General features: G+C 35.3%; 6 protein-coding genes, 1 long non-coding RNA gene, 1 other non-coding gene and 2 pseudogenes across 11 annotated transcripts; 2 read left to right on the top strand and 8 right to left on the bottom strand.

Annotated features, from left to right (window-relative positions):
• The first annotated feature begins 5,401 nt into the window (after window positions 1-5,401).
• On the top strand, window positions 5,402-11,517 carry LOC121235524 (peptidyl-prolyl cis-trans isomerase FKBP20-2, chloroplastic-like). Its single transcript, XM_041131869.1, has 4 exons — window positions 5,402-5,614; window positions 10,117-10,240; window positions 10,460-10,629; window positions 11,206-11,517. The coding sequence occupies exons 1-4, from the start codon at window positions 5,402-5,404 to the stop codon at window positions 11,323-11,325; spliced, it is 627 nt and encodes a 208-aa protein (XP_040987803.1). The 3' UTR covers window positions 11,326-11,517.
• Window positions 7,924-7,995, bottom strand: TRNAG-UCC. Its single transcript has one exon. It is a non-coding gene; the product is annotated as a tRNA-Gly (tRNA).
• A 937-nt stretch (window positions 11,518-12,454) lies between the features above and the next one.
• LOC121235717 lies at window positions 12,455-13,023 on the bottom strand. Its single transcript, XR_005934591.1, has 3 exons — window positions 13,005-13,023; window positions 12,860-12,915; window positions 12,455-12,755 (listed from the first exon to the last, which is right to left on the bottom strand). It is a non-coding gene; the product is annotated as an uncharacterized LOC121235717 (long non-coding RNA).
• A 7,557-nt stretch (window positions 13,024-20,580) lies between these two features.
• LOC121236150 (aluminum-activated malate transporter 9-like) lies at window positions 20,581-25,044 on the top strand. Its single transcript, XM_041132668.1, has 6 exons — window positions 20,581-21,197; window positions 21,415-21,555; window positions 21,676-21,945; window positions 22,094-22,233; window positions 22,441-22,587; window positions 24,178-25,044. The coding sequence occupies exons 1-6, from the start codon at window positions 20,903-20,905 to the stop codon at window positions 24,814-24,816; spliced, it is 1,632 nt and encodes a 543-aa protein (XP_040988602.1). The 5' UTR covers window positions 20,581-20,902; the 3' UTR covers window positions 24,817-25,044.
• Window positions 25,045-26,761: 1,717 nt separating this feature from the next.
• Window positions 26,762-33,081, bottom strand: LOC121234170. 3 transcript variants are annotated; one of them, XM_041129995.1, is made up of 3 exons: window positions 32,880-33,081; window positions 30,789-30,860; window positions 26,762-29,368 (listed from the first exon to the last, which is right to left on the bottom strand). In XM_041129995.1, exon 3 carries the CDS (start codon window positions 29,095-29,097, stop codon window positions 27,049-27,051), a length of 2,049 nt encoding a protein of 682 aa, XP_040985929.1. In that variant the 5' UTR covers window positions 29,098-29,368; window positions 30,789-30,860; window positions 32,880-33,081; the 3' UTR covers window positions 26,762-27,048. The 3 variants fall into 3 exon arrangements, with proteins under 3 accessions (XP_040985929.1, XP_040985927.1, XP_040985928.1); XM_041129993.1 differs by having other exon boundaries at window positions 30,789-30,852; window positions 32,880-33,080; XM_041129994.1 differs by lacking the exon at window positions 32,880-33,081 and adding an exon at window positions 31,390-31,570.
• A 7,828-nt stretch (window positions 33,082-40,909) lies between these two features.
• LOC121235804 (protein PAM71, chloroplastic) lies at window positions 40,910-47,293 on the bottom strand. Of its 2 annotated transcripts, XM_041132223.1 has the most exons (13): window positions 47,008-47,293; window positions 46,758-46,803; window positions 45,770-45,887; window positions 45,585-45,682; window positions 45,289-45,342; window positions 44,870-44,931; window positions 44,345-44,413; window positions 43,468-43,519; window positions 43,217-43,291; window positions 42,958-43,087; window positions 42,120-42,190; window positions 41,721-41,768; window positions 40,910-41,110 (listed from the first exon to the last, which is right to left on the bottom strand). In XM_041132223.1, the coding sequence occupies exons 1-13, from the start codon at window positions 47,172-47,174 to the stop codon at window positions 41,039-41,041; spliced, it is 1,062 nt and encodes a 353-aa protein (XP_040988157.1). In that variant the 5' UTR covers window positions 47,175-47,293; the 3' UTR covers window positions 40,910-41,038. The 2 variants fall into 2 exon arrangements, with proteins under 2 accessions (XP_040988157.1, XP_040988156.1); XM_041132222.1 differs by having other exon boundaries at window positions 45,585-45,887.
• A 4,516-nt stretch (window positions 47,294-51,809) lies between these two features.
• Window positions 51,810-52,730, bottom strand: LOC121268849 (dirigent protein-like). Its single transcript, XM_041173112.1, has one exon. The coding sequence runs from the start codon at window positions 52,647-52,649 to the stop codon at window positions 52,080-52,082; it is 570 nt and encodes a 189-aa protein (XP_041029046.1). The 5' UTR covers window positions 52,650-52,730; the 3' UTR covers window positions 51,810-52,079.
• A 279-nt stretch (window positions 52,731-53,009) lies between these two features.
• Window positions 53,010-53,562, bottom strand: LOC121268896 (annotated as a pseudogene).
• A 2,579-nt stretch (window positions 53,563-56,141) lies between these two features.
• LOC121235523 lies at window positions 56,142-56,697 on the bottom strand (annotated as a pseudogene).
• A 9,994-nt stretch (window positions 56,698-66,691) lies between these two features.
• LOC121268895 (cation/H(+) antiporter 18-like) lies at window positions 66,692-71,203 on the bottom strand. Its single transcript, XM_041173164.1, has 4 exons — window positions 71,041-71,203; window positions 70,082-70,329; window positions 68,030-69,031; window positions 66,692-67,947 (listed from the first exon to the last, which is right to left on the bottom strand). The coding sequence occupies exons 2-4, from the start codon at window positions 70,280-70,282 to the stop codon at window positions 66,730-66,732; spliced, it is 2,421 nt and encodes an 806-aa protein (XP_041029098.1). The 5' UTR covers window positions 70,283-70,329; window positions 71,041-71,203; the 3' UTR covers window positions 66,692-66,729.
• Between the last annotated feature and the right edge of the window lie 338 nt (window positions 71,204-71,541).

Raw genomic sequence — 71,541 nt, 5'->3', positions numbered from 1 at the left:
CACCAAAGGACTTCTGCCTTTGCCTCTCATATCCCGCTGCTCCCATCGGCAAACCACATGAACTCCATCCGCATCGTCTCTGGTTGGTGAGGCGTTCCTATCCTCTTTTTAAATCTCTAGCTGGCAAACTCTGCACCTCCAGATCCACCCGATTTTCGATATCCTATTGACTCTGGAGTTTGAACCCTGATTTCCCCCCGATTTCCAGTTCTTTTAAATCTATTTGTTTATGTTGATCATCCACTACTTCAGTTCAACCTGGAAAGCCATGCTTACGCTATATATCTTTCTTTCTTGTTTATGTTCCTATTTTTGGGACCATAGTTACATACTTGCGTTCAAAGTTTTCCATGTTACGTGAGTCAGCGGCATATTTGTTGGACCTTGAATGGCTGGCCATTAAGGGCATTCTTCTTCTTCATTTTTTTAATTATTTGTAGGGATTTATAACAATGTTTTAAACTGATCGTATCAAACAATAGATATAAAATGTAATGGTTAAATTGTAACTGATATTAATTCAAATATTCGGAAAACTCTGCACCATAATCGGTGGCCAATTAAGGGTAAATTTAGAAGGCTTCCATTCCGGCATTTTACAAATCATGGGTGACCAAGGGTAAATTTATCAAACATTACTGATGCAGGGGTGACCAAGGGTTTTGCAGCATAGAGTGCAGGAACAGGCAAATTGTTTTGGATGAAATAAGAGAACTTGAAACTTCTACAAAGCGAATGCTGGCATCTTATAGCATGCAAATTAATGTCAATTCCTATCATCTATTCTAGCAATGTTAAAATGAAATGATAGGTTGTAAGGAGAGTAGATTGGATCCAAGCTCCAATTTAATTACAACGGAATTAATCATGTACTTTATTTTTATAGCATAATACTTGAACTAGGCAAGTACCTACCTACTTAGACTTGGTAAATTTTAGATCGATGTGTTGCGTCTATTTATGGTCCATTATATTTACAAACTCAGGTGTCATTTAAAAAAAAAAAAAATCTTAAAAGCTTCCAACAAAGCAAACATCAAGAGTCGTGGAAGTTTACATAATACATCAGCTTCCAACTTCAAATAAAGGTGAAACGTATTACATATTATACTAAAAAACATCTGAGGTTTCTAAAGTTTGAGCTCTTTTAGCATGTGTGCAATGCAGTGGATGGAAACAACAAGCATAAATGATAACGTTCCAACAAATACATGTGTGCATGTGTGGAGGCATGCTCGACTATGAGCTGCATAATTATGGATTAAGGAACTCCATGGACCCAAAATGTACTTCTGGAATACAATTTTGAAAGTATTTCATCAAAACATCAAACATATTGTCATAATTACGGATATTAAAAAAAAAAAAAAACTAATTTTCACATAATCAACATTTTCAGAACTCTACATCTTTCTCAAGCAAAAACAACAAAATCAAAAAACAAATAACAGATCGGTTCTATAGAAACAACTAAAAGAAATCAAACCAAAAATACAAAGAGAGACCTACCGATGGTTATTGCTTGCAGAGTGAAGATGATGAAAAACACGACGAAGCGACGACGAAAATCCCAGGAGGAGGCTGAATTAGCTTGCAGAGTGAGGAGTGAATGGCGTGGACGACAATGAAACGAGGAGGGAGGGTGGAATTAATGGGGAAGAAGGAGAAGGGTGATATGGAAGAAAGAAAAGGGGCCAGGAATGGGGAAGAAGGCTGAGCGTGACCTAGGTAGAATGAAACACACCGTTTCATTTAGGGCTACAAATCTCACAAAAAATGCGTCGTTTCAATTGGTTTCCTTTGGTTCCTAAACTCATTTCAACTCATTATTACAATTTTTTCAAATGAATTCCAATAGAAAATGTAATAAATAATTCAACATTTTCAAATCTCAAAATAATAATAATAATATTAAAAAATAATATTTTAATAATATTTTATCATCTCAACTCAACTTAGTTTAATATCCAAACGCAATAGTAAATCTATCTTTTCGCATTTTCATTTCAATTTTGTCTCCCACCTCTTTAATGCGCACCATTTTATTAAGCCAGCCCCATTCCATATCATCTTCGTGCACAAAGGGTGCGCGAATTTGCCTTCAAATAAAATTTTTGAAAAAGAAAAACATATCCTCTCGTTTCCCAAAAAGCACGTAGCCAAATCCAAATTAGTTTAAAAAATAAAACAAGAAAAAAACAAAAGCAAAAACAAACCATATATAAGCTAGCCATCAAAACAAACTCATGCAAGCATGCATGCATACATATATATATATATATATATATATATATATATATATATATATATATACACGCGCGCGCGCACACACACACACACATATGAGAAGATCATTTTAATTTGTCTAAAATGCCTGAAGTTTCATAAATCTATGGAAGCGCGTATAAGAATGAAACCAAAATCGTGGGTAAGGTTTCATGAAAATGACATGATCAACAGAAAATAAAATATTGCATTTCAACTGTATACGAACTGCATAATTAAGTTGATAAAGTGACTAAGTTGTTAGCCAAAAAAATGAATTAAACCCTTAATTATGCAGTGAATTATAAAATGAGGTCTGTTGTTAAATCATGATATTTTGCTCTTAAACAGATTTATGCAGCTGTTAAGCCCCATCAGAATTAATATTTCAATTTTACCATTTCCATTGTGAACACTTAATCCCAATTTTATGTAGGGTATTTTTGAAAAAGGAGCACCAATTGAACGTGCAACACCCAAATGCTAAGGGGCTAAGGATCTGAAACACAAAACAAAAAAAGAAAGTGGGTTTTATTGGCTGCATATGTTTAAGGATGCGTATAATTTTTGCAAAACTTGTGAACCATGTCAAAAACTAGGCACAGTCACTAAGAGAAACATGATGCCTTTACAACCCATTTTGGTCATTGAGATTTTTGATTGTTGGGGGATTGATTTTATGGGGCCATTTCCATCTTCTTTTGGTTATATGTATATCCTCATGGCTGTTGATTATGTTTCCAAGTGGGTTGAAGCCATCCCATGTAAAACAAATGACCATAAGGTTGTGCTTAAGTTCTTGAAAGAAAATATTTTTGCTAGATTTGGCATGCCTAGAGCTATCATTAGTGATAATGGAACCCATTTTTGTAACAAACTATTTGCTGCCCTCATGAAAAAATATGGTATACACCATAAGATTTTCACTCCATATCACCCTCAAACAAATGGGCAAGCTGAATTAGCTAATAGGGAACTTAGGCACATCTTACAAAAAAAGTCAACCCCAACAGAAAATATTGATCTTTAAGGCTGATTGATGCACTTTGGGCTTAGAGGACAGCCCTTAAAACCTCTTTTAACATGTCCCATTCTCGCTTGGTATATGGAAAAGTATGTCATCTTCCCGTTGAGCTTGAACATAAGGCATATTGGGCTATTAAACAATTCAATTTTTCTATTGACTATGCTGGTTTTATGAGGAAATTTCAGATTTCAGAATTGGATGAGCTTAGGCGAGGTGCATATGACAATTCTAAATTGTCAAAGGAGCGCATGAAGGTGTTACATGACAAGCACATTTAGAGAAAGAATTTTGAGCCCAATGAACAAGTCTTACTTTACAATTCTCGCCTCTATCTATTTCCAGGCAAATTAAGATCGAGGTGGAGTGGTCCTTATGTAGTTAAGGTTGTGTTTCCATATAGAACTGTTGAGATTACTAATCCTCAAAATGTAAATACTTTCAAAGTCAATGGCCAACGACTTAAACATTTTTTGGCAAAACTTTCACATGAGGATACTTCCATTCCTTTGGAAGATCTCACTTATTCTCATGATCCTTAGCTCATTTTTGTTTTGCTTTAATTTTTTTCTTTTCTTTTTCTGCTTTTATTTGTTTCACTTCTATGTTTTGTTCTTTCTTTTTTTTTTTCTTTTTCTTCAGTATATCTTTTCAGGTTCAACACTGTTTATTTTTTCTGGTTTCATTTTTACGTTCATGATCCCTTCAGCCATCTCAGGTATTTTCCTTCGGCCCTCTTTTCTTTCATGCCTTGTTTTATTCATGATTTGCAGTGAGGACACTGTTCATTTTTAGTTGGGGGTAAGGAGAGTCTTCTACCATTAGTCTCTCAGGTTTTATAATTGTGGGGTCTGAATTGTTTTTTGTGTTGCTGCCAAGTTACTATTTTCACACTTATCTACTTAAAATCAGATAGTTGCAGTCTTGGGCTACACTAATTTCCATTGGTTTAGGTTTAAGTTCAACACTAGACCTTATGATAAGTCTTAACAACTCAAACTTAGGAAATTTATTTCAAAACTATTGATTGATGACCTTAATTGACACAAGCAGATACTTTTTATTGTTTGTTTTATGACAATCAGTGGTTTCTTCTAAGCAACTAACAAGAACTACGATGAACTATATCTTAATGGCCTAGGAAAAGTGTGATAAAAAAAAATGGTTGTAAAAATACATGAGAAAAGGGACAGGCTAGAGATCATGCACACCAAAAAAAAAAAATGGTGCAAGTACATTGGAAAAGGCTGCCTATCACCGGGATCTGTTTAAAAAAAATTAAAAAAAAAAAAGTTCTTTCAAAGTGTGATAGCGTGAAAACCGCCAATGTAATGGTTTTGAATTGGAGTAAAGACCTTTTGGTTTTTCTTAAAAAAGTTGTTAGGCTGAAAATATTGTGAGAAATCTTGAAACTAACAAATGACAATCTATTCACACACTTGATGCACTCAAAGATCTTAAGCTTAAGTACATTTCCTTTGTTTGAGCTCTTGAGAATTTTATAAGCTTTTGTGTTAAGCTATAACCTAAACTGTCTACATTCTAATGCCCAGGATTTCAATAAAATAGATCTTTTGTAGAGATTTTTGAGTTCAGTGGCTCACTCTCGGATCCTTCATTTTTTTCGCATTACTTGCTAGAGACTAGCAAGAAGCTAGTTGGGGGGTGTGATAAAGTATAAAAAACTGCATAATTAAGTTGATGAAGTGACTAAGTTGTTAGCCAAAAAAATGAGTAAACCCTTAATTATGTAGTGAATTATAAACTGAGGTCCATTGTGTTAAATCATGAAATTTTGCTCTTAAAAAGATTTATGCAGCTATTAAGCCCCATCAGAATTAATATCTCAATTTTACCATTTCCATTGTGAACATTTAATCCCAATTTTATGTAGGGTATTTTTGAAAAATGCCCACCAATTGAACGTGCAGCACCCAAATGCTGGGGGGCTAGGGATCTGAAACACAAAACAAAAAAAGAAAGGAAAAAGAAAATGAGGAAGTTATGGATGAGGGGCTGGAACGTGGCTTGAGGTGCAAAGCAGCTCACGCGGGCAGCTTCTAGACACGCGGATCGTGACTTCAAACCTGGGCAGGAGACGCAACACGCGGGATGGAACCTGGGCTGGAGACGCAGAACGTAGACACAAGAGCAGGGGCTGGATCAAGCAGCTCAAAGCGCGCATTGCAGAGCAGCTCAAGACGCGCACTGCAGAGGAAAAGAAAGGGGAAGTGCAAATTGCAAGGACCTGGAGACGTGAAATGCAAGGGCTGGAGACGTGCAATGCAGGGGCTGAGACGAGGTCACGCACAGTATAAAAAGAAGGCATTTTTCCGTGCGGGTTCTCTCCTTTTTTCGACAGTCTTAGTTTTATTTTCTATCTTAGTTTGCTTTTTCTTTGAGGGGATTTTCAGTTTTCATACCTTTGTTGTTTAGGGGAATTTATTTTCTCAGTTGTGGAGATTCTCAATTTAGTCTTAGTTTTGTTATGCACAGAACACCCTTTTATGAGTTTGAGTTTACTTGTTTCAATTTCTATTTTTTTGAAAGAATGATGTTAGGCTAAGTTTTTAGCTTGAGCTACAAGATATAGATTCTCTTGCACTAAACTACTGATTAGAGTGATTCTGATATGATAAAAATCCATTTTATAGTTTTGCAAGTTGATTTTGTTGAGATAAGTCAAAACCAGAAACTTTTGTTCTTGTTCTACTGTTGACGTAAGGCACAGCAGAAACTTGGTAATATTGTCAAGATTTTTCATGGTTAGTATTCATAGTAAATTTATTTGCACTCTATAGATACTTTAGACTGAAAATCTGGTTTTAAATCTTCATTTTCTGATTGTTAATGCTTAGATTAGATTGACAATTGAGTTATAGAGTTAGACCTCTTAATCAGAGTTTGGAAAATGAGGAAACATTCTTGTAGCCCAAGTGTTTGACATATTGTGTCACTTGTTTTGATATTACTGCAATCTCTATATTTCCTGCACCAATTTCTCTAACATTCAATTCATTTTCTCATTTCTTTCTATTTCCATTCCTTTTAAGTCTACAAGCATTCAGAAAATTATCAAAAAAAAAAAAAAAATAGAGAAAAGATCCAAACCACTCTTCTAATACACTTCAAATCAGCACATAAATATACTTTTCTTATTTCTTTTCTTAGTTGCATAAATAGCCCTTTCACAAACAAGTTCCTCACACAAAATACATTTCATTATATGTTTCTTCAGCATGAATACTATTGTCCATGTGGAAATGATCATGGAACTCCTTCATGTACTACTTTGATAGCTTCTGCACTTGGAAGACAGATTTAGAAAGCTATCAACACACATGAGAAGATCATTTTAATTTGTCTAAAATGCCTGAAGTTTCATAAATCTATGGAAGCGCGTATAAGAATGAAACCAAAATCGTGGGTAAAGTTTTGTGAAAATGACATGATTAATAGAAAATAAAATATTGCATTTCAATCGTAGATTTAAAAGCCTTTTTTAACCGAAAACTTCATCGCAGCCAAAATATTGAACAGATTCAACTTTGAGTACTAAAGTTTATTAATTAATTGAAAGATACAAACAATACGCATATTAAATAGGTTAATATAATATATAGTTTTTAAACTGATTTAAAAAGAGATTGTAATTTCCTAACTTATAATAATGCATGTGTCTAATACAATTCTTTTATATTAGAAATTAGAGCTAGACGCCATGCGATCTTTCCTTTCCGGAAGCCTCTTCTCTCATTCAAAAAAAGAAAAAACTCTAGATTTGAATTTCTTTAGAGGAGGAGGCCTCAGCTTCCTCCTCCTTCCCTCCTTTTTTCTTTTTTCCTTCTCATTCTCCCTCTCATTCTCTCATTTTTTAGTTTATTTTTCTTCTTTCAATACCCAAAAAGTCGGATCTACAGTTTTTTCGGTAACTTTCGAGAGACACGTGCAGTACAAAAAGACTCATAGGCCTCAAATCGTTAGGAGAATAGTGGCGGTTTCTCATAAATCACTGTGTGTGGTCCTCACGCTCCGCTCACAACTGCGTGTGGACCTCACACGCCACCCCTTTCAGCAGCTCTTCTCGCCATAAGCATCGAATCACCGAAATTGCCACCACCATATCTTTTTTAGATATGACTTTTATGGCTGAAATGAGACAAGCTTGTTGCCTTCACGCGCTGTTAAAGTCTACCGAAGTTAGTCCAAACTATAATCTATCATTTTCCGTTCTTGTTTTCCTTATTGTATAGTAAAAATAAAAAATGAGTTCGTCTCTTGGACAGTTTGTCCGTAGAGATTAAGTTCTCCCTTTCTATAAATGGTGAGGTTAAGTTTCTGTTTAAGTAGAATGTTGTCTCTTGGATGTTTGTCTGTTGAGAGTATTAGCAGCAGTGAAAGCCAAACCAATCCAATAGTGTAATGGTGGAGCTCTAAATGGTTGATATGAAAATATCATTGTATAAATCTAGTCATGAATGTAAGTTTCTTTTGATAAATGATGACATTTCCCTTTAAAAAAAAAAAAAAAAAAAGAGCTTGACGCCATGCTGCAAGAATATATAACGTACGTACTAATTAATTTAATTCTAAAGTAGAATTTCCAAAAGGATAGTAAGAATCAAAATCTAAAATGCGTTTGCCGGGAGTCGAACCCGGGTCTATTGCTTGGAAGGCAATTATCCTAACCGTTGGACTACAAACGCTGGCTCGTAACTTGGTACTTGAAATCTTTTCTTGACTCTGTGCAAATAATTCAGGGAGGATGCTTGTCATGGAGTAAATATTTTATTAATCATATCCTAACGTAACAGCAAAGTTTGATCACCGCGATCGATCGAGTGATATTCATGATCAAACAGTAGTAGTACACGTACGTACCGACCAAGAATTAACACTTAACACTGTGTGATCTATCCATCATTAGCATGCAAAGTATATATAGTAAATTAAGAGAGTAACATGAGGAAATTATTGGCATGCATGCCAAGTGCAATATATCCCAAATTAAGTGATTGTACGTGCAGCTCTGATCTCTCACTCTCTCAAGCAGTATTGGCCAGCACATGAGTAGTACCAAAACCTCGATCGAGATTTAATTCAGTCCCATTTTGCTTTTTTAGTAGCCAAAACCAGAAAATAATAATCATCCTTTCTTGTCATAAGAATATCAACCAAGAGTTTATATATATATATATATATATATATATATGCAGTTTTTCTAAGAATAATTAATATGAACAAGTATGAAATCTGAAATTAATTAGGGTTTAGGACTTAATTAGGTGGCTACATTCATGCGCGCAAGACGAGTGAATATCGATCGTTTATATATTCATTAATTAACACAATCTTCAATAGCCAGACTAAATAATAATTAATTCAGCCTCATGACATGATGATAGACATATGTATCGAATATGAGATAAGGAATCTAGCATGCATGCATGCTATATATGAATGAGACGTTAAAAAAGTATATGAAGCATTAATGCATGCATTATATGAGTTAGTTAGCTGTACGTACGTATCCAGAAAGTTGTAAGAACATATTCTGTATACGCGGACAGAATATTATAATATTATTATTATGCCTGCAGACCAAAGCTGGTGTTCTCATGAGGTGCCTGATTCGGTTCTTATATATGTATTTTCTTTGTTATAAATGACGTTGAAATTAATAAGATCATTTGGAGAAAATGACTTGGATCATGTAGGTCTTTAATTAAATTAAAATTCTCCGTTTGGATCATATAATATATCATGTTCATGACATTAATAATTTAGATTTGTATCAGTTTTTGAAAATAAAGTCGATCTTGACGTACGTACGTACCGGGTTCAAAGAAAAGAAAGTTAAAATGATGATAATGTAAATAATTAGTTTGAAATCCAAATCCAAATGAAAAATTATTTTATTCAAATATTGTAACCGATGTGATTAATTAATTAATTTGGTATATTTCTCGATTGCATCATGCTGATCTTGATCATGTATACGTACAATATATATATATTTATATTTATAATGGTAGAAAATGCTTCAATCTATTAATTAATTAAACTTAAAACTAGTACCACTAGGACCGTAGCTAGCTAGGGATAAAAAAAAAAAAATTAAAGATACCAATCTGACCAAAATATATGCAAAATATAATAACTCATCATGATCCGTTCAAATTATATACGTATACTCAATTTAGAATTACCATATAATTCTCGAAAAGTATCTGTATTAAATTTAAAAAAAATAATTTTTAAATAAAAATTATTTCTTTAAAAAAAATAAAAAAGATATCAAAAAAATAAAAAATTACTTTTTTAGTTTCTTAATTTTCATATTTCTCTTAATAACATTTTTCAAAATGTTTTATTTTTTTGAAAAAAAGTTTTTTGTGTTTTTTATTTACTGTTTCATTTTAAAAATAAATTTTAAATTTTGATTTTTTTTATACCTTTCTGAGTATTTTTTAAAATCTAACTTAAAATTTTGTTAATGTTTGATATTTTTTTGGTTTCTTTATTTTTTACCGAAGGGTATTTATGCTAGGAAAAAGCTTCTCATCAGCCCACTGTTGTTATCAGCCGTTGCACACCTTACGTGGCAAACCAGGTTCACTATCAAATGAACCGGTTCTGCTCTAAAGCACTCTCTCGCTCAAAGCCACCCTCACCAGTCACCCCTCTTCTCAGCCCTGGACGATTTCCTCCAAAATGTGGTCCCCCTGTGCTTCATCTCCCAAAACCTTCCTCTCCTCTACTTGTCTTTAGTTCTTTCTTGCCCGACTCCACCTCTTTGCAAGTCTCTCATCACTCTGTGATTCTAGGGCTCATCTCTCCCTCTTTATCTTCTTCTGGAAAGACATAGTAAAAATCCCTATGATAAAAAACACTTGCTAGAACAAAATAAATGGGTACAGAAAGAAAACAATGCACCTGAAGACTTTCCAAACTTTTATTAGAGAAGGTTTGTGTCATGGCTTTTGTTGTAAATGATATTGCTCTTAATATATTCTATGTTGTAAGCTAGTTATTCATTTATTAAAAAACTAACTTATTCAGACCCAATAATGAGTCCAAACTCTCTGATCTATAAAACTATGTGTTTTTAAGGAAATTCATATATTTCTTGAAAACTTGTCTTCCGATCTTAGACTGAACTGGTGTGAGGTCCTTTGCAGGTAACTTTTCACTATGTTGGCTATAATGAGTCAGGTCGCCGTATTGACAGCACATACCTACAGGGTTCCTCGGCGAAAATCCGCTTGGGCAATAATGCATTGGTCCCAGGTGAGAAGAAATTTATTTTGGAGATCATACTTATCTTGTCTGCTTTCTTTGTAAATCTATGGTGAGGCATAAGCTATCTTCATTATGACTGTCTACTAAGGTGTTTGGCACAATAGGATTGTCAGTGTTATGGTTCCAGCTTGGGTCAGGACATGTAATAGAGCATAAAGACATAACATGATCATATTGCCTGAGCAAGAACTGATTTCTCAAGTTTTCTTATTGCCCAGCCTTGTAATTAGATTTTTACAATGCTTCTCCAAGATTTTTGACATTCATCCTGAAGTTGATACCTAGATAAAATAAATGCTTGCCACTCCTCGGTTGAGGTTGAAATGTCTCATGTATGGTATTGATACTAAACTTTGGGGGAATAAATGCCCAACAATCAAATTCATGATCATCGTATGCAACTTTTTCCAGCCTCATGTCCAGTATGTGTTATTGAACTGTCGTTTGGATTCGAAGATGAGTTGAGATGAGTTGAAATGGGTTGTGAATAGTAGTGAGATTTGTGAGTTAAAGTTGTTGAATAATAGTGAATAATAATGAGATGAGTTGAGATGAATTGAGATGGGTTGTGAATACAAACGAGGTCTGTTCTTAAGAATATTTCATTTCTTCAGGTTGGGCCATCCACCTTTTTCAGCTCAAAACAGTTTGAAGTTTTTGATGTGGAGCTGCTTAGCGATCATGATTGTCAATGGAGGACCATCAGTTTTTACTCCGATGTTGTGTGCAATTAAGTGAAATTAAGTGATGGGACTATATTGTTCCTATATAAGTATCTCTTTATTTTCTTAAATAGATAGGTCATCTTCATTGTAAGGCATTTGAATGAAGAAATGGCATCTTCATTGTAAGGTAGATTTCTCAATTCTCACTTGGAACAAAAACGGATTAATTTGTCTGGAAGTGAAGTATTTATCATGTATTGAACAAAGTATAAACAAAGCGTTTGTTGATAAGGGTGTAACCTTGTATGTATATGATTGACCGAAGCGGGGGAAAATATTGATTTTATATTAATTCTCAAATGACATTCAAGAAGGTTATGTCCTTTTTAATCGGCATTTTTCTACCCCAAATTTGTGAGATTAGTGAAATATACCTTTTTTACACAAATGTTTTAATGAATTTTGCAATTGAGATTCTAAAGACTTTTTGCAGATACTTTTTTTGCACGATTGTTTGAATGAATTTTGCATTTGTGATTTTGAAGACTTTTTGCTTTATCTTAGACTGCCTCTCTATTAGCCAATGATGTTTAAAAGATCTCACACAGACATCTGTGCAGGACAACCAACCCGATGGTTTGGGATTAACACCATAGAATAAATATCTTATCAAAGAACCAGAAAACAACTGTGTTCCTCGGCAAACAAATCAAAGAACCTGATGGATTGACAGAAACATATTATTAACAGAATTTTTAACGTATAAACACTGCTTCCATATATAAGGTCCAAATCAAGCAAAAGGAAATTTTCCATTAAATGTATTGTCCGACACCTCTCTCCATTCATGATTTCGTGGCACAAGAGTAAAGGTACACTTCAGGAATCACATTCATGTACTCCCAATTCACAAGGAACCACAACACAGGGTCTCCACAACCCGCCCATACACAAAATCCATACACAAATCTGAACGCCTACAAACCATTGAGATTATATAAATAATGGAAACGCCTCTAAACCAAACGGCAAAAGTACTTGATTTTCCTTTGAAATCCCACATCAACTCACATTGCCATTTCCAAGCTTTCTCCAGCACAACGACTTCAACTCCTCCAAGCTCCCAATCTCCAACATAGAAATGATAGCCTTACAGTATGTGGAGTACACTTCATGTGGCACCTCAAAATAAACGGAAACAAAGTTGTTCCTTTACTTCATCCATTTTCTCAACAAACAAGCAAATCTTTAAATTGAAAGAATTTTCAAATCACAAATTTCATTTTCCTCGAACTCTAAAGTTAAACAAAAACTCTAACACAAAATTCCACATACCTTCCACTCTATGGATCCAAAAAATCCCCACCTTGTCACGTCCCAAAATCAAAGAAATGGCGTCAAAGAAGAAGAAAAACTCCAATGGAAAAGGGAGTAAATATCACGAAAAAGATTGACCTTAGTTTCTCAACTACTGCATTTTAACTCTACTTTTTTGCACTCTAAAGCAAGAGAGAGAGGAAAAAAAAAAAAAAAACTCAAGCAGAAGTGTCACCATGCTAATTGGAACACATGTTCAAAGTAGTGAGAAAATAAGTATACACACCATCAACTTTGTACACTGGACATGTAATTGATGCTTCAGAATTACATGTAGTCCACCTTGTAGAGGAAAAGGGGTGGGTCCATTACATACAAAGGATTGATTACAAACTGTTTAAAAACAATAGAGGTGCACAATAGACACTCACATGAACTGTTTCAAGGATTTTGTTGTTGTCAGAAATTCATTACTAATCATTCATGTTCCCATTTGCATCAAACCCTATAAGTGTGCCTAAAATCCTTTTTCCTTTTCACAGTTAGAAGTAAAAGAATTCAAGTTCAACAGTTGTGAAGTCCTATATCCTGTTTCTTTTTCACTTGAGCTATATCTGAGTTTAAAAACATAACAATTCTACACTTTTGATCGTCTAGTTATTTTCAACAATAAGGATAGGAAGTATCTATTTCTATATCTTTATATAAATATATAAAATATATATATATATATATGTTTACCTGCAATGCGGCAACCCAATATGAGGCCTCTCAGGTGTGGAGGAGCTCTTGTAACTAGGATAACTATCCATCCAAGAATAGAGCCAATTGGAATTCGTAAATTGAATTCTAGTTAAGATGACAATAACAAGAAACAAACTGAACAAGAGTAGTTAAATGGGATGTCCTTTAGCCTCTAAAGGACAATATGATAGGATTAAAAACACATGCATGCAGCTGTCCCAAGCTGAGTATTAATTATTTAAAATCAATATTCTTTGCATACGATGTCTGATTATCTAACATGGGCAATCTTTTCAACTAGAATTTTACGTAAATAGGTAAACCTCTACATATAGAAGTTGATTAAAGATAAAGTTCAGTAGTATCCAAGTACCCACATATCTGTATGCAAGAAGATTAAGGATTACGTTAACAAATCCTTTCTAAATCAAAGACACAATCTTCAGCTAACCCATTATACCAAACTATAAATACAAGAAACAAATCTCATGAACAAATTAACAGTCCCAAAAAAAAAACAGTCACTGTATCTAATCGAAACCCCAAAATAAATCAAAATAAGAAAGGAAACATAGCCTTTGGCCTAAATTGTATATCCATTTGGGTTTCTTTCAATCATATGTCCTAAATCCTGTAAAATGTAAATGCATAGATGCATGTAAAGAGAGAAATACAAACAAGAAGTAAGAGAGGAAGATGAGAGAGCAGAGAATAAATAGGTTTCCACTTACCTTTTCAAACTGCGCAATCAGAGGATGGGCAGGGGGAGGGTCGCTCTTAGAAGCGGCGTCACTGGTGGTGGTCAGCAGAGCAACGACACGATGCGGGCGAGGAAGGAATTTTTTCGTGTGGAAAAATTTGAATGAATTGGAGAAGAAGAAAACAAGAAGATGAAAATGCACATTTTTATTTTCAAATTTAAAGAAAAAAAAAATAGTGCAGCCACGTATGGTGTGCAAAGTGTGCACCCTATAGTGGCTGACCTGTAGAAGGACTCTTTATGCTAACCTTCTAATGAAAAAAAGTTCGCTCAAAAGGAACTATTTCATAAGTTAATTTTATCCAACGCATCAAATTGTTAGCTAGCGTTCACTCAATAATTGACGGTAATACACACACACACACACACAAATGAGCAATCTAGCTATTTTCTTTTAAGTGGGAACATAATGATGAGAAATAGCATCTATTCGTCTACAAATAAACACGTAGATTAACCTAAATACTTGTAATAACGAAATATACTTTAACGCGCGCGGTAGGAATATAACTGCATATATAAGAATCATGCATGTTGACGTGTAGTAGTAAATAAGTATGTAGAATAATGATCTGTATAAATTTTAAATAGATAAATCTCACGTAGGGATCATTTTGTAAAAAAGTATATCTCACTTTTAAAAATGTGCAAAAAAATATACTCTTTTTTAATGGACCTATATTTTTATAAAAGCCAGACCTATGTGCGCAAAACTTGTACATTTTAATATACAAAATTTTCATCTCATCTCGTATAATCATCTCATCTCAAAAAAGTTAAGTTTGTACCTAATTAGCATCATGAGTAGGGGTATCAAATTGTGTTAACAGGTCGTGTTCGTGTCATGTCAAGACATGTATATTATACTATATCGGTCAACCTTAACCCGACCCGTTAAGTTTATCATGTCAAAATCTCAAATCCTAACACGATACATTAACATAACGGATTGGGTAGGGCCGGGTCGGGTTAATTCGTTTTGACCTGTTTATGTCAATCTATTGAACAAATCTGAAATTAACCCGTTTAACTTAGTTAACGGGAGCCATACGAATACCATAGAATTAACTTTCCGTCAAGGAAAGAAAGAACATGATGATCATATTCTGAAATCAATGTCGTAGAGGTGATGTATCAAGTCACATAACTCAGGGTCATCCAATGGCATACCCAAGCAGCATGACAAGTAGACAAAAGATCAAACAGTTAATATGCATATTGGAGAAGAACCGTAGACAAAGTATTCTAGATGTTTCCAGTACTCTCTACAGTTTTTGTAACAAACTTTTATTCCTTTTTATTCTCTTTTGATTCCACTTATTCGTGTATATAAGGACTACACTATTCAATGAAAAGTATGCAAGCATGTTCTCACATTCTATTATATTCAACATGGCATCAGAGCCTCTCGACTAGCGTCTGATCCATGGGTTCTTCTTCCTCACCTGTCCCTCCCTCAAACCTTACTTCTTCCTTCTCTAATCTTGTCACTACAAAATTTTCTGCAGATAACTATCTGTTATGGAAGGTTCAAATCAGTGTCTACTTACGGGGTCAAGACCTCTTTTCCTTCGTTGATGGCTCGTCCCACCTCCATCCGAATTTCTTCCAGATTCTACCTCCACTGCTCCCAAGCCCAATCCCGCTTTCCAAAAATGGCGTCGAACTGACCAACTTGTCCTAAGTATACTTTTCTCTTTCATCTCTGAATCTATTCTCAATCATGTATTATCCTCCACTTCAGCCCATCAACTTTGGTCATCAATTTCTTCCATGTTTTCCTCTCACTCAAAGGCAAAGAATTTCAGGTCAGGTTTCAACTCACAAACCTCACACGAGGTGATCAAAACATCTCTGATTATTTTGGCAAAGTCAGACTCCTTGCTGATTCTCTAGCCACCATTGGCTCTTCTCTCTCAGACAAAGACTTGATTACGTATGTGCTTAATGGACTAGGTCCCTCGTATGAATCCTTTGTCACTTCCATTACTACCAGATCTGATCCACTCTCCTTCTATGAACTTTATCAACTCATTCTTATTCATGAAACATGACTTGCTCATAACACCAGATCTTCCCCCACTCTCTTTGAGCCATCTGTTAATTTCTCTTCTTCAACCCGTGACCAACGTGGCCGTGGTTACTCACATGGAGGAAGACAAGGGCGTGGCCGTGGTCATTACTACTACAATAACCGTGGTGGTCATCCTCCCTCTATTTCTAATCCCTCGTAGCAGTACAATGAGCGGCGTCCAATATGCCAAGTGTGCAACAAGGCAGGACATGTTGCATTGCAATGCCGCCAACGCTTCAACCACTCCTACCAGTATGAAGCCCCAAGGACCTTCTCTGCCAATTACTCAACTCAAACTCCATCACCAGATTTGGTTTGGTATCCTGATTCAGCGGCAACTCACCACCTTACTAATGATTTCTCTAATTTGAATGTGTCTTCTGAAGCATATGTAGGTAGTGAGACAATTAGAATGGGCAACGACACTAGTCTTCCTATTCAGTCCTTCGGTGACTCTTCCATTTCTCTTAACTCTTCTTCTTTTCTTCTTCGAAACCTTTTACATGTTCCTTCCATCACTAAAAACCTTATTTCTGTACTTCAATTCTGCATTGATAATGCCTGTTACTTTGAATTTCACTTAACTCATTTTGCTGTGAAGGACAAACAAACGGGAAAAATCCTCCTCACCGGTCCGACGCGTGATGGCCTTTATATCTTTCCCTCTGCCGCGTCGTCTTCACCTTCCCCCTCAACTCACATTGGTGAAAGAACCACCCTCGATCAATGGCACCGGCGACTTGGGCATCCATCACTTTCCTTAGTCTCTCATGTACTGCACACCAAGTGCTTGCCTCTTTCCCCCACTGAGTCAAATTTCAAATGTTCACAATGTCCTTTAGCTAAGTCTCACTAATTTTCATTTCCTTCAAGACAGGCTCACTATACACGGCCTTTACAATTGTTGTGCAGACTTATGGGATCCAACCCATCATACTTCAAGAAATGGTTATAAATATTACATTTCGTTCATAGATATCCGTTTCACTTGGTTGTTCCCCATTAAATTAAAATCTGATGCAACTGAAATTTTTTCACCCTTTTTACCCTTTATGAGCAACTTTTTAATACCAAGTTACTTACACTTCAAACAGACGGTGGTGGTGAGTTCAAACCCATCACCACTATATGTAAACAACTTGGTATTTTCTATCATTTCTCATGTCCTCAAACTCATCAACAAAATGTGTTAATTGAACGAAAATGCCGTCATATTGTTGAAACAGGCCTTGCCCTCTTGGCCCACTCTTCTCTTCCTTTCTTATATTGGGCCGAAGCCTTCGAAACAATGGTTTTTCTCATTAATCTTTTACCCACATCGGTTCTTGGCAACAAATCACCATACAATTTAGTCTGTAAACAATAACCCGATTACAATTTTCTCAAAGTTTTTGGATGTGAGTGTTGGCCCAATTTACGCCCTTACAATTCTCATAAACTTCAATTCCGGTCCACTTCTTGTCTTTTCATTGGATACAGCATGGCCCACAAAGGCTACAAATGCTTGGATATTCAAAACAATCGGCTATATATTTCTAGAAATGTCCAGTTCAATGAATACTTCTTTCCCATGTCCAAATCTCGGCCCAAACCTAATCACATTTCACCCAACTCAGCCCCTGCCCTTTTACCTATTCTATCCTCCATTTTAGGCCCTCCACCAACTTCATATCCACTGACGAGTTCACTATTTGGCCTAGCCCCCCCATCGCCTCATAATTCCTCATCTCCTTCCCATGTGCCTTCTAATTCTCCCTCAGAATTCTCTCGAACCTCCTCCCCCGAAAACTCCAAAATATCTTCTCCAACCCCAATATGAAATCACTCTCTACAATCTCTCCATAATTCCACATCTCCTCAACTCGTTCCTCCCCGTTCTCCAGTTATTACTCGTTCCCTCACAAATTCATCTCGTCCCCGAAGGTTAACTGATGGTATTGTGTTATATCCTACTCAATATTGTCTTACTATCTCTGCAGGTGTTCCAAATGAACCTTCGAGCTTCTATATGCAATCAAGTATCCCGAGTGGAAGAAAGCGATGCATGATGAGTATAATGCACTTGTTCACAATCAAACATGGACTCTGGTACCATCTCTTCCTCATACTAATGTGCTTGGTTGTAGATGGGTTTTTCGTACAAAAACCCATGCAGACGGGTCCTTTGAAAGGAGAAAGGCCCGTCTTGTTGCAAAAAGATATCATCAATAATTTGGTGTTGATTATGAGGACACCTTCAGTCTAGTTGTAAAAGCTTCTACAATCCAATTAATCATTTCACTTGCTGTTTCTCATGGCTGGCAATTACGCCAAATAGACATTCAGAATGCGTTCTTGCATGGACTGTTGACTGAGGAAGTATACATGCAACAACCTCAGGGCTTTGTTGATAAATCTCGGCCACACCATATATGTAAACTTAATAAAGCCATTTACGGGCTTAAACAAGCCCTCAGGGCTTGGTTTCATTAATTAAGTTCCTGGCTCCTTAATTATGGCTTTGTTGCATCTCGGGCTGATCCATCATTGTTTGTTCTGAATCCCAATGCCACCAAAATCTACCTGCTCATATATGTTGATGATATCGTAATCACTTCCTTGCAGCCATCTGCCATTTCTAGTTTAATTCATGATCTTGGCATTGCTTTTCCTGTTAAGGAACTTGGTCCTTTATCCTTTTTCTTAGGGATTGAGGTTGATTATACTCCCAATGGTATTATTCTATCTCAGAGGAAGTACATAAATAGTCTCTTAGCTCGCACTAACATGCTTACTGCCAAACCAATGTCGTCTCCCATGGCAGCCTCACTTAAACTTTTCAAGCATGACAATTCTGACTTTGATGATGCTACACTCTATCGTAGCATTGTAGGAGGCCTACAATATCTTTCCATGACCAGACCTGATATTGCTTTCTCAGTCAATAAAGTGTGCCAATTCATGCACTCTCCTAAAGTTCCTCATTGGAGTGTTGTCAAACGCATTTTGAGATACTTGAAGGCCACCATCAATCACGGCCTATTCTTTTCTTCTCAATTCAGTCTAACTCTTCAAGTCTATTCCGATGCCGATTGGGGTGGCTGTCCTGATGATCGTAGATCAACTAGTGGAACTTGCATTTTTCTGGGTAAACATCTAATTTCTTGGAGCTCCAAGAAACAACAAACAGTTGCAAGATCTTCTACTGAAGCTAAGTACAAGGCAATTGCTTCTTCTGCAGTAGAGGTAATATGGTTACAAACTATTCTTAGAGAACTTTCTGTTCCAATATATCAAGCTCCTATCTTGTGGTGTGACAATTTAGGCGCTACATACCTCTCGGCCAATCCAATCTATCACTCTAAAACAAAACACATGGATATTGATTATCATTTTGTAAGAGATAGAGTGGCTGCCAATACACTCAAAGTTTCCTTTATCAGTTCAAAGGACCAAATTGCGGACATATTGACAAAACCTCTTGTTGCTGACAAGTTTTCTCTTTTTAAATCGAGTCTCAAAGTTGTTGACACACCTTTGGACTCAAGGGGGCATATCAAGTCACATAACTCAGAGTCATCCAGTGGCATACCCAAGCAGCATGACAAGCAGACAAAATATCAAACAGTTAATATGCATACTGGAGAAGAACCGTAGACAAAGTATTCTAGATGTTTCCAGTACTCTCTACAGTTTTTGTAACAAACTTTTATTCCTTTTTATTCACTTTTGATTCCACTCATTCGTGTATATAAGGACTACACTATTCAATGAAAAGTATGCAAGCATGTTCTCACATTCTGTTATATTCAACATGATGATCATCAGAATAGAATTAATAGAGCATGCATGCATGCACATAATTCAAAGCGAAAGCAGTAGATCACGTACGTTGATCAGCTTTAATATTGCATGGGGAGGTTTGAACAACTTTAAGGATCGGAATTGATCTCCCACTAAAATTGGAATTATTGCAGCTGAATGACAATGTTAGCACTTCAATTCTAAAATAGCAATTAGCTAGTCGTTTAACTACTTAATTGTCGTCAGCTGGCTAGCTAGCTATTATCGAGTTTTCTCTTTTTACGTACAATATTATTCTTGCCAACCTAGCTAGCTAGCTAGCTTCTGTGTTCGAATTTTAGTATTTGATCTTGTATGCGAATTAGCATCGATCATCCGTGTAGAGAGTTCTCCATATATAGATAAGTTTCATTAGGATACACACGGTGAAGACACTTGAAAAGGAAAATCATGTACGTGTGGCTGAAAATTGCATGGCCAATATAATGCAATTTTGGATTCTAATTCTCTTCCCCAGTATTATTGAATCGACTAAGCATCTTCTATCCCGAGTAATTACCTCCATTTTCTCTTCTATTATTGTCGCATTATTCTTTCTTTATATATCATATCCTGACTAGACAAACTTTTTCTTGCAACAAGAAGCCAGTGAGCTCCACCCTCGTCTCTTTAAATCACTTTCTCCTAATTCTCACACCATTCCCAGCACCAAATCAGCCATTATTCTTCAGCTAAACGCGTACTCGTCTAGCTCCGGCCTGCCTCAGCTAAAACCTTCCCTTGCTTTATGTCTACTTATATATTTTGTGTAGAAGTTGCTTTAGTACTCCAACATGAGCGCCTGGCTAGTAAATATTAAGAACCTCAGCAATACGGGGACGTAGTAGATCAAGCAAGGGGCCGGCTTCGGAAGAGTTTGAAATATCAGTACGTACGTACGTACTCATATTTACTTCATCGATCAGAGAATGAACGGCAAAAAAGGTAGCATCGAGATCAATATCCAGTCAGCGACCAAAGCCAAACTGCCGGAGGTCTGCAAGAACTCCGGTGGGATAATTGGCTTCTCGTGCAAAGCCTTTTTTTGGAATGTATGGGAATTTTGCAAAGAAGACGTCAACAGGGTATTATTCTCACTTAAAGTGGGCCTATCTGTTCTTCTTGTGTCTTTGCTTATACTGCTCCAAGCACCTTATGAAGCATTTGGTACCAACATCATCTGGTCCATCCTCACCGTTGCTATCATGTTCGAATATACAGTCGGTATGTATACATGCATGCCCATGCATGTAATTAAAAAACATATATACTAGGGTTAATTATTTATAATTAATAAAACTTATAAATAGTTTATATCGTGTATTAATTATATTTCAGATAATATTATATATATTGATACATAATAAACGGTCATTCTAACCAATATTTAATCATCCATTAATGTTCCTTATTAATGCATGGTTGTAAATTGCTTAATAAGGTGCAACATTTAATAGAGGATTCAACCGAGCACTTGGAAGCTTGCTTGCTGGAATCTTGGCCGTCGCTGTGGCTCAGTTAGCTCTATGCACTGGCCGGGTTACTGAGCCTTTCATAATTGGAACTAGCATTTTTCTGATTGGTATAATATATAATCTCTAAGTTCTCAAACTAAATCTAATGAAAATTAATCAATTGATTTCTTGATAAATATTTTATAAAATAATTAAAAAAAGAAAAAAACTTTCATGCATGCATGCAGGGACTGTCACATCGTTCATGAAATTATGGCCATCACTTGTGCCATATGAATATGGGTTCAGGGTCATACTTTTCACCTTTTGCTTGATCATCGTCTCTGGTTACCGGATGGGAAACCCTATTAGGACTGCCATGGATCGGCTGTACTCAATAGCCATTGGAGCGTTTGTGGCGGTCCTGGTCAACGTTCTTGTTTTTCCTATTTGGGCTGGAGAGCAGTTACACAAGGAGCTAGTTAACAGTTTCAATGCAGTGGCTGACTCTCTTCAAGGTACGTAAATCTAATTTTAGAACTCTCAAAAAATACAATGACTACACTGATGTATAGCTAGGAATCAGCGGTACTGATTCGGTCATTTAGTCAATATTTTGAGTACTGATCTGATGTAAAAGTTATCTATCTGATCTTATATGTATAGAATGTGTGAAGAAATATTTGGAAGACGAAGGATTAGAGCATCCAGAATTCTCAAAGACTGTCATGGATGAGTTTTCGGACGAGCCTGCTTATAAGAAATGCCGAGGCATCTTGAACTCCTCCGCAAAACTAGAGTCCTTGGTATATATAATATGATCTTTTTTTTATATATATATATAGGATATAATATGATCTTGATCTATAATTTCAAATTAATTTTTACGTGCGCACGTCGTAGCTGCATGCATGTTCGGATGTTCCGACCACATTCTTTCTGATAAAAATATATATATATTATATATAGAACTATTGATCGTTAATATGATTATTGCATGCTCCGATCACAAGGCTAGTTCCGCCAAATGGGAGCCACCACATGGGAGGTTCCGACACTTCTTCTATCCTTGGTCAGAGTACGTTAAAGTTGGAGCAGTTTTACGATATTGTGCTTACGAGGTTATGGCACTTCACGGTGTGCTGCACTCTGAAATTCAGGTATTTCCCCTCTCTCTCTCTCTCTCTCTCTCTCTCTCTCTCTCTCTCTCTCTCTCTCTCTCTCTCTCTCCCTCTCTCTCTCTCTCTCTCTCTCACTATGCACGCAATTAAGCGTGTGGTAGTACTACTATGCTTAATTACATAGAAGCGCACGTGCAAATTAAGTTGATAATAGGATCAAACATTAATGTTGTCTCCTATGTATGGCATGTGTGTGGATTATAGATCTATATTAATCCATAATAATTTATAATTTGTAAATTAGGGGCTTTACTCCCATAATAATACTACACCAACTGACCATATTCATGATGAATTTGATCATTTAATTTTAGAAAAATTTGAGAAGTCATGTCAAAAAAGTTAGTATATTGACATCAACTGACCATCTTATATATGAATGCGCAACTAGTAAGAATAATTCTAAAGAATATCAAATAGACCACATGCATACAACAGAATCAGAACCGGTCCCAGGCCAGTGTGCATGTGTACATGATAAAAGATAGGAATTAAGGAATCTGTGCGAAGTGTCGATAAATAAAACTCGAAAGTATTAATAGAAAGTTTTTTTTTTTTTATATGGAAATTAATAGAAAGTATTAATAGAAAGTTTTCAGAGCAAGAGAATAGCTGAAAGGGAATTAATAGAAAGTATTAATAGAAAGTTTGGTGTTATACGTTGTGTTTGTTCTCGATTCGGCCGTACGTGTCCATCATGCGTGCATTCAAGGGAAGATGGTACGCGTGGCTGGGTTGGTAGGTGCTAAAGACATGATATATAATATTCAATTTCTTTATTCATTTTAGGTATATATTCGTAGATAGGTTTAAAGCAATTAGTTTCTTTCTGATAGAAGAAAAAGAAATTCAGATAGCTAGCGGCATGGATCGAGCTCTAATATTAATAGAGTCGTCATACAATGATCATGGCTTTCTGAGAGGATACACATTAACAATATTAGCATGCATGGTCATATATACATGCAGAGCAGAGCTCCCTTCTATCACAAATATTAATATATGGAATGATCAAGTTGCATATTTATTTATACATATAATACAAAAAACATATTGTAAACTTAATTAATTAAAGAGATAAATTAAATATTTTTTGCATGTTTATGATGATCGACTTAGATATACAAGGACAAATACCTATGAAAGTAAAAGATCCTATATAATAAATTACGAATAGTAGTTTTTTTTTTCTTCAATTGAAAAAATAGTATATTCGATATTCGTCTTTGAACGAACATATATATATATATATATATATATATATATATATATCATGAGATCAGGGTAGGATGGAAAAAAATATATTATGATTTTTTCAAAGATAAGATTTGGCTCTTAGAAAAATTACTTTCTTTATTAAAAATAATAATAATAATAATAAAATAACTAGTTGAATTGCAGATTTTTTTATATGAACTCATGAGGCCAGAGAACTGATCACCAGAAATGTTGAAGAAAGTCTCTATTAATAAAGCTAAAAACTTTTACTGAGCTTTCATGAATTGGATTTATATATCTTGAATAATAAAAAAAGTTTAACAGACTTCCACATTCTGAATGAATTTGTAGGCACCCAACAACCTCCGAATCACATTCCAGTCAGAAATTGAAGAAGCAGCAAACCAGGCTGCAGAACTGTTGAGGGTTTTGGGTAAAGATGTCAATAACATGAAGCGAAGCCTGAAAAGCTCTTTACTAAAGAGGGTTCACAGCTCAACTGAGAGACTCCAACGTCGAGCCATAGATATGCACTCTTATCTTCTGACATCCATTAATAGTACTGACCCCTCAGACAATTATTCCAAGCCATTACCAAAGCGCTCTATTTCCTTGTCATCCAACACCCCCTACGACCTCTCAAGCCAATTGACCGATCTTGAGAGCAACAGCCTCGAAAAAACTGCGAACCCACCACCCTCGGGGACTCTTTCAATACTGGCACGCACCGAGTCTTACCATGAGACAATGAGGAAGCAATCCAGAAGGATGCATTCTTGGCCACCAAGAGAGGTAGCCGTTTTTGAAGAAGAGGGAGGTCTAGGTTCAGACATTAATTTGCCTAGGATGAATGCATTGGAGAGCACTGCCACATTGTCACTGGCCACCTTTACTTCCTTGCTTATTGAGTTTGTGGCTAGACTCAATCACTTGGTTGAAGCAGTTGATGAACTTTCTAATAAGGCAAAGTTCAAGCATGAAGGATTCTAGCTAGTTGGAAAGAGGCCGTCTACATATACATGAGGTTTTGATATCATGTTAATAATGGAACGACTAAGAACATGGGAAAAGAACAGAAAATCCCCATGTAAGAGGGATAAGAGGGGCTAGCTCTACGAAATGTTTTCTTCAGAGGTAAATAAATTTCTAATTTTAAAAAAGAAATAGTATTCTATTCCTTCAAGAAGATATATCCAAGCACGAGGTATCAGCGCAGATACAGCATTTAGCTAAAGTAATGAAACATGACATCATTTAAACACGGTATGTAATATGAATGTATATATGAGAAACAAGGTTCAATGGAAGAATCGTACCCTAATGATATAGCTCGTTAATATGTTATGATTCTAAGACCCATTTTTAAAAGAGTTGGGGTAGTGATTTCCAACACCTTGGCAAGGGATACCCATTTAGATTTTTGCATGGGTTTGAAGCGAATTAAGAAAACCTTCCATTATCTGGGACAAATGTACTCTGGTAGCATTATGAAGTGCATGTATTTTTTTCAAATCACAACCTTATAAGCCAGTAACTGCTACAAATAGATCAAAAGATATTAATCCATCTAATCTAGGCAGCGTCCTGAAGCCCTACAGGACTATCAAGGTTCGAAAATTGAAGTGGGATCACAGACTAGATCGACCAGAAATGATTGGGTCTGCAAGAAAAAGATGATAGTGACCATATATACCTAAAGACTAGAGTTTGCTGAATTCAATAGGTAGATGATATTTTGTGACATGTTTAAATGTAAATAAATTAAGATATGTGTTTAATGTATAGAGTAAGTTTAGATGAGTTTTAAATTTTTTATGAGAAGTTGAAAAAGTAATAGATGCTGTCAATGATTAGTTTGAGATGAGTCGAGGTAAATTTGAATCGTAAATATAGCTAAGTGGATGGTTGATAAGCAAATTTGGATCCAGCTTCGTACAGCAACCCAGAGTGGCTGAACATCATCTGTTTTTAATCCTTCGGAAAGTAGCTAGGTAATGTGATGTATAGGTGTGGGCTCTGGCCCCCAAACGATATGGCAAACACAACATCATGGGCCAACCCTTTACTCATATATACGTGAGGTCAAGAGTGTAATAGTCTGTGCAAAAGCCGAAATGTAAGAAACAATGCGAACCATTGAATGTTATTCAAAAAGAAGTCTTCCAGCTGTTGATCAGTACTTTACAGACGGAAGGCTACTCTGCCAAAATGATAGACCTCGCACAGCAATAAAAGCCAGAGAACCCGTTTTTCAAACGCCCATTGGCTACACCTTTTAGAGCCAACCACCATCACTTGGCGATCTTCGGGGACAAAAGAAAAGGAAAGAAAAGTCAAGTGATTTTGAAGCAAATAGGAGTTTAAGATCAAGCGCAATCCTTAATGTTTAGAACATATATGTTCTCTTTCCCCACCAGAAAATATCACACAGTTTGAATTCGATTGCTAAACTCAATAGCGAGAATGAAAACGAAAGCATTATTCAAATGTATGGACAAAAGGGGCTTCATTAAAAAAGACAAAAGACAACTATTATAATAATACGAGGATAGCTAGTACCAGCTAGAGCTAATTTTCAGACGTCCCCAAATTGTGGTTGGATTAAAGCAGCAGCTCCTGACAACTAATTAGTTCCAACAGGAAATGTGACCCCAACAAAAGACTTTATTACAACCCCAATGTCTGACCAAACTTTACAGGTTTACTAGTAACGTAACCTGTATTCACAATAGAGTAATGCTATTTTTTTTTTTTTTTTTTATAAGTACAATAGAGTAATGCTATACACCACTCTCATCTTATTTTGATCATACTAAGTAGTATGTGACACATTCATCACTATTAGATGATAAAGAATGATGTAATAAATGATCATTTAATGGTGATAAATGTGTCACATCTTACTTAGTTGGATAAAAGTGAGATGGTAGTATGATGTATATAATTTTCTTTCACAATAACCTGCCCGGACAGATACAAATATTAGTATTTACAGGAAATAACGCTAAAGACCTGACTCCAAATGCCAACTATCTCCTAACTCAACTTCCCCAACCGTAAAGAAGGGCGACAATGCATTTAGGGGTTCTCTCCATTTGTACCAATGAATGAGAACTACTACAGATTATCAAGCCACTGAACAAACTAACCAAAGGACACAAACATGCTGAGAAATTCTGTCAACTGCCGAGACCATATCAAGAACGATGGAGAGAAATAGCCTTACATCCAACCATGAGGCATAATGTAAGATTCCATTGGCTCGGATGAAGTAACTACTACACCTTTACCACTTCTTGAGCCAAGACCAGAACCGGATGCCAGCAATGCTAATAGACTTCCCCCATGCACCCTACCTTCTGGAAGATATACTGGCATTGACGAGAGGTTCCCTTCCCCAGCTGAGATTTGAGCAGTTGGGACTCCATATTGGTTCAAATCAGATTTAGTTCTGCCAGCCAAAGTTCCTGTGCCAGTCCCTATCTTCCAAGCATCAACATTCATGTCCCCAGTGATGACCTCTTTCCCTGGCTGGATAAGTTTAGGATCCAGAATCATAGGTCCAAGCGTAACACCTCCATGAACCCTCTCATCCTGGACCAGGCCACTATGGAGAGTACAGAGACCTGTCTTCCCCTTTGCAAAGGAGTTACAAGGACCACTAGATTGGCTGAGATATTCAGATCCAGGATGGCCCCAAGAACACCTCTTTCCTCCACCATGTGCCTTACAAAAATCAGTGCTTCCTTGTGCACTTTTGCCACACCCTTCAAACTTGCATCTCTTCCCCCCACCATGACGAACACAATAATCTGTCCTTCCCCTTGCACTCCTTGTGCACTCTGGCGCAGCACACCTCTTACCACCCCCATGTGCCACACAGAAGTTGGTTCCTCCATGCACACTCTTTGTACATGATCCACCTTGGAAAGCACACCTTTTCCCTCCACCGTGGCCCTTGCAAAAAGGCGTGCTCCCCTCAGCACCCTTAGTGCACCCTGGTGCCGTACATCGTTTTCCACCACCATGGGCCTTGCAAAACATTGTGCTCCCTTGTGCACCTTTTGTGCATCCTAATGCTTGGCATCGTCGGCCTCCTCCATGTGAGATGCAAAGACCTGAGAGGCCCTCTGCACTCTTTGAGCAATTTTCACTTTGACATCTCTTGCCACCACCATGCCGGATACAAAATCCTGATTTACCTCTGGCAGCTCGAGTGCAACCCTCTTGACTGCATCTTCGACCACCACCATGGGCAATACAGAAATCTGTGCGCCCTTCAGCACTCTTTGTGCAACCAAAGAATTCGCATCGTCGACCACCCCCATGGGCCTTGCAGTACACAGTCCTACCCTCAGCTCCCTTGTCGCAATTAATTCTTTGGCACCTCCGACCGCCACCATGAGAAATACAACGGCCAGAAGCACCTCTGGCTCCCTTTACACACCCCTCAATTTGGCATGTCTTAGAACTACTGCTACGATGTTGTGGCTGTTGCTGCTGCTGTATTATCCCGGAAGTGCAGGTGACTGAGCTTTTCGGTGCTGTTAATACAATTGGTGAGAGGTCTGGAATAACAGGAGTTTGATCAATTTTTTTGGGAACTTGATTGAAAACAACAATACGCCCTGTCTTCACTGGAGTCTGCAAAGGAGGAATAATAATCCCCAGTTTCCAACGAGATGATGTTGATTCCTCATCACCATTTTGGCTCCCACCAACACTTTGTGGCATCTTCATGCCCAATTGAAGTGGAGTTGAACCTGGATGAACACTAGTGATCTCGGATTCAGAAGGTACAGTGGAGAGACTTAACTCCAAGTCAACCTTGGGTGGCATTTCCAGGGTTTCCAAATTTGAACAAGTGGTTTCTTTCGAGCTGGGTATTTTCTCACCACCAAGATGGAGCGAGAAGTCCAATTCAAGATCCATTGAGGACTCCTCATCTGTCTCTTTGGCTGAAGACATTGTCGTAAAAGCAGTTGCTGAACTGCCCTTGCTGTCTGAAGAACTCGGTGAACGGCCAAGCCCAAGAGACAGTGAAGAGCCAACCTGCGGCCCCATAGTCCGATTGATCAAACCCCATTTCCTTTTGATTCCCTTTGAGGTGGGCATGTAAGGGACGGAGGACCCAGGGAAATCAAGCCGTAAAACAGTATCTGTGCCATATTCAGCTCCAGCTCCACCAACTTGCACCGAATTTCCCAAAATCTTGAATGTATTAGAAGAATAATTTGCATTAAACCCCAAGTTCCGGAACCTCATGTCCATGAAATAAAAGCTATTACGATGCTACCAAACCAAATCTCAATTGCAAAAGAACAGTCTGCCTGACTTCCGGGTGAAGAAACTAGCTTCAAAATTAGGGTTAGAGGTCACTAAAAGAGTCCATCACTCCCCCACTAACAAATCCTGATGTGTCACACCGATCCATTTCCTAAAGCAAAGTTTAACGCAAGCCTCAACTGATCAGTTGGAACAATTGAAGATGAATTTGCTTTGACTTGATTTCTTCACTACAACATGATGGCAGTCAGTCATCCTGTTCCAGAGATCATGTCATTAGATTAAGAAATTGTAGCGAATAATCACAACAGAATCTGGGTTCCTCAGGCATACACCAAATTAGGACAGCTTCACTCATGCTAAAATTCTCAATAGCGTAAAATTTCATGTGTGAATTCCATCTTACTTTAGGTAAATATACAATAAATGATGGAAAATCAAACGGCATAATCCTAAGAGGCAATGAAAAGATCAAAAATTTACTTCAAAAATTTGTTTTCTTCCCCATTTTGCAGATATCCGAAGGACTGTTCATCCAGGTTTCAAACCCAGGCCAGAACCCGGATGAATCCCAGATTCCAGGTAACCGGGTTTTTTTTCCCCTGTTACAATCATAATATTGTACAAAAAGGGACTGACCCATCACAATGCTTTGGCAAGCAACGTAGATCAGATCGATGCAGCTTAGATTCAAATCTTATTATGTACGTATAAGCTGTAGACATCATCGATTAATTATTATTTATAAACAACAGAGGTATATATATTTAATAATTTAATTGCAGAATAATTAGTATATATAAAATGGTGCAAACTCATGAAAACCAATAAATTAACTTTGTCCACCATCAAAGCAGCTTCCAAGGAAAACTGATCTGCCCATCTTTATATTTTGTTTAATTTGTTTGGTTGTTTATAATTTTATACTCTAAAAAAATACCATAACCGACAAGATTATGTGTGGGCACATGAATAAAAAAATTTATAACTATCAAGTGGAAGTTACACATGATAAACTTAATTGTTATTAATATATATATTGGAACTGATATGGTGCACTAACTTAATTTCACATAGGCCGTGCGAAATATGGGATACAAAGAAAACCCATGAATCAAAACATTCAAAAAATAAATAAAAACCCAGGTACCAAGTTGTAAACCCGGGTTTTGCAACCCGGGTTCCGGGCCGGGCCAAAACCCGGCCCCGAAGAATAGTCCTAGATATCCGGTTCCTAAAGTAGACTGTTACACCCATAGATGACTTAAAGGTGTCAGAATGTCATAGGCAGGGCAACTGAAGTGGTTGGTCTAAGAATCTAACAGACATACAAAATATTTTTTTATCTCATTGTATTTTTCCTTTGGAAATCAAGACAATAAACAAAAGTACTTTCTTTTTTTTTGATAAGTTATAAACAAACAAAACTACTTTCATAAGTAAAAGTCCAGAAATGAGCTTTGCAAGAAATTTAAGAAAATAGAGGATTTTATTAGTAAGAAAATAGACAATTAAAACATTATTGGCCATGTTTTGTTCACCATTTCTTTTTAAAAAAATTCAAATTTTTTTGCTATCTTTAACAGTATAGACTATGTTCAGCTCAAAATAGTACCTTAAGAGTACAAGTTCGTGAATGAGAAATTTGATTTCAGAAGAAATAAAGTGGAGCAAACCTCTTTTATTACGCCAGGAAAAAGCAAGAACTGATAATAGCCGGCAGCAAAAGCGCCTATGACCCTGAATACCTAAGGGGAACAAATCAGATAATCAGAATGGGAAAACCCAATGATATAGATAATTACAAAATGAAAAGGTGTGTGATATTTTCAAAGACATCCAACAGACAAGAAATATGATTTTTTTTTTTTTTTTTTTGATAGGTAAACAAGAAATACGATTACAAACAGAGAAAATGGAAAGATACTTATTACAAAAGCAAATATTGATTTTGTGTCGGTATGACAACTCAGATATGACATGTCATAAATAATAGAACAATAAGACTACAAATATGCCTCTCTTCTACCAGTGAAAACTTGAAAAATGGAAAACTGAGCCCGACGAAAAGGTAAAAAATTTCTGTTCCGTAGTGCCTAAACTGCATAACCAAATTTAGAAAAAATATTAGATGAGACAGGATCAAGTTGAGCAATTTGTAGACTGAGGAACTCAAATAACTGAAGGTAAATTGAAGAAGCAAGAAATTCCAAGTCTCCATTTTCCTGCCATCGTTTAAGGTTAGCGTCGGGATTAAAAAAAGTGTATGCTATTTACCGTCCATTTTACCATCATCCTCCCACCATCTTATGATGTGGTATTAATTGATTGGAAACTATTTGCTATATTCCCTCATCGAACAATCATTTGATGTCACATCAAGAAATGTTGAGAGGATAATGATAAAAATGATAATAAATATTTTCTTAAAAAAAAAAAAAACACAAATAAAGGATAAATTCTTATAACCCTACAATATCTGACTAAGCAAACTCATCTCAAGTCATCTTATCTAATCATTACAATTTTCTCAAATTCCAACACAAAATATAATAAACAATTCAACTTTTTTAAATCTCAAAATCATAATAATATTAAGAAATAATATTCAAACAATATTTTATTTAACTTTCATCTCAACTCAACTCAATTCAACATTCAAATGCAGCCTAAAACAAATGATTGAACTCAGTTTTTGCACAGAATGATGCCATTACAACGAGTCCAAACACAAGCCTCGTATAGTGACCATTACGTTTTTTGTTATATACTCGATATATCTGGTCGAGAGGACGACCCCCCACCCCCCCCCCCCCCCCTCTCTCCCCATCATCTAGCACACACCAACAAAGCACTTTTAGATCATACAAATATAATTATTAACATCCTGATACAACCACTAGGCTCAGTAGGATGAGTTGGTAATTACCCAGAAACCAAATCGAGTTGAGACATACTCCATTTTTTCCATCTCAGTATTCTCGGTGACCAAATAAAAGGTAAATTAAATTAAAACATTTTCTAAACTAACATGATCATAAGTCCAAACGGTAAAATCTGAAAGGTTGTAATGATATATAAAGCAATAAAAGAGGGAAACATATACAATTTATGTACGAGAGAAATTAAACCACAAAGCACATACCCAAAAAATCAACAAAGAAACGCAAAACAAGTGAAATCACCTAAATACAAACTACAATCTTTTTTATCTCATGGAACCACACCAAAGCAGGGCACTCCCAGACGGTGCTTTCTAATGAAAAATAAAATCCAGTCGGAACATTTTTTTTTTCACAAAAAAAAAAAAAAAAAAAAAAAGCACAGTCCCTCAAAGATTCAAACAAGAAATCAAGCAAACCCATGTACAAAATAATCCCCGAAAGGAAGAAAAAATTAGTTTTCTTGCAGGTTTATTTAATATAACTCATACGTGTAACAAACTTCTATAACTCATAGAATTTCGAAATAAAATAGGAAAAAAAAAAAAACCGCACGCTAAGTTCCGACCGGTTGCCGAGTAAACGCAGGAAATAGTGAAATCAGAATTCATGACTCTGTGTTTAGCTGTTTCAGCTCAACCCAAAAAAAAAAAATAACAACAATAAAGCATCGCGCTTTCTCAGCAAACCAAACAGAACCAGAACGGGAAACTAAATCTGACATCAAAGGACGCTTCAGAGAGAGAGGGAGAGATTGGGATAACAAAATCGGAGAGCGTACGGTCTGAGATTTGGGGAGGGTGTAACGGGCAAAAGATATATTACCTTCAAATTACATTCGATCAACGATTGGTGCGTGGCGGCTATCAATAGCAGAGTCCTAGTGCATGAAGCCGCCGGCACCAGAGAGGGGGGGGGGTGGCGGCGGGGGAAGACGAGACGAAGAGAGACAGTGTGTGTGTGGGAACGACGGACTGCGGGAGCAACGATACGCGTGTTATGAAAATGCGAAGAAAACCGTGGTTTTACGAAAATTATATAGAAACCACTAATCACTGTCTCCCTGCGTCATGTTTAGGCATTTTAAAGACTTTAAAGTTAAAACCAAAAAATAAAAAACGAGAATTTGGAAAAACACGACAAAGTCTGCGGAAAAAAATATAGGTAATGATTACACCTGTTTATTATTATTTTATTATTCAACTATTATTTTATTATTTAAATTTAGATTAAAAATTTTAAAATATTACTTTTTTTTATAATAAAAAATAAATAAATTCAATCAACCTACTTAATCATTTAGATTAATTAAAAATAAATTTAATTTGATCAAAAATAAATTTAATTTTATAAAAATTGATCTTCCTTAAAACTGGTTTTTATAAAATTAATTAATTGAAATGATTAAATTATTTGATTAAATTTATTTTCTTTTAAATTATACAAAAAAAATCATGTTATAATATTTTTAATCTAGATTTAATAAAACAAAGGAAAAAAAATAACTAAATAATAAAGCAGTAATAAAAAATGTAGAAGGGTATCATTACAAAAAAAAAAAAAAAAAATAGTAAAGATTGTACTCTTTTATTTGGCCGAATATTGTTATTTTAAGATGTTTATTTTAGGCATGATTTATGTATCATAAATTAATTTTAAAAATAAATTTTAAATCTTATAAATTATAAATTATATAAATGGAATTCTTTATCTACTAATTTAAAAATAAAAAAATTCTAATAATAATATTATTAATGTAGTGTGTATAATGAAGAGGATAAAATTTGTATTTAGTAGAGGGTGATGTTTTGTTCTATTATTGTTACTTTTTTTTTTTTCAATATGAATCAATGGTGCACTTTATATCCCCTCCCTCCATCGAAAATTGGTTATTGACGTCCCACATTTAATTCTCACTTTCCATTCTTAAAGAGGAATGATTCCCTCACCCTCTTAGAGATGCTGATCTCCAATTATGCATTTTCTTTATACTTTTTGGACTACGGAAGATAAGTCGCGTCTTTGGATATTGAAGAATTTTATCAACCATCTCGTTTCCTCACCATTCTTTTAGGTTACGTCCAATGATTGAATCATAAATAATGAATGATATAATATCACATTAAAATATGAGAGCAAGATAAATAATATGTAACATTTCTCAACTGCGTAAAGATTTTTTTCTCAATTTCATTCCAAACATATAAAATTCATTCTCTCAATATATTCAATCTCTTCATTAAAAGACCATTATTTTAATTAAATTATGCTTTTAATACATCTCCATACATTATAAAAGTATTATAAATTCATCATCTAAGATGAGATCTACATGCAAAAATTTATAAAACTTTTATGTTTATTCACTGTTCATGCAAAAATAAAATAAAAATTATCCAATTTTTTTCATCCAAACAAACATAAGGCTCTCTTGATGTATAGCTCTAGAAAAATTCTACTAATTATCCTCACACCACACACTTCACATAATTTTTAATTTTTTTCTCTTATTAATTGTGTAGTGTATGGATGATGAGTATAATAACTCGATTAGTTTAAGAATAATAAAAAAAAATATAGTGTGTAGAGATGATGAGTAGCAAAACTCATAATTTTATATCGATTGCACGCATTAAGATTATTTCACTCCCTCAAAACATAGTACACACTCTACTCTATCTAAGATTTTTTTTTTTTTTTTTTAGTTTTATCATTTCTCTTTATTTCATGCATGAATTTAGACCGTGCAATACAAACGTTAAATAATAAAAATATATAAATTCTTACCATGACATTTGTTGTGGGGTTACGTAAAATGCCTACAAAATTGAATAAAGAGTTACTATATTTTCAAGTAAATAATATTTCCTCAAACAGCATATTCTGCGTGTCAAATGAATCGAAGGATTGTCGTATTGACTACAAAACATAATAAATGTCAAATATGAGCATAATTTGTTGAGCGCTACATATCAAACATCGTGCAAAAATATGTCATAGGCATGCAGGACCATTAGATTACAAAATGTGGATAAGTTTGGAGGCAAAAACCATGCCATCGTACTGCAATCTCTATAAGGTTAAGATTAATTAATGTTCTCGTGATTTAAGTCCAATTTAAAAAGATTACTTTGAAAAGACACATAGATATTGATGATAAAAACAATGAGCCCGCGTCACTTGTCGATAGAGTCAAGGTGGTTCCACAATAATGACAAATTCAATTACCCTCAACTGGCTTCCAATTTTGGTTCCAGAATAAAAAAATATTCTATAATTTTTCAAACTGGTACCATAAAAAATTCGTGCTACGTCGTGTGGATTATGTTATATATTTCAAGAAAAAAATTATTTATAATTAATTATTTATGATATGTGACATATTTATTATTATTAAATAATAAAAAGTATTTAATAAATAATCATTTAATAATAATAAATGTATAACATCATATTTAATAGGATGAAAGTAGAATAATAATATAGCGTATATAATTTTTTTTTTAAAAAAAAGTAGTGTTGATTATTAAAATATTAATTTTTTTTATTTACTCGATTTATTTAAAATGGTACAGTAACAATTGCAGCAAATATCATCTCTTTGGAAAATGTTGTCATGTTAGGTAAGCTGTTGTTGATTTTACTAATGAAGATTGTTGTCGTGTATAGGATGGTAGTCAAATAAGAACTTAGGAATAATCTCCTAAATTCAAAGACAAATGAACCTGTTCCACTTATGGTGCACTATTCAGATACTGGTTACCGCGTGGAGGCCAGGCAAATAAATGTGAAAGCAAAATCGCATATCGAGGCAGTTTTGAAAGGTCAAGGGATGGGATTAGGTTTGGCGTAGCGTGGCGTGGCGATGCGAAATCGGTGGTTCTCGTACCGCGCGACCAATCCTTCCACGTCAACCCTGGACGTGACGTTTACTGAGTCGCTGGCAGCGCCCCGTCACCGTTGTTCGTGCTTTGCCTTGTCGACCCCACTCGAGTCCCGACTCCCTCCCACTTCATTCTTACGCTTAAAGAAGAAACGACCACGCCGACCAAAGAACCAACTAGGCTGTACCTGTTGTTATCTCATCTTGGGCAGTAAAGAATTCGGTTCAGACCGGCAAAATCGATTGGACCGAATTTTTATTCAAATTAGACTGGATCGAATTGTGGACCAATTGGTCTTGATTTCAAAATATGTGGACCAATAAAATTTGCTCCGGTCCCAGGCTCTACAAACTTAGAATCGGATCAGATCAGACTAAACTTCTATATATATATTTTTTAAAATATTTTAATAATTTAATATATTATTTTTATATAATAATTATATAAATTATTAATATGATATAATTTTTATCTAATTTATTATTATTTACTATATAAAATATAAAATAATATATGCTATTAATTAATAATAAATCTTAAATCATGTGATAATTTATATCATTATATGTAAATGGTTAATATATCATACATTCATAAAATCATACATATTCTATATTTACACTTAATTAAAATAATTAAATAATTTTTTTAAATACCTAAATTGCAACCAAACATAAATAATCTATGTACAATAAAATTATTTGATATTCATTAACCTTGGCTCTAGCAGGGGGTTGATCGTGGCTCGAGGAAGCGAACATTAGGATTTGTGTTTCGCTTGAGTCCACTGTCGAGTACACCTCGAACGAACTCATGAGTTAAGTTTCACTCGAGCGCTAAGTCGAACGACAGTCGAGCGAACTCACTATTTCTCGATTTTTTAACTCCAAAATCAGTCTTCACTCTAATAATTAATAATTATGTATATTAAATAGTAAAGTCTAAGTCAGTAAGTAGTAACTATCAATATCATAAATATAATTATAGTAAAATATTTTTTTAATGAGTTAGTTACATAATTCACATTTATAATTTATTTTATTTTAATTTAGTAATTTAAATATTTTTTATTAATTTATTTGAAAAAATAATTAGGCTAGATTAAATAGACTGACTAGACCAGACCGATAGCATTGGTTCGATTCGATCCCTATAGATGTTCGGTCCGATCCGATCAAAAGAAAATGATGGTCTAAATTGATCCATCACCCCTAATTTCATCCTATCTTTATTCCCCAACTTTATAGATAGATAAGGATAAAACTATACATATCTCCAAAATTGCGCTGTTTTCCTCCCAATTCAATTTCAGCAAAGTTTTATCCAATTTGTTTATAAATTAATATATATTTAGCTTGTAAAATGAGTTTGTACAAAAAAAAGTTACAAATTAATCTGATTTGACATAGTATATTGAATTGTAATTTGATTTGGTGTAATATATTAAATTATAAAATTATCATTAGTATAGAATAGATCTAATATATGATATTAAGTCACGTCAATTTATAAATTTTATTAATCATACGAGGAGCGCGCGTATTTTTCTTTTTTATCAACGGACACATGAGAATAAAAATTTCTCCTCATCATCTTCACACCACTTATCATACTTTTTTTTTTTTTTTTATCTTAAAACGTATAGTATATGGATGATGAGTAAACGAATTCAATTATTTTAAAAATAATAAAATTTTAAAAAATAAAAAAAAATGTAATATATAATGTGCGAGAATGATAAATAATAAAACTTTTTTTTAATTAGACTTTTAAAAATACATGAATAGATGATGCTCAACGAATATCTTTTCATTTTTATATACGAGTCGGAGAAGATTTTTTGAGAAAAACTCCATATTTTTAAAGAACTTTAATGCCGAGGTTTTTTTTTTTTTTTTCTAATCATTAATGTCGAGGTTAAATGAGTTATAAAAAAAAAGTAAAGTATAAATGTTTTTTATGCTAATTAATGCGACAAAACTTTCATCAACTATGTGTTTTGTATGTCAATAAATAGCTTTACAGAATTTTTTCTTTTAAAAGTTTCCTTTGAAGATTAAAGTTTGAAGTAGAAGAAATATGCACTTGAATAGATCTACAACATTCATAACTATCGAAATAATTTTATTAGATAATATTAAATGGTTATTAAATGTTATTGAATTTAAAGTCCTTATCTATTTCATTCAAAGCCATAAAATGAAACGAGAAATTCAAAATTTTAAAATATTTTAATATTTTGATAAAATAACATTGTCATATTGATCAATTGTGCAATAAATATGCTTGTATCCTCATTCATCCTATCATTTTTAAAAAAAAAATAATATTTATAATTGTGGAGAGTGTAAATATAAATATAATTGTGGAGAGTGTAAATATCACGCAACTGTTTTAAAAAATTGAGTAAATACAAATTTATACGATAAAAAATAATTTTTTAATAATAAATTTATTTTTTATAAAATAATTATACGTTATTTATACATTCTATAATTATATACAGTATTATTCATTTTTCGTAGAGAATGTTATGTAGCAAAAATATTAGATCAGATTCTTAGAAAATAATGTGAGACTTGGACCAATAAAAAAAAAACACTATCTAAAGGAAAGCTATTTCGTTTTCGAGATGGAAAAAAATCCGTGTGGAATTTGTGATTTTGTAATCCCACAATTCGAAAAGAGTGGTGATGAGAGGGGATGAAGCGCGCCCCAACGTTTTGAAAAGTCAAAAAAAGAATAGATTCTATTTTTGTCTTTTTTTTCCCTCATTTTTTAACAATAAAATCTGGACACGTAAGTATCCAATAGTGATTGTCGACCGTGAGATGGTCACTCGATCTTCTGCTAAAGATCCATCACCAACCTTTTTAGCAAGAAAATTCAAACAAGGGTTTCCACTTTCCACTCTTCATTTCTTGCTTTCCTTTTAAAAATACATATAATTCCTTTTTATCAATAAGCTCGGACACGTGATTCCCCTGTGCATATCATTTTCTCTGTGCCTTGGACTTCTTTACTTCTTCAGTGACCAGTTTTTTTAGGAATTCTAAAATATCCTATTACGTAGAGATTTTTAAAGAGTAATGTTAATATGTTGGATACCGTTGTAATTATAAGATGGGTAAGTCTCTTATATTTTTTTAATTTATTATTAAAAAAATAATTTTTTTCATTTGCATATCAAATTTATCTATTTTTTTTAAAGAAAGTGTGTAAGGCTTTTTAATCATAGAATTGTAAATATTATTTATCTTTTTAAAATTTTGAAATTTTATCATATAAAGTGTTTCATTTATAAATTTTCTTATATTCTAGATGATATTCCTTGGCTTGCCTTCCACTTCAAAACTCTTCCCTTTATTTTATCGTCTTTTTTGTTTTTTTGTTTTTTGCCAAATTGTTGTCCGATTAAGCCTGTCTTGACAGTAAAAGTGTTTCATTTATTTTTATCTTATCTCATTTCATCTCATCTTATCATTATAATTTTTTTAAATTTTCACATAAAATATAATAAATAATTTAATTTTTTCAAATCTTAAAATAATAATAATATTAAAAAATAATATTTTATTTAACTTTTAATTTTTATTTAAAATCATCTTATTTCAATTCATTATCTAAACCGCACTTAAATTGTTTAATTATTTTAAATAAAGCTCTTCCACTTTTGGAATATGAGTGGACAAAACGAGGTGTGTTCCTCATACATAAGACTTACAGAATAAATAAATAAATAAAGGATAATTATGGGCATTAATATTCGGTCGCTTGGGCGCTCATGAAATGTTACACACATGGGCCCTTTCGCCTGACAAACGGCCCATCAAAATTAACGCCAAGATAATGGCACTATTGCACGGTTGCCTGTGTCATTATGCTCCAGCACGTGACCACCGCCCCACAAGATCTTCCGGTGTTGAGAGGGGAAAGTATGGTATTTATGATTGTTAGACATTCTGGTCTGCATAAGCTTATATGTTATATTATTAGTATGATTTACCATAAAAATAATTAAATAATCACATGTCATACACCTTGCTGACATGATAGATATGATTCCATATGATACAGATTAAAAATCCTGAAAGGTAACTTACAAGCTGACATGATTTGATGTAATATATTAGATTATAAAATAGATTTAACGTATCATATAAATTCATGTCAGTTTATAAATTTACTTTTATAGGATCTCTTTAAAACTAAAGCATTTTTTTAAAAAGATTTGGATATGAAAATGGTAAAGAATTTCAATTTTCGGAGGTCTTAAAATAAATTGTGACAAGAACTTTTAAGAAATGAATGCAATAATTTAATTATTATTCTAAAAGGGAATGTATTTCAACGTCAAGTGACAAGATTCTGATGGCATCTTCGAATGCTAATGGAATAATAGTTTGGTTCCTTAAAAGCTATGATAAACAAGTAATTTAAGGTCGCATTAGAAGCTCTCTCTCAATAATGATGACTTATATATTGCCATTGGTTATTATAAAAGGAAAGCGGAGCCATTGGACACATAAGATCTGTACGAAGAAAAGCCGTAGTGGAAAGGTCGGCCAATGGAAAAGGTTGGGAGGTAGAGGCATGCAGTAGCGCGGTGTGGGGATTTGCCTTCCTCCACCCACAAATCACAATCATCTTTTTAGGACATTTTGATTCTTGGTAAAAGGTTTTACTGATGGTCATGTGCGTGACACGTCTGCTAAATCCTGCCACCTTGCATTAAGTTCATATGTCATATCAATAAATTCTATTTGAAGGTCTTTACACCACACACCATTCACGTGACATGATTTGATTTGGATGATACATTTTTAAAATTTGAATCTTACAAATCAAATTATACCATGTAGATGACGTGTGGTTTAAAGGCTTTCAAATATCACTACTCATGTCATATAAAGGCTTTGCTTCAACATAATCTCAAGGAACAAAGAGAAGGATGGATGGACATGAAAGGAATTGATGTTCTAAATCCTAACTCAGTATCTCAATCAATTTTAACATAATCTCAAGCTGTTAAAATAATCTCACTGGTACAAATATTTCTTCTTGCATGTATGGACATGAAAGGAATTGATGTTCTAATTCCTAACTCACTATCTCAACCAATGTTACTGCAGCAAAGACAAGGAAAAGAGCCCCTCCAATGTATGCAATGGCCTGCACAAGGAACAAAAGATCGGGATTGTTTCCTTAATGCATGCAAAGAGAAGCATTTCCTTAGTGTACACTAAGAAGTAATTCCTGAAAAAAATATTATGTTTCCCCTATTAAAATGTAATAGTCTCAATTAAAGTAAGCAATGGGGTCCGAAGTGTAGAAAATGTCTCATGCACGTTAGCAGCTGCAACTAGGGAAGTCTCATGGGAAAGAACTTATCTGCATGCACAAACATGTTGGTCTGCCATATGTGCCTCGCACATACGTATATACACGTTGCTGCTGCTCGTGGCTGCTATAAAAACTTGATAGTTACATTGTTCCACTACACGTCTGTTAACAAAAGAAGAATCCCTATTCCTGGATTCCTTATGGTGGTAGTTTGGCGTATTCTAATAGATAAGTGATCAGGGCAGATTCTGTAAAATGGTCTTAATGTGTTTCCAACAGAATATATTCTGGATACATATTGCTTTGAATTATCTGAAAATCATTAGGACTTCTTAATGATGTCTTTCCTACGAACAGTCTCAAGTTTTGGAGAAATCTCATGGAATATCAGATGGAATTCCTAACAGCTAATAAAAGGTTGAAAGCTTTTAAGACCTACCTTCTCTGACAAAAATGTCCCCAGTATAGAACCTCCCAAAACTGCAAGCTGCATGGAAAAAGTTTTCAAATGAAGTAGGCCAGGCATGTACTAACGGGTGGAAATGAAAGGGGGAAGAGCTTATATAATTCAGAAAAGGACAGAAATTGGATATGATTAAATTTGTCTATTATCCAGACAAATGATGTGCAAAATCTTCCATTCAGAGCCCATGATCACAAGCTTTTATGTCAGAGGAGATGTTTAGTAATAACTTTCCAAATACAAAGAATAGGGATTGCGTAGTTACAGCTAACCTCTAATTTGAAATTAATTTGCCCTACTGCTGAGTGCTAAGTCACTATTTTGGCTCCAAAGCAAGGGGCATGCATTCCTTAAAAAAACAAAGTAACAAATTACCAAAGTTGCGACGCCGTGACCAGCTAGTGCTCCCCCGATGACTCCAAGAGGTGAAGATGCTGCAGCAAGTGCTGCATAAGACAAGAATTTGTGTTAGTACAGAAGACACTTAACAAAATAATGCATCGGGAAGAAAAAGTAGAACCTTTGTCTTGTGTACAGTTTGTACAGTAAATTAAATAGCTATAAAATGAATCTCTAACCCTTGCAGTTCAAGTGGCGAGATTGGTATGTTAGAAAGCCCGTACATGGACAATTTTAATAAGAAAAAAAGGAGAGAAAATGAAAAGAAAATCAAACTGCAAGAGCACATACATTGTACACTGACGACATTGTATTTACTACTACATCACGTTTGACACAGATTACTTTGTTTTTCATCCTATTTTGACCAAGTCCATTACATATTATGATGATAATTTACACCTTAAATTTCAGATTATAACATGTGACATTCATCCTCTTTACTCTCCGAATTCCAAGATATCACAATCGACATTTCCTATCTTTTGTTGTAACACAGATCACACATTTAGTCAAGAGCTAATTTATGTTTTGTAACGATTACAATATAAATGGTAAACTTGCTTTTAAATGCATCTGACATTGGGCACAAAGTAAATGTCATACAGGTGCAGAAGTGCCATCGTTATTGTTTAAATCAAAAGAAGAACATCTTTAATTTGCATATTCTAAATCTGGTAATCTATCCGTGCAAAGAAAATTGTCTCATGGGCAGTATGAGAGAAAGGATAATTTCCAGTTCAATACAATTCCATCAAATTGTGTATATTGGCATACAACTTGATAACTACAGGTGTTTGGCCTTTCCACTAACCTATTGTGGAAAAGAATGATTTATCACCCCATTCAGCAACGAAAACCAAGAAGAAAGTGCTAGCAATAGTATTGAGAGAAGATAATATCCCAGCACCATTTCCTGAAAATTTTGAAACTGCTAACTCTGCCTGGTTCAAATGCAAACATGAGATTCATTAGAATTTACTCCTACCACAACATAAATGCCACAAAGCATTGCAACACATTTAAAAAGAATAATATGAAAAGCCCCAAAATTATCGTTTCTTTGAAATTACCTCCTTCTGTTCATCTTCTGCTTTTAGACCATCACTGGAGGTGGCATCAAGCAAGGTTGAAACCCCAAAATACACCTATATCCATTGCAAGTAGCACACTAGGACAACTTACTTCATCAAAGAATTCGAGAGTTTTAATGGTTGTTTCATTTCCATCACAATATAAAATGCTTAACTATGAACACGAGGTATTATATATATATATTTTTTTTCCAGCTAACTATTAAAAGATTACAAAAAATAAAGTTTACCAAAAGGAAAACTGCAGCGATGTCATCAATGGGCAAATCAGTTTCGCCAAACCTGGGATCAACAGACAATATTAGCACCACACGTAACAAGTTCAGATTATCATTAAAAAAAAAAGTCATACTTGGCAGATCCGATAATACTTATATGGTATGAAGTCTAGAAAATCCTCCAAGATCCAAGAATTTTCTTCAAAAAATAGGGAAAAATACATTTTGCACTTCCAAACTATCACACCTGTTTTTTCAATTTGCACCCTAAACCATCAATTTGTGCCCCAAACTACCAAAACCATCAACTTGCAACCACAAACTACACTTTTTGGAAATTTGCACCCTCACAATCTTATTTTCAAGACTATTCCACGTGTCCTATTTTTCAACGATCTTGATGGTCAGATCTAAACTTTTTTTTTATAAGTAAGAAAACAATGGTAAGATCTAAACTGATGGTGCAAATTGCCAAAGAGTGGTAGTTTGGGATTGCAAGTTGACAGTTTTGGTGGTTTGGAGTGGAAATTGAAAAAAAGGGTTGTAGTTTGGGGTTGCAAATTATACTTTGCCCCACTTAGAAAGTCATAAAAGGATATCACCCCAAAATAAAAACGTTCATTGAGCTATGATGGGTCATATTGGCCAGGCAATTTCCAGAGACAAATCAATGAGTTCTATCAAGCATAAATATATAGGGTGTTCAGATCTTCCAAATTATCAAAAGAGATATTTCTAGTTCAGAATGGTTATTTGAGGATAATTATACATCTTCATGTCTGCTGCATTTAGTAACATGTCATTTATTACATTATCAGCTACCAGTCTCCCGAAATGTAAATTTCTTACCCTAAGTTCCTAAATTGCATGAAAATTTCAAGGAAAGTACCTGAATGGTAAGATCTCGTCAACATAGTGAAAAGTTCTTCCAAGAATAACAGATACGATGGTCATTGCCCTGCCATGATAAACAGACATCTCTGTAAATTGAAGAACTGGGAAAATGCACAATAACTATTCTCTGATAGTGAAACAAGTTGATTAGATATGACAAAAATACAAATTTTATGATGCTTCTGTTGAAAAGAGAAACCAATGCTTCATTCAATGGATTAGGACAGCTATGCATCAGTACAAGTTAGAAGGGGATCATTTAGCAGACATATTCCAAGCTACATGTTTTCTTGCATTGGTATTTAGAAAAATTTTCACGATGACAAAGGTATCTTTTTTTAATTGGTAAACTACACGTGCACGTAGAGGATCCCAAACCTGTTACCTCACCCTCAACCTCATTCTTTTGGAGGGAGAAAGTATCATTTGAGATAGAACTCATTGGCAAAAACAAGAAAAAAGAAATAAAACATCAATGCAAAGGACATCTAAATCACCATGAATAAACAGAATAACATACGCTAGTGCACCAAAAGTCCCAACAAAGACAACAGAAGCAGAGTTCCTAGCTGCTAGAAGTGCCTGCACAGAACATTAAACCTTCAATTAGGTGGTAGGTGGGGGCATAATGATCTGTCTTTGATGTACAACTAGAGAACATACACGGTAAGGCGAAAGAAAAGACAAATAATTACGAATTTTTGTCTGGTCTTATTATCTCTGATTTATTTCCTAGTGAACTAGGACTGAAAGCAAGTAGAACAAAGTTTTAAGTGTATAATGCCTGACTAGTCAACGGGTCAACTAAAAAAATGTTTCTAGAGGCATTATCACAATTGATCTGACTGTGCCCAATAAGATTTTTGAGTGGTAAGAAGTAAATTAGAATTGCATATATGTCAACAAACTATGGACCTAGAACTCATATCCAAAAGTTACCGCAATAAAAAAGGTCTTGTCCCCAAGTTCTGAAAAAAAGATAAGCAAGAATGCCTGCAAAAGAACACATTATTGGTTTAGTAGTTGGAGGTGCACCGTTCTCATATAGTAAATAAACATTGGTAACATCTAATGATGCCCAAAAGTTCGTCATAAACAGAAAAACATAAAAAATTTAAGTGAAGTCACACAGATTGAGTTGTAAATTCGTTTTTTTTTTTTTTTTTTTTAAATAACTACAATTTCATTTATGATGAGAAACTCATCTGTATAAGTTACAGGGAGGTTTTCCTAACTGAAGCAAAACCTGTGCTAATATCACCGACGTCCCCTAAATAGGGGATTGATTGCAACCCACTAGCAACATCTGAAACAGCAACTGCTGGTTGAGAGCCTTGAAGGGTGAGAAACCCAAGCATCAGTAGAAACTTCATAATATCACCAAGTGAATTATCAGAAGCATGGATATATGCTGCTATATCAAATTCCCCTCTTGAATTATCCTTTGCTCGTGATTTGGAAGAGGCACAGCAATCATCCATCACAGGTGTTGATTTTGTACTCATTTTGCAGGTCTTGTAGTCAAGACGCCTTAAATCCTGCGTCAGAATTTAGAATTCCTCATCAACATACATCACAAGAAACCAAGCCTCAAAATTATCATCCATGCATGCAAACCTGAAAAAACAAGCCCGGAACATGTAAACAGTATTGTGTATGTGCAAATGAGCATACAAATGGGAGTTTGAATGGTTAAAAGTGGTTACGTCCCACAAAAAATAGTAATCACAAAATGAGTAGTTAATATATTTTTAACAGGCATAAACCCATTGGCTTAAGCTTTTGCATTAAAATCCCAATATGATATATCAAAGAGACAAGGACTCACTCGGAGTCTCCAGTATTTATCTCCCCAACAGAAACCATTTAAAAGAAACAAAGTCAGCCTTCCTTGCGCTAGGGGAACGAAAAAAGAAAGAAACTTAAGAGAAACTTCACAAAGATAAGCAAGTGTAATCCCGCACAGTGGCAAGTTTTTCATTTCATTTTGTGTTTATTAAGCAATTTCTAGTCCGAGCAAGTCTATTACATAATGTTGAAGATAATATCAAAACAAGGCATATATCCCTATTTATAGGAAAATTACGTTGAGTTTGAGGGGATATTAAAGATAATACCAAATCAATAATTTGGTTTGATATTATCTTGATTTGATTTCCATAATTATCAAATCACTTTGATTTGATATTATCTTCAACACATAACACCAATTAGCCAGTCTAAACAGTAATGAAGACTAAAAAGTAAATCTACTCTTCTCATTATACGATTTAACGAAGAAATTTGTTTGCACATTGTATTATATCCCAAAAAAAGGAACAAAATAGGAATCTCTCGAAACTTTCTAAAGTGAAAAGCAATGTATGGTGAATTTAAAAAAGAAGAACTCGGGAATAAGAAAATATTACGACGCCATCTGAACTTCTGGTAGTTGCAGACCATCGGCTTGAGTACCTGCAAGACAAAGTTAACCGTTTCTTTCAGAAGATAAAATGCTATCTCTGTTTCCCATTTTTGTTTTGTTTTTTATTTAAACGTTCTGCTCTTGAGGTCTTGAGGAATTCTAATTTCTCGGAAGATCACAATACAATGCTCTAAAGCTTTTTCCTGACGTAGACAGTAGAAGAATTGGCATGGAGGTTCGGAAAGGATAGTTACCTGGACAAAACGAGACTTGGGTTTGGACGAGAAAGCTTGGAATTCTGCTGCTTCGAGCGTGAACTCGAAGAAAACAAGCAACAACAGGTGACAGGTCTGCTATGCCTTGTACATGAAGGCAGTGACTTTGCCCCCAACATACAATCTGAGAGGGTTATGCTTCGCATTCTCTCTCCCTCTCGTCTCGTGCGTATGTGTGTCTAATCGATACGGGCCTCTGGTTGCAGTCCTCTGGAACGATAGCTTTGGAAGATAAGCCATCTGGGTAAAGCGCCAATACCACATCTCGTTGGGAAATTATCACGTCTCGTTATAACTTTTTAAAACTACATTTACCTGTCACTTGTTTTATAATTTTTTTTTTTTTTTTGCTAAATAATAATGGGCCATTATTAATCATCACTTACTTAAAACATAAGTTTTAATCGATCTCCATAAAATAAAAATAAAATAAAAAATTTAAGACGGTTTGGAGCTTGGATTAAATTGAGATCAAAGTCTAATTTTAAGTTGAATTTAACATTTAAACACTCAACTCTCAAATCATTAAATTTATCTCAATTCAAAACTTTTTTATAAGTATGACCTATGATATTTTTCAATTCATAACTTCTTTATACGCGAGATCTATAATTTTTTTATCTTTTTATAAATACATCTAAATTTATCTTAATATCTAAACTCATCTAAATTTATTTTAGGTGAGTCCTATAAAACTCAATCCACTATCTCAACTCATTATTATTCATAAAGAATTCAATTCATTTTAACTCAGTTCAAAATCTAAACGGAGTAATCAATCTCTTTTTTGAGATCCGATCACGGTCACGTCACCTTTTTTTTTTTTTTTATCATCATAAAGTTAGTTTTTAATTTATCTAGATAAATGATAAATTACTTTTAAACTAAAATTAATTTGGTTTGGTTTGTTTTCACCGTCTAAACTCATTTTATTATTATAACTTTTCAAATTTTCAAATAAAATATAAAAAATAAATGAATTTTTTTAAATCTTAAAATAAAAATAATATTTTAATAATATTTTATTTAACTTTTAACTTTCATCTCATTTATATAACCGAGACAACTCTTTCTTCACTAAAAAGTTTAAAAATAAATTTATCTGGTCATATCTATATCATTTGGAGAAATCAATGAGTAGTTTGCCTGTCTAACACTAGAGAGATCCATATTATATTTAGATAAGTTTATTAGCCGTATGTGGCATGGCTCAAGTCTCACATATTTTGTTGAAATAAGCTCTAATACTATTTTTAATGCTTTAAAAGAGGTTTAAGTCACATGTAAACATATACTCTAAAATGATTAGTCAATAAAATAATTGGACTTCTATTAAAATCATTTTAAAGAGTAAAAATTTTTCATTTTTAATAATATCTTTTATCAGTAAAAACTTTTCATTTTTAATAATATCTTTTATCAATCTGTCAGTACGGAGTATCACACAACCGCTCGCTGTCCTTCATGTGGTTAATAGAGTTTTTATTTTGTTTTTTGAAGGTTAATAGAATTGAAAACAAAGACAAAACAGAGTGGTAAATATATATGTTTGGTCATAAATATAAAACAAAGCCTTGTGCTGGTCTAAGCCCAATAGGTGTTGAGCGGAGATTATTGGCTCAAGTAATTGGGTCAACAACACAACCGAGTGACCAAAATGGTCTTGCCCTGCCCGCCAAGATGGTATTCTTGGCCCAATTGCAGGTGCCTTTGTGATTGCTGAATTGGCATGTTCTTGACATTCTTTACATTATAAATATTGCATGTCATGGAAATAGAACACCATGCAGCCATCTGCATGGGCGGGGAGCTTGGATTATTTTTGTCGGGTGTGGCATTAATGGAGCTAGAGATGAAGATGAGAAGGAGGGTAGCAATAGCAAAAGAGCTTCAATGAATTTTGGTTTTCCTAATTTATGAATTTGGTTTAGTAATAAATGGATGTATTGAATTCGGAGGAACCCACAAGCATAAATATGATCATGAGTACTATGGATGATCATTAGAGTTATTTCAATTCCCTTTCTCAAACTGAAGTAGAATTTCAATGGAATGAATTTCTTGTATGGCTGAACTAACACGTTAAGACGACGCTCTTGTATATACCCTGTATACTTGGACTTTTGTCTATTCTTATTATGATCAAATAAAATTTGGTTTACCGATAAAAAATACATATATATATATATATATATTACAAGCATAAGAAATTAGTAAGAAAGATCAAGGTGCTTAATCAAATTTTGAAAATCAAGATACTATTATGGACACTAGCTTGCTTAAACGTTTTATATATTTAATTTATTCATCCATGCATGATGGGTCAAAGTTTTTTGACGTGTTTGATTATATATATATATATATATATATATATAATAGGATTAACAGAAATGGAAGGAGTAGGTTTCTGAGGACCGGATAAGGGCTCATGTACTGATGATGGTCTAAATTAACACATTATAAAGGGCGGGGATTTAACTGATAAAGAAATGGGTACGTAAGACGTAACCTTTTTCTCTTTGGAAAAGGTTGCTTTAGCTCGTGCACTTTACGTACGCAACTCAATACAATCAAATCCCACCAAGTTGCTAAATCATGATCTAAATTCTAAGCAAACCGTGCCAAATAGTGTGTTGCACCATTTGCTGTCCTGCCTTTGTGATGAACAAACCAACTTGGTTAACGCTGCAATGTACTCCTGATTTCATGAACAATATTGCTCCAAATAGACAATGAAGGACCCTCCACGTTCAACTCTCGCATCACAAGAAGGGAATCACTCTCTATTTGCAAATCTGTAAGTCCCATAGGAATACATAATTGCAACCCTCTTAGAATAGCGAGCAACTCTATCTCAAATGGATCGGTGACCATATGCTCTGGTTTACTAGCTGCAAAAATAACATGGCCCTTATCATCTTGCAGTACCATGCCAACTCCTGATCTGCACAGATCACTAAAAATGGCTCCATCAACATTAAGTTTCAAGACCCCCTCTGGTGGTGACACCCAACTGCAAAGTGTTTTCAAACCTGATTTGTTGGTAGCTGTAGCAGAAGCATGCTCATAAAAAAGTGAAAGTGCATGCTCAATAACCTGTTGTGGGGACAACAAATTATTCTCATACAGCTGTTGATCATTCCTCCTATATATACCACATGCCCCAAGCTATAAGAAAAAGTTTCTCAAGCTCCCTTAAAATCCTTCTCTTCATGATAGCAACTACCACTTGCAAAAAATTCAGCCTAGCATTTGAATCTTTTAGAAACTATTAAAATTGACATATTATATCTTCCACCTACCAAATACTGATAAATATACTTTAATTTGCGTGTCCAATTTTGCCGTCATTGCTGATGAACGGAAAAGTAATCAGTCATGATTTCCGTACAACCAATATTTGACGGTCGATCGAGTCTTGATGGAGGATGCAAGTTTTAAGCACTCTTTGATTTTATTTTTTTATTTTTATAGTAAATAGACAGCTTCATTCATTCATAAAAGTGAAGTTACAACTATGACTTGATACATACAAGGAAAATTCTAGATTACAAGCCAACTACTCACGGTTGGGGCTCCATCAGTACACAAATTTCTTTGTAATTGGTATGGTCTTAACTTAACCCTCTATAAACGAACCGTCTGAGAGACCACATTTTGCCTAAAACAAAGATTTCAAACCCTACCTTTAGAGGAAGATAGGACTTTCATTCTATGGATAAAATGTTCAAGAGACTATTTCATTTTTATTTTTATCTAAACAAAGGAAATAACAATAAATATAAAGATAGATGTGAAAATGACGGATTACAATTGCAGATCTAAATTTTTAGCTTGAAGGAAAGTAAAATGCAAGAAAAAAAGAGACTGTGGTAGCATGTGAGGGACACACGCTATGCTAGGAGTGTGGCGGTCAGTCGAGTTTGAAGAAACCGAAGTCCCTGGTCCTAGAAACACCACGTGTGGTGGTAGTAGAAGCTTCCTGATAATTTGAGAGTGCTGTAATACATTTGTTTTGATAATTTGATGATACACGGTGTATTTTTCATGAAAACAAAAATTAATTAGATAATTAATGAGTAACAATTTTTCTTGGTCTTTTAACTTGCATGTATCGCATTCTAATTTGGTCAATCTTGAAGTTTTAAAAATACCTTAATATTGTAATAATTAGCTACTGCTGCTCAGACACTATGGCATATATATATATATATATATATATATATATATATATATTTATATTATATGTTAGTCTTCACATTAACATGAAGATGTACAAATATAAAACATTGAACTTTTAAGGTGCATGTTATCGCTTTTCCTAAACCGTGATCTCGAAAAAAAGACTGCAGATCTCTTCAAAAATCATCTCAATACAACAAGCAACAGTGTACCTGCCACTCTCACCGCTTTCAGTGGAGGTTCCACTGCTACCAGTAGTGGTTCCTTTGTTCGCAATTTTTTACGAACAACTTATTTCCGTATTTTAAAACGACATCCTCTTTGTAGGATATGGATGAAGACCAATAAATTAGTTGCAAAAATCATTTTTTTTCTTTTTTATTCACCATTTTACATTGTTGTTATTGCTATGGAGTATTTGTTGAGGAACTCTACTCCCTCATTTCATATCATCTTTTCTAATGAAATATAGTTGCTTGCTTGGGGAAAAAAGAAAAAAGAAAAATTTGCATGTGGTCGATCGTGCGTGTATGTATATATATATATAGGCTCTAATAAAAAAACTCATGGATTTACTGTGCCATATCAACAGTACCATAAGATCAATAAAATTCCATTATATTCAAACGCGCATCGTTCTGATCAAACTTCAAGGAATTACAACATAGCATTGGCCGTACTCATAAAAACAGAGCGAAAAGACGGGAAAACATGAAGGAGCTTGAATTGGATACAATTATTCCTTCTTGAATACTGATGATGAAACTCTTCTCCATTGAGTTCTCAAGGATTTTTCCAGATTTAATAAAAAAGAAAAGAAAAGAACCGACCATTAGCTAATGACCGTTATCAAAATCCGTCATCAACAATCACCAACATTCGTACAGTTTAATGTCAACACGAAGACGGAAATAAACTTCTCCCTCAAAGGCATCAGTCATCAAAGTGGCTATACCTCTAGCCATGAAGAAGTCACCGGTGCCACCAACCACAGATATATCCCTAGTCTTGTTCATCAGAGGATCAGCCCCAGCAAAGTTTATGCTCCCCTTGTGCTGCGTAGAGTTGAAAACAAAGGAGAAGCCAAGCCAGGCAGTGAAAATGTCCTTTTGGTCATAAAGATAAAACCCTTGGGCACGACCAACTGGGGTTGAGTGCGGATTGTTGTCTAAGGTAATTGGGTCATCAAACACAACCAAGTCACCAAAATGGCTTTGTCCTGCCATTATGGTTCTGTTCCCCCAGGCTGGTGCACCTACAATGGCTGAAGTTGCATTCTTCGAGTTCCTTCCATTATAAATAATGTCATGGAAATAGAACACCAACCTTTTACAAGGGCGGCGAACTTTGATTTTCCCATTGGATGCAGCGGTAGTACTGGATATTCCAACGAGTAGGAAGAGGAGGAAGAAAGATAAAATCAGATTTTTAACCTCCATTGTACTGAATTAATTTCGATGGAAAATGGGTTCGAGAGACACAAGAAGTAGATCATGCTTTGAGGGGATGAGGGACAGACATTTTATATAGAAGTACTGAGCTACCATAAACATGTTTTATATAGGATGAAGTAGTGCTAAGTTAAGCGTTGCTTAAAAGAGATTTTGACACAGTTGTTTGCTTCAAGAGCTCGCGGGCGTTCTTTGAGTTTGCTTCATCTCTACGACTAACGTAATCAATGCAGGCATAATACATTTTGTGACCAAAAAAGGAAAAAAAGTTGCAGTAGATGTCCCGTGCATGTCTGCCATATATATATATATATATATATATATATATATATTATTGTAAGGACATTCTTTAGCATAAACCATCAAGGCATACATGCATTAAAGATAACCTTAAAAACTATTACTCGATCGCTATGTCCAAGCAAAAGTCCAGTCACACCTGAATTCTAGAAAAATAATATACTCCCATGATAAAGTGCTTCAAAGTTCCATGTCATGATTAAACTTCAATAACAAAAATACTCAAAACTGTCGGAATGAAAATATTGCATGGGTTATGAGATCACTTCTTCTTTTCTCCAGCTCCACCAGACCTCATCTTGCAGAGAACACCAGACGTTTCCTCACTCTCCTTCTTTGCCCTCTTATGAGTGCCAAGCTTTCTTTTAGCAACTTTCAGTGCACGCTTGTCCTTTCCAACTTTAAGTAGCTCAGTGATCCTCTTCTCATATGGTGCAAATCCAGCAACTTCCCTGATCAAGTTCCTCACAAAGTGGACTCTTTTACTTATTTTTCCTTTCCGATCTGAGGGACGTGGAGCCAATTCTTTCTTGGTCACAATATGACCTTTATTCAAGCCCACAAAGAGGCCAGTACTATTTGGCTGTTAATTAGGAGCCATAGCCTTTAGCTACAACGTCCGAGGCGGCGGGTGTGAGAGAGTTAGAAACGTTATCTGCCATATATATTAGTCCTTAATTCCCTTTTGGGCTGTCTATCGTCAGATATTAATTTGATTAAATTTGTAATCTTCATAATCATAACATTAATGTTGATGGACCGATATGGCAGTATTTAATTCACTTTATAATTCTTATTTTTAATAAATTTTGGTTGATTTGCAGTTGGCACTGTGTTTTGGTTATATCAGAGGTACTGATTTGTAGGATTTTCTCTAGCAGTACCCCTCCTTTTATTCTCTTGGCCAGATAACATACCCAGTAAATTTTTTTTGATACGGGAGAGGGAATCGGATTCGATTTTTGGTTCTCTTAATGAGAAACCAATGTGTTGGTTCTCTTAATGAAAAATCAATGTGTTGCCAATTGATCCAAAACATCTTGGTTAACATACCCAATAAAATGATTTTGTCAAGAAAGGGAAAAAAATGATTGCTTGTCGAAGTTATATGTTACAGGAGTCAAGGCCGTGATCATACATCATAAAAAATAAAAAAAACTAAAAAGGTTGGATCTATATATAATTGTAGGTTAATAAATAGAAAAAGGCGAGGATCTTAATTCCCAAATTTTGTATAATTGCTTTATGTTGAATCCTTCAAACGCTTTTTCCATAATTAACTACTTTACATTCTTTCCCTTACGCTCACTTATTACCAACAACCCCACTTTCGTCCGGAGAATTAACAACTAAACCTAATTTATCAAAAAAAAAAAAAAAAAACCTAACCTCAAAAGGGCCACGGCTAGCTTGAAGAACGATAAAAAAAATGGATTAGTGATTGTTGGGTGTGGAGACTACTTTGTTTTTATAGTAGTCCGATTTGATGACCCGACCCGACAAAGATTTATTACATTTAATTTCTTGGTGGGTTTTCAATGAGGTTTGTGCCATAGAGTGCAGACTTGGGCTTGGAAGAATTTTTAGCATTATTGTTTTTTACTCAAGAAGCGCCAAATAGAAAGTTCGCTTGAGACTCGCGTGATATGTTGCTCAAGCGAAGTCCAAACAAAGAGTTCACTCGACAGGTGCTCGACTAGGCACTTGGGCGAACATTAGATAGAAAGTTCGCTGGAGGCGCACTCGACATATAGCTCGAGCGAACATATGAAAATGTTCACCACCTTAAGAGTTTTTTCAATGCATCGAATGAGGCATATAAAAAGCAAAATGTTGAAAACAGAACTTCGTTGTTCTGAATGGCCTTTTTGAAGCAATGATAGAGAGAGAGAGAGAGAGAGAGAGGCGGTAGAGAGAGTGAGAGAGCTTGAGTGAGTGAAGATCTTGTAATTTTCACTATGTACTTCAACATTCATCTGAATAAAATTCTTACAGCTCCGTGGACGTAGACAAATTATCGAATCACGTAAATCTTGTGTTATGTGATTGTTTTTCTTTATTTCTCTTTACTATTCTCGCATTACCAACAATGATTCGATGTTTCAGAGGCTAAAAAGCACGTAGAACTACAGGCAATCACAAATTATGATGCATTTTTTTTTCATCCCAATAACTTTGTTTAAAGCTTTTGAGAGGACATAAGATAATAGATGTACTTGATTCTTTGTTGCCCATTTGAAAGGACCAAGCCATTAGGAATGTTCAGTTCTGTATATGTAGGGAATACTAATCTTTTCATCTATATTCAAGGTAGAGATATGGATGTGACATGTTCTAGATCTTGAGATTTGTAAAGCTAAGGTTTAATCTTAATTTTTTTTAAGAAGATGACGGTACCCCAATTTTATTGATAACTCTCACTTATGGCGGAGGAAAATCGTGGTTACATCCCAATGCATGGGGGTTACAGATTTTCAACAAACAAATCAAAACTCAGACATCAAAAAATTAAACAAACCAACCATAATACAAGACAGTCAATAATATTTATAAAAAATAAAATTACAATACCAAGATAAATTAAAAAGGGTGAAACGAAAGGCACCTACAAGAGGAAAACATCAACACATAATGTCAACTCAGATAAAACAAATAAAACTTACTGGTGGAAACCTACTTGATCTGCAAGTAGGGAAGACCAATTTTGTCTATACGAAGAAGACTTTGGAGGTGACCGGCCAAATTCTCACTATTAATGGTCCAATCCATATTTAAACCCTCAGCTCCCTACTTGGCTAAAAAATCCACCACGACATTACCCTCGCAAAAAACATGGGTTAAACGATACTCCACACAACCCAAGAGACTCTGCAACTCTTCCTAGAAATCCTCTAAGTACCAAATATTACAAGTTCCTTTTGTAATCATGTTAACAAGTAATTTAGAACCTATCTCAATCTCAACCCTGCCAAAACTAGGTTCAATCTTAATTAAAATACAGTATATCTAAAAATGTACGCATCCTAGCACTATATCAAGAGTTGGAGATTGTGAAAAAGCAACGCATGGGCAGATAGCTCATAGAACATAAAAGCAAAAATACTTTCTAATGCACAACAATATTAATATTGAAACCCTAGCCATAACAAAAATCATCTCTATGACACGATTGATCTTAGTTCACCAACATTCATAGAACTTAATGTCGACCTGGAGCCTGAAATATACTTGTCGGCCTTCATATGCATTAGTCATTATAGTTGCAATACCACGATGCGTGAAGAAATCTCATGTCCCACCCACGACAAAAATGTCCCTAGCCTTCACCCAAATTGGGTCAGCTCCAATGAAGTTTATAGTGCCTAGGTGGTCTGTGCTATTAAGAATAAACGTGAAGCCTAGCCAAGTTGTGAAAGTGTTCCTTGTGTCGTACAAGTAAAGGCCTTGAGCCCTGCCGACAGGCTTTGAGTGGAGATTGTTGTCAAGGGTATGTAATGGGGTCATAAAAAACGACAATGTTCACGAAATGACATTGGCTTGCCAAGACGGTTACGTTTGCTCCTTTAGGAGCTGCAACAATGGCAGATGTGGCAATACCAACATTTTTTCCATTGTAAATGACGTTATGGAAGTATAAAGTTAAGTGCTTGCATGGTTTATGTTGTTTCTTGCCCTAGGCTGAAGACAATGCAAGTAAAATGAGGAATTGAAAAACCATGAAGTATCTAGCCCCCATTAGTAGTATTGTTGCTTGAGTATAACCAGGTACAAGCCTTAAATATAAAGACAATTGGATTCCAACTGTTTATGTAAATGTCTCACATATCGTGAGAAGATGCATGAGAGCCTTCCATTACATATAGTGTATGTACAAATATGTAAAAGGAAAATACAAGAGAGCATGGAAAATAAAGAGATCTTACAGAGGAGATTAGAGTAGAGGTTGTTGTGTTAAGTTTCCATATATACAGTTTCTAGCCGTTGGGTTTGTGGTGATGATATGTGTCTCGATAGGAGGATTTGTAGCTGTTGGGTCTGTGGTAGTGTTGGGTGGCTCAGTTTTTATATGTGGATTTGGAGCCGTTGGTTCCTTGTGGGCATCTTCCATAATCCCCTGCAAATTGTGCTGAGGTAGAAGGCCAAGTTTGGAATGTAGCGAATAAAGAGCAGGACATCCAAGAGGTTTGGTAAAAATATTTGTAAGTTAAAGTGATGTAGGGACATGCCGTGTTTGGAGAAGGCATGAGCAACGCGCTCTCATAATTAGTAATAGTCAATCTCAATGTGTTTGCTATGAATATGAAAATTAAGATTGACAGTCATACGAATTGCACTTAAATTATCACGGAAGAGGACATGTAGTGACGGGAGTTGAACACCAAGATCGTAAAGCAGGAATGAGACCCAAGTAAGTTTTGTAGAGGTGTGAGCCATAGCATGATACTCGGCTTTAGAGCTAGATCGAGAAACAATGTGTTGTTTTTTTTGCAAACCAGGAGATACAGTTGCTACCCAAGAACACACAATAGCCAGTTGTAAAGTGGAGAGTTTGAGAACAGCTGGCCCAATCTACATCAGAAAAGGCATAAAGAGCAAGTGTAGATTGTGAAGTAAAATGCATGACATGTTCAATTGTACCATGTAAATAGCAAAGAATGCGTTTCATCATTTTGTAATGAGCAATGGTGGGTGAGTGCATAAATTGTGAGACAAAGTTAACACGATAGACTAAGTCAGGGCAAGTGAGGGTAAGATATTGAAAGGCATCAACAATGCTATTATAATGACCAGGGTCAAAGTAGAGAATATCACTAGTGAGGCCTTTGTTTTGGGCATCATGGGAGTACCCATGGGTTTGCAGTCTTGCATTTGGGCACCTTCTAAAATGTCTAAAGCATATTTGGCCTATGACAAGATGAACCCATTGGAAGTGCGGGTAACACGAATACCTAAAAAATAGTGAAACAGACCAAGGTCTTTCATGGTAAATTGTTGGTCAAGAGTAGTGATGAAAGTGTAGAGATGAGTATGGTTTGAACCAGTTAAGAAAATATCATCCACATATAATAAGAAAATTTGGAGTGATAAGTAAAAAGTAAGGGGCTAGCAGTGCTATAGGAGAACTTATAGGCAGTGAGAAAATTACTAAATTTATCAAACCAGGCACGAGGAGCTTGTTTTAAACTATATAAAGTTTTATTTAATTTGCAAACATGAGAGGAAAGAATAGGATGGATAAAACCTAGAAGTTGATCTATAAAAAATCTTCCCGTAGATTACCATGGAGAAAAGCATTATTGACATCAAGTTGGCGGATGTCCCAACGATGAAAAAGAGCTAAGGTAAACACAATGTGAATGGTGACAGGTTTGATGATAGGAGAAAAAGTCTCTGTATAGTTGACCCCATCCATTTGATGGAACCCTTTCGTAACAAGCCGGGATTTGAATTGATCCAAAGATCCATCAGCATTGATTTTGGTCTTGAAGACCCATTTGCAGCAATGACACCCATGGACGGGGTGCGAGGCACGAAGGTCCATGTGTTATTGTCATGGAGGGTTTGGATTTGGTCTTGCATAGCCTTGTACCAACCAAGATGTTTGAGAGCAGAGTGAACAGTCTTGGGTTCTTGTGGAAGATCAACAAGAGTAAGAAGATTAGCATATTTAGGGTTAGGTTTATGAATCTCAACCTTGGAGCGTGTAACCATGTGGTGGTGAGGAGGAGAATGGGAGGAGTCAACCACTGATGGAAGAGGTGGAGTTGCAAAAGCGTTTGTCTCATGGAGAGCGTCACTCCACGTGGCACGACTAGAAGATAAAGTAGGTGCAATGGGAGGGGTGGGCACAACTATCGTAGGAACGAGAATATCAGCATCAAGATGAGGGACCTACAAGGAAGAAGAACTAGTAGCACCTGTAATGTTAGTATTTGATATAGGATAACGCCATTCATGGAACGTAGATAATACTTGAGCAGTAGAGGATGTGACATGAAGGTTACCGGGTTGTTTAAAGGAGAATGTGGATTCGTAAAAAATGACATATCAGGAAATGAAGGTTCGTTGAGAGGGAGGGTGTTAGCATTTGTAACCTTGATGGTGATTACTATAACCCACAAAAATACATGATAAGGTTTTGGGATCAAACTTGTTATGTTTGGTGTCCCATGTGCAACAATAAGATTTTGGGCCAAAGACACGGAGTAAGATGTAGTCGGGAAAATGACCATAGATGACAGAAAAATGAGATTGAAGGTCAATGGGGGTAGAAGGGAGGCGATTAGTTAAAAAGACAGTAGTAATAAATGCTTCTACCCAGAAGCATTTTGGGACACCATTATGGAAAAGCATGGACATGCCTAATTCTCGAATGATGCGATATCGGCATTCGACCGAGCCATTTTGTTCGGGGGTATGGTGACATGAGCATTGATGCAAGATTCCCTATTGCTAGAGGTGTGAGTTGAATTGGTGGTTAGCAAATTCGCCACCACTATCAGATTGAAAATTTTTTATTTTTATTTTTTGTTAAATTGACGGTCAACGTATTTTTCAAATAAAATAAAAGCATTAAAAAAATCAGATCTTTTGCGAAGAGGGATAAACCACACATATTTGGAAAAACCATTAACTAAACATGCATAATATTGAAATTTTCCAATTAATGAAACAGGATTAGGGCCCCATAAGTCACAATAGATTTTATCAAATACATGAAAATTAGGATGAGACGAGAGAAAAAAAGGTAATTTGCTCATTTTTCTTAGTTGGTAGCTCTCACAAATTGAGGTGCCAATATGTTTGCCGATGATTTGAATAAGACCTTTGGAGCGAAGAACTTGAAGAGTAGAGGCTTGGAGATGACCCAACCGTTGATGCCACATTTCTTCGGGACCGATGGAAAGCGGGTGGAGAAATGAGCTTCAACAGAAGGGGATAAGACATACAGGTTACCTTTCCGTCGCCCGTTCAGGATTGTGTGATTGGTCACTTTGTCATTAATAGAGAAACCAATACCATAAAATTCACAAAAGTAAGGATAATCATACGTTAATTAACTAATAGATAAAAGATTTTTATCAAGAATAAGAACTAATAAAACATCTTTTAATTTAATTTGAGAGGGACCAAACCCAATAATAGTATCACCAATATTGGTGATTTCATGTAAAGTACCATTACTAACAATAACAGCGTTAGTACCAAAATAATGTCGAAGATTTTCAAGCATACTTGAATTACTTGTCATATGGGCAGTAGTCCCTGTGTCAATAGTCGATTCAATGTCGGAGATAGAATTATTAAGAGTGAGTGCAACCAAGGCTTGCGGGACATCATCAGGTTGAAGAGCATGATCAAAACGATGCCAACAGTTAAGTGTCACGTGCCTTTTTGCCACAAATTTAACAAATTTCAATTTTGTGAGGATCACATGTAGGAGTCGAGCCAGCAAATGCACAACTTTAAGACCCACCAGATTGTGTATAGTGATGAGAGGGGCAAGTGGGTTGGCTGGACTACGTGAAGCCGCACCCCTTGGAGGAGAAATTTCGGTTGACGGTGCCTTGTCTTTTGTCCATGAAAGGCATAGAAGGATTAGAGAAATATTCATGGAGATGGGAACGAAGCTCATACCCTTGGAGGAGTAGCACTAATTCAGTGTATGTCGGCATCAGTGGTTTGAGTATAGAGGTGGTGAACGGCTCGTACTTCAGTCCAAGGCTATCCAAGAGAGAAAAAACCTTCATTTTATCCTCCAAGGGTCATTCGACTGCTGCAAGGTTATCACACAGGGACTTAAACTGCATTAGGTGTTCAACAAGAGAGGAGTTCGACTCCTTCCTCAGGTACGAAATTTGTTGGGTGAGATGAAATTCTCACTCCTAAGAGACTTGGGCACATGCGGCTTTAAGAGCTTCCCACACTTGATTGGAGGTGTCAAGACCAACCACCAACCCGAGGGATTCTTCGGACAAAGTCCCAATGATCTACCCATAGAGGAGACGATCGACCTTGCACCATAGAAGGTATGGCTGACTTAATTCTTACATGGGGTTCAAGGAATCATCATTAGAGTGTTTGGGTGGTGGTTTTTTTTTTTTTTGGGGGGGGGGGGGGGGCTTGGCTTTCTGCCAAGGCCAAAAGTTGCTACCTCCATAAGGGGTAATTTCCTTGATTGAGTTTGAGAGTAACGAAATTGTTTAACACTTAGTGAAATGGATGCCATGATAATCGAGAGGAAGACTCTCTTGCACTCTCACACGGCTCTTGATACCATAAAGACAATTAGATTCTAACTCTTTGTGTAAATCTCTCACACACCGTAAGAACATGCATGAGAGCCTTCCATTATATATAGTGTATATATAAATATGTAAAAAGAAAATACAAGAGAACGTGAAAAATAAAGAGACGTTAGAACGGAGATTCGAGCAAAGGATTTTGCGTTAAGTTTCCATATATATAGTTTGTAGCCGTTGGATCTGTGGTGAAGATATGTGTCTTGGTTTCCATAGGTGGATTTGTAGCCATTGGGTCTGTGGTAGTGTTGGGTGGCTCAGTTTCCATATGTGGATTTGGAGCCGTTGATTTCCTGTGGGTATTTTCAATAAAATAAACAAGTCTCATACAATTTATATATCAAAAAGTAGGTTATACTAATAATGAATATTTTTTTATACTTTTTTTAGGTGGGGCTTACTTTTTTACAAGAATTTGTATAAGACTTGTCTATTTGAAATTTGTACAAATCATTTCTCTTGTTGCTTTCCTACAAAAACAATGAAGCTGACAAAACAAGTTGAAGGAAAAAGAGAGATTCTGATAAGTGGATATATGAATAATGAACGGAGGAGGTTGGAATTTGATCGGTTTACTCTCTCCCTTGTGTTCCTACTTATATTAAAAGTAGAAGTCGAATTCTATATATAGGTGCTAGTTATATGTAGTACAAAAATGGTGTGGAAGAGTGATGAAATTAGTCTCGACGATGGACATGAATTAGCATTTTTCCAATTATATGTACTAGAGTTAGTCTATATACACTTTTTAGGCTGCGTTTGGATGTTTAGCTGAGCTGAATTGAGTTGAGATGATAAAATATTATTAGAATATTATTTTTTAATATTATTATTATTTTAGAATTTGAAAAAGTTAAATTATTTATTATATTTTGTATTGAAATTTAAAAAAATTATAACGATGAGTTGAGATGAATTGAGATGATTTTAATTTCTAAACATACCCTGAACCTCATTAATCAATAGGACTGTACATGCAAATCTATTATAAATAAAATTTCTTTTTATATTATATGACTGGTGATAGAATAGACCTGAGCTAGCTAGATACTGATGAGATTCTCTTAAGTAAACAAAGCAGACTATGAACGATAATAGAAACAAAATTAGGTTGTGCCAATTTTTGGGAAATGCGAGTTACAATATAAGCCAAAAGGGCCGTGATGGTCTCTCGCCCTCAGCCTAAAGGACAACTCTGGTTCAATATCCCCGAATAATGTGCCGAACCTTGCGACATCGAGTGTTCAAATCATCTTATTGTACGAGTAGAAGTACTGGTCTGTATATATAACTATATAAATTAATGAGTATTCTTTCCTATGCTTTATCTTCTTTCCTCTAAATTAACGAGTAATAATTTTCCTAGCATGTGCATGGAGAGCACAACGTGTCAACGAGTTATAATTATTCTCAAGCCTTCAATATTGTACGTATTAAAATGAAAATGTCAATCATGTTCAATGAATTCACCTGAATGCCAGTAATAAATCCAGCAGCCATGCACCAGAAATGTTCAGTTCTGTGTATATATATGCTGGGAAATTGGAATAGTCATCGCATTTATATTATTCAAGGTAGAGAGATGAGTATGACATGTTCATGTAGATCTCGAGATCATTTATAAAACTAAGGTTCATGAGTCTTGATTAAAACGTACACATATATTAATTATATCTAAATTCTATAATCTTCGTACTCTGGCAAGAGTACTAATTGGAGGTTGTGAAAAAGCAACGTCCCATTGACAGGCTCATAGGACACAAAAGCAAACACAAAAATATTGAAACCCTGCCTACGGCCTGTGGCCTGTGGGCACAAGACCTACATAAAGATCGGGTTAGCTCCAATGAAGTTTATAGTGCCAGGTGGTCTGTGCTATATTTAAGAGAACAAACGTGAAGCCTAGCCAAGCTGTGAAAGTGTTCTTTGTGTCGTACAAGTAAAGGCTCTGAGCCCTGCCAACAAGCTCTGAGTGAAGATTGTTGTCGAGGGTAATGGGGTCAACGAGAACTGCAATGCTCCTGAAATGAAATTTTCCTCCCAAGATGGTTAAGTTTGCTCCTTCTGGAGCTACAACTATGGCGGATGTCGCATTAGTAGCGTTTTTGTCGTTGTATATGCTGTCATGGAAGTATAAGATTAAGTGCTTGCATGGAATATACTGTTTCTTGCCATGGAAGGCTGAGGACAAATTAAGTAAAATGAGGAACTGAAAAACAATGAAGTATCTGACCCCCATTATTCTTTGCTTTCATAGCTAATGGAAACGATCGAGGAGGAAAAAGAGAACTAATTATGAGGGGATGTATATTTGACGATCGAGAAGATCAGCAGCTTGGAACTTGAATTTACTCTCTTTACCCCTCTCTCTCTCTCTCTCTCTCTCTCTCTCTCTCTCTATATATATATATATATATATATTAAGGGAGTGGAAGTACACAAAATGTACTTATCATAATTTGTACTAAGGAGTGGAAGTATACAATGAGCATTCTGATGAGTTAAGGAGTTTCTTCTCTCATATTTTATTTCTTTGGGCAACCTCTTGTGTACCTAATGGAGCTTGCTTCAATGGTTTTTTTGTATCCATTTATGTCTCCTTTTTATGTAACTAGGTGTATGTTGTTTGTATATTTTCTGTGTATTTGAGCTATATATGCATATTTACTTTTATTAATAAATTATTGTCTTATTTATAAAAAAAAGAAAAAAAAAAGAGGTTATAATTAAAATTAAGAAATTAACGTAATTTGTTGCATCCAGCCTATTCATGAAATAGACAACTCATTATTATTATTTTTTAATTCTCCATTTCCTATGGTTGGAGGATTAATGGTAGGAGGTATTCACTTGAATAGTCTAAATGAAAAGCAACATATATTGTTTGTCGTTTATGGTAGGTCCACCAAGACCACGGCCATCATTACAAGTTTCCAAAACCCTTTTTTGTTTATAATTTCCCCATCCTCCTCGACGAATTAGATCGATCTGGAACCAAGCCAAATGCATAACTCGTAAAAATATTCCAAAGTATAATATTTCATCATTTCTTTTGTTGTTTAGCGGATTAGTCTGTTATTTTTCTTGACAAGATCGTTAAGGTCCTCGAATTAGTTATTAACCAGACGAGGAATTATATTTATATTATATATTAATATTATTTATCATTTTTAAATCATATATTAATATTTAATTTAATTTTATTATTTAAATACATATATTTATACATTATTAATATTTGCTTGTTTAAATAAAAAAATAAAAATAATAAATTATATATTTATGTTTGGTCTAGAAGATGATAAATAAAAGAATAATACTATTTTGACATCTTATTTTGACACCTCATGTATTTTAATTTTTTTTTAAATATTAATATATTGATATATTTTTTATATTTTTTAAAAATATTTTAAAATGATAAAAAAATATAAATTAAAAAAAATGAAAAGTTAATTTTGACCCAACGATAACTTGCAGCGAGAGCCGAAGAGTAGCACCGACCTAAATAAAATTTTTTTTAACCATAAACTAGTACTTACTAGGCTAACATATCATTAAGCTAGGGAACTAATTATATCATAACCTTACAAATCTTGGGTAGGTGTGATAGGTTTAGTATGAATTCTAAAAATTAATTTTTGAGAGAGTCCAACAAATGTACATGGACATTATATGTTTATAATTAATATTGTTGGCATGAAATAATTTGAACAACGTCATTAAATTCATGTACGTACTATATATGAATGTTATTTTAAAAAGTCACCTAGAATTAATTCTAGAAGATCATCGCCTAAATAAATACAAAAGAACATAAAGTAGCCATCATTTTAAATTTTTATGGCATATTGTTCTCCTATGATCTGTTGAAGTCCTTAATTTTTTTTTTTTCGAAACAAATAATTAAGCTTAAAATTATTTCAGTAAGAAGACAAACAAAATACCAAGGAGAAACAAAATAATAAGCTTAAAATGGGTACTATTTTATTTTAATACTAAAAAGAATTAAATGTCTATTGCTTTGTGTTCATGCGCGCAGGAGGTAAGAGATTGAACGGTTCATGCATTGTTTGGTGCATATCATAGTCGTCTCTAAAAGCCGATTGTTATGAGAAACACCAAATTATTAAGAGTCCATCCAAGATTAAAATTAGTTTTTTCCTTTTTGTTTAAATCGTGCATATTTGTCAAGTTTTGTTAGTAATTCAAAACGGATCTAGAAGAAGCCTCCCAAGAATCATCGGAGATGATCTTGTAAACATCATTGTTCTTTTTAATCTGTTGTGATCAATGATTACATGGAATCGGTAGGTTTAAAAAAAAAAAAATAGCACAAAAGCTACAAACAACGTAACAAAACAAAACAGGAACTAGAATGCAAGTTTTACTAGGGTTCCATCCGAATATGCCTGAATTAAGTTGATCACTACGTACATGCATGGATACATCTGTTTGTGATTAGTCATGGCGTGACAAGTGAATTTTCATTAACGAGTCAACGAAATTCAGATATGAAAGTTCCACACTCTTTGAAAAAAAAAAGGTTAAATATAAGAGTAACATGCATGAAAAAAAAAATTATTTTTCAAAGAGAATACACAGGACTTACACACTGTAGGTCTGTTTGTATATATTATTACTATATAATTATTAATTATCAACCCATATGATCATTCTTAATTGGTAAAAGACTGTAGCACCCATATGATCTCCGATCACTTTCCGGCTAAAATGATCAAGTAATCACTCTTTATCGACCCCTTGCATACTCTCCTTATTCAATGGCCCTTCAGTTTCAATCATTCTCTCACGTGTTCAGGCATTAAAACAATGATGGAATCTGCATAGATCCCTACATGACTTACAAATTATATACAAAGTACAAGTATATTGGATAAATCTATAACCTTTATAGTTTCCGAAGTAAAACTCCTATAGCTATGTCATCCCATTTAATAATAATTAATAATTTTCATGTGCATCAAGAGCACTGGTTATAATTATTCTTTAAGAGAAATGCTACTCTTCGTCCTAGATTTTATCAACCACAGTCACATTTAGTGTTGTGGCACAACATTTTCAATGGTTTATTCTATCAGCCACTTGAAATGTGTCACATCTCTAAGTGTGATTGGGGTCAATAAGAGGCAAATAATAGTGTTTTGTGAGTCTCAATGAAATATGTTTGAATGTAAATAAGTTGAGATATATGTGTAAATATACGAAGATGAGTTTAAGTTTTTTATAAGAAGTTTAAAAAGTAGTAGATCCCATCAATAATTGGATTGAAATCACCCAACCAACCAAACCCAGCCTTAGAATAAAGAAAGAGAGTTACTCTTTGAATATATAATGAGGCACATGATGGGGTGGTAATGTTTATAGAAGAAAATGGTTTATCTAAAATCTGGGATCATAACCTAAGAAAATAACAAACTAATCAACTACATTATGAAACTCAACTAACTAGATTCCGAGTCTTTGTCAGGTGAATCTTCCTCCATCTGCAGGGCAAAATTTGGAGATTCCCCACTGTTGTATTGTTGGACAACCAGAACCGATGCTGTTGTTGAGAAGTCAGGCGAAGTCAACAAACTTCCTACAGGCCCCAGTTCTGGGCACTCGCTCCTCCTCCTGCTTAAATCTAAGGCTACATCACCTTCAGGCTTTCGACCTACCAAAAAGAGATTGCAGCGGTTTAGCTCGCGAAGCACAGCAATTGTATCTGCAGCATTTCTGACTACTTTCTCTTCATATATGATGGTGTTATCCTCGACAATTTTCTGCTTGAATCCAGTTAGGAACTCCTCATCTGCTGACCCCAATTTATTGCTAGAATCGTCGTCAATATTTACCATGACAATCTCCCGGCCTAGGCTTTCAGGTTCCACTATGAAACGAATAACCATTAGTTTTATACCAGGGTGCTCAGCCATTCTAGCCCCATAAGCAAGGGCTTCACGGTCATCACAGCCCCCAAAATAGAGGACCGTGATGAAACAAGAAACATAACTTGCCGCTACATGGGTGGCTCCACCAAGCCCACGATCAACTAAAATACCTACCGAGCATTGTGCATGCTCAAGAACCTTACGGTTAACCCAGCGGAAGTCATTTCGAGTAGTTTCTAGCGAACCATCTACACGGTGGTGCTTATGGAATGGAAGAATTATAATTGCAGCTCCCTTCCTCTCGGCAGTTGTACATATGTCCTCGTGCATGTCACCCATTGATGAGATCGCCCTCATTGGCCTGATGGACACGTGACTCAGTTGCCTGTAAGCCTCAAATGCCACAACAACATGGTCTGAACTCGATTTCAGGGCATTATTCCAGAAGGGCAACCCATTTTTTCTTGCCTTGTGTACCATTAATATAGCCGAGGACCTCTCAGAGAGCTCCATGAGGTGCATTGCATACACACAAAGCCCTTTGCGCTTGTCAGAACCTCTTGAGGCCTCAAGAAGGTTTAGCATTGATGGAATGTTTCTTGCACTGTGGTAACAGGCCAACATCCTTAGTTCCGTATTTGGATGCTTCCTTTCAATTGTTCTATACTTGTAATCAGCTTTTCTTGCCCTTTTTGCTGGCCCGTACACTGCAATGACAAGAGGGGTGGTGATGAAGGTGGTAAACAAGGCCATTAGAACCATAATGGCAAAAGTCTGGTCATTCAATACCTGCACAAGGCAAATGGTAGAACCATTATTATATAGTTAAGATTTTGATCCTCAAGATTAACAGAAAGGATGCTAAGATTACCTTTCTATCTTTACCAATATTCAGAACAATAAGTTCAACTAAGCCTTTGCTGTTCATCAGGAACCCCAATGCGAGAGCCTCACGGAGAGGCACTTTGCAAAGAAGGGACACCATGACAGTGCCAAATATCTTCCCAAAACATGCAGTAAATATAACTAAAGCTAGAAGACCCCATGATTGGAGCCCCTGAATTGTGGCTATATTAGTCTTCAATCCGCTTGAAACAAAGTACAATGGCAGGAAGAGACCAGATACAAGATCCTCAAGTTTTTCAACAAGAGCTCCTGCAAATGGCCCATCCTTAGGAACAAGAACTCCAATCACAAAAGCACCAAACATGGCATGAATCCCAATAGCATCAGTAATAAATCCAGCAGCCAGAACAGCAGCTAATGTAGCACAAATATATATCTCTTCTACTGGCTCCCCTTCATGGCATCTTTGGGCCATCCATTTGAAGATTGGAGGGGCAATGAGAACAGCACAAACAACAAAACCACAGCCGCATAAGAAGACCCAAACTGAGACAAGGGGAGATTTGTCAGTGCCTGAGAGGGAAATGGCAAGAGCAAGTAGAATCCAGGCGGCCACATCATTAACTGCTGCTGCTGACATAGCCATTCTGCCAACATCAGTGGTTAAAAGTTTCAGCTCAGCCAGAATACGAGCTAAGACAGGGAAGGCAGTTATGGAGAGTGCCACACCCATGAAGACAAGAAATGAAGTTCCATTTACACCTTTAGATATTGTTTCTTGAAGAACAAATGAGGAACCAATTCCTAGTGCAAAAGGAAGGCTGATTCCTGCAACAGCAATGCCAAGTGCTTTATTTCCAGTCCTACGAAGAGATTTAGGATCTAGCTCGAGGCCTGCCAGAAATAGAAAGAATATAAGACCAAGGTTTGCTAGAGTATCTAACACCGTGAGACTCTTGGGTGGAAATATTGCGTGCATGTAGCTTTTGTTTCGTCCCAGGGCTGATGGCCCAAGAATTATTCCTCCCTGCCGAATAAAAACATAAGGAAAACTCATCAGTTTTATTAAAAAAGGGGACCAATGGTATCTATTTCTTTTTGGATTAGTGATTTTGCTAGTGTGAAAAATGGAAATTTGGTGAAACTCAAGAGTAATCTCAAAGCTCCATAAAAATTTATACTATCTGGTGATTGTGCCAAAGTGGAAATCTTAAATTCTCTCTCATAATTTATTAGTCACCTTTTTTCCATTTTCAAATGCAACCAGCATTCCCATGCCTACAAAGTAAACCTCAAGATCACAAAGGACTTGATGTAACGACCAATAAAAAATGCTGACAGCACCCAAAAAAATGCTAATAGCCCCCAAAAAGGTTGGTCAAATTGAAGCTTCCCTACAATCATTTATAAACTCAGTTTCACCTAGCAAGTAGCCAATGTAGGAATTAGCACCCATGACTATTTTTATAACTTACCTGCTCAATATAAGTTATTCACATTACCATGTGAGATTGGGGTGTTACATTTGAACTAAAAATCAAAGTGTTAAACAAAGAAAATAGAGGATATGCTCATACTTTTTCTTCGTACGTGGATATACATTTACTTACATACATATCCATATAGATATATATAAGTTTGTATATATACACACATGCAGGTGTGCTGAACCAATTGATTCTTTAAATCGAAAATAAAAAAATACATCTTTCACTTTTCATTAAGTATTCCGATATTAGCTTCTAATTTCATAACCAAGAAATTTGCAGCAGATATTGTAAGAGAACTACAAGTTTTACACCAGAAAATTGGAAACATTTAGACCTTAGATCTCCCCGGAGGGTGGAGGAGGGGATGTCGTAGAGTGATGCATTATGCATAGACACTATCATAGTAGGCAAAAGAAAGTGAAATTTAAACTATCGTCGGACGAGCTATTCCTAGGAAAGATAATGGTTCTCAGGAGGCAACCAATTAATCCCCAGCGATATGTATGCATAGCATTATCATACTAGGCAAAAGAAAGTGAAAATTAATTAAATTTTCATCCTAGCATAGAAATAAGAAGTGAACTTACAACAATCTCGGCAATAACTCGTGGCTGTCTTAGCGGCCTCAGCAGGACTGCAAGACCCCTTGTAACTACTAGTACCAGACATATTTGTAGTATGGCAAGAGGCAGTGCAAAATTAAGAGGACCATCTCCCTGAAATATGCCATTTGATGTAGATTTCATAAAAGGTGGGCAAGTCTGTAACACTATATCTTTGGAAGCCATTCCAGCATTACAAAGTCCAAAAATGGTGAGAGATTTCACTTCAGAACCTGCATAGAGAGAGATATAATCAGACGTAAATTCCAAAATCTGATTTATAACGTGACTAGAGAGTTTGCGTGGTCTTCAATAATTAGCACAAAAAAGGAAAAAAGCCCCTTACCACATTTTGGATCACACCAAACAACTCCACTATTCTAATAGACATATAAGATAATTTGATTGGACCGACTCCTTGTTACACCAAAGGTCAGTGAACCCAGAAAATTCCCACTATCAGCCATCAGGAGCACCGAACATAAACATACACGGTCTTGCTTCTGGTTTACCATTCTCATAACCCAACAAGTACCCCCGACTGCACACAAACTCTTATTCGGTAACTTTCGTCTTAACAAAAAATCAAAATCCAGTAAAATAAGTCCATCAATATACTGATTCTATATCGCTTTTATCATTAAGTTTATTCATTGCCAAATTGACCCATCCGTATATAATTTTCCCACATTTAAATACCAAATCTTTGAAGGATAGTTCGTATTAGATATGTTTTTGAAGCATGGCATAACTCATATTATTCTGTACTCTTCAGCAGGTCAAAACAAATAAACAAAAACAGTCCCAAGAAACAAATAAATGGATTCTGCACTAACATAAACGCAGTCCATCAAAGTAATAGATTTCATGGCAGACAAACAGATCCCAATGCGAAGACAAAACAAACAAATATTACAAAAAGAGTCGACGGAGGTAATCATTACCAGGTTATGGCTATGATTTCAGGTGGCACGGTCGGATCCGAACCGGGTCTGAGCTGACCATACGGAAGCCAATAGAAGAGCGGAAGCGTTTGAGTGTGGGGCGAAGTGCGAATTTCCTTGCGGCAGTCTCTAAAAGCCGTGGATTCTGCAAAGAATATATATATATATATATATATATATATATAGTTTTCAAGTAGCAAGTTCTAATCGGATTCGAATCCCACAATTTTGAAAATCCAGCCGTTGCATCTAACTGAAAATCAAGTCTCTCTCGTTGAGTTTATTTCGTCCTCGTCTTCTTCTTCTTCTTCTTCTTCGTAAAAGCTTTGTTTAGTTTTCCAAATTCTTCGAGATTTTCTTTGATCCTATTACATATGAGCTGGCATATTGTAATTGGTAGTAGAATGAGTTAGCTACTTAGTTACTTCAGTTAGCTACTTAGTTACTTCTCTTAGTTGGTTACTTTACTTTTCTGTATAAATACTGCTCTTGTATTTCTTA

The sequence above is a fragment of the Juglans microcarpa x Juglans regia genome, chromosome 6D (genome assembly GCF_004785595.1).
Source record: "Juglans microcarpa x Juglans regia isolate MS1-56 chromosome 6D, Jm3101_v1.0, whole genome shotgun sequence".
Classification (NCBI taxonomy): domain Eukaryota; kingdom Viridiplantae; phylum Streptophyta; class Magnoliopsida; order Fagales; family Juglandaceae; genus Juglans; species Juglans microcarpa x Juglans regia.
The sequence above is the reverse complement of the archived record's forward strand: the minus strand, read 5'-3'. Positions and strand labels throughout refer to the sequence as shown.

Bases quoted from the DNA above. Each gene is read 5' to 3' on its own strand.
- LOC121235524 (XM_041131869.1), top strand. From the start codon at position 5,402: ATGGAACCTGGGCTGGAGACGCAGAACGTAGACACAAGAGCAGGGGCT. The intron at 5,615-10,116 runs GCATTTTTCCGT...CTGTGATTCTAG, and splicing joins ACGCACAGTATAAAAAGAAG to GGCTCATCTCTCCCTCTTTA. The intron at 10,241-10,459 runs ACTTTTATTAGA...AACTGGTGTGAG, and splicing joins TGCACCTGAAGACTTTCCAA to GTCCTTTGCAGGTAACTTTT.
- LOC121236150 (XM_041132668.1), top strand. From the start codon at position 20,903: ATGAACGGCAAAAAAGGTAGCATCGAGATCAATATCCAGTCAGCGACC. The intron at 21,198-21,414 runs GTATGTATACAT...TTGCTTAATAAG, and splicing joins CATGTTCGAATATACAGTCG to GTGCAACATTTAATAGAGGA. The intron at 21,556-21,675 runs GTATAATATATA...GCATGCATGCAG, and splicing joins AACTAGCATTTTTCTGATTG to GGACTGTCACATCGTTCATG.
- LOC121234170 (XM_041129995.1), bottom strand. From the start codon at position 29,097: ATGGACATGAGGTTCCGGAACTTGGGGTTTAATGCAAATTATTCTTCT.
- LOC121235804 (XM_041132222.1), bottom strand. From the start codon at position 47,174: ATGCGAAGCATAACCCTCTCAGATTGTATGTTGGGGGCAAAGTCACTG. The intron at 44,932-45,288 runs GTAACTTTTGGA...TGTTCTGTGCAG, and splicing joins ACAAGACCTTTTTTATTGCG to GCACTTCTAGCAGCTAGGAA. The intron at 43,292-43,467 runs GTAAACTTTATT...CAATGGATATAG, and splicing joins TCGCTGCAGTTTTCCTTTTG to GTGTATTTTGGGGTTTCAAC.
- LOC121268849 (XM_041173112.1), bottom strand. From the start codon at position 52,649: ATGGAGGTTAAAAATCTGATTTTATCTTTCTTCCTCCTCTTCCTACTC.
- LOC121268895 (XM_041173164.1), bottom strand. From the start codon at position 70,282: ATGGCTTCCAAAGATATAGTGTTACAGACTTGCCCACCTTTTATGAAA. The intron at 69,032-70,081 runs GTAAGTTCACTT...TTTATTCGGCAG, and splicing joins GAGTTATTGCCGAGATTGTT to GGAGGAATAATTCTTGGGCC. The intron at 67,948-68,029 runs GTAATCTTAGCA...TGCCTTGTGCAG, and splicing joins ATATTGGTAAAGATAGAAAG to GTATTGAATGACCAGACTTT.